At 46.6% G+C, this 60,948-nt stretch overlaps 4 protein-coding genes across 5 annotated transcripts in view; 2 read left to right on the top strand and 2 right to left on the bottom strand.

The window, feature by feature from the left end:
- The first annotated feature begins 438 nt into the window (after positions 1 to 438).
- Positions 439 to 6,117, top strand: LOC119403068 (D-beta-hydroxybutyrate dehydrogenase, mitochondrial-like). Of its 2 annotated transcripts, none has more exons than XM_049418785.1 (5): positions 439 to 649; positions 1,951 to 2,157; positions 3,414 to 3,596; positions 4,276 to 4,342; positions 5,768 to 6,117. In XM_049418785.1, exons 1-5 carry the CDS (start codon positions 445 to 447, stop codon positions 6,096 to 6,098), a joined length of 993 nt encoding a protein of 330 aa, XP_049274742.1. In that variant the 5' UTR covers positions 439 to 444; the 3' UTR covers positions 6,099 to 6,117. The 2 variants fall into 2 exon arrangements, with proteins under 2 accessions (XP_049274742.1, XP_049274741.1); XM_049418784.1 differs by having other exon boundaries at positions 4,210 to 4,342.
- A 142-nt stretch (positions 6,118 to 6,259) lies between these two features.
- On the top strand, positions 6,260 to 37,637 carry LOC119401520 (retinol dehydrogenase 7-like). Its single transcript, XM_049418160.1, has 7 exons — positions 6,260 to 6,265; positions 6,969 to 7,112; positions 12,738 to 12,872; positions 30,272 to 30,476; positions 34,329 to 34,511; positions 36,009 to 36,138; positions 37,204 to 37,637. Exons 1-7 carry the CDS (start codon positions 6,260 to 6,262, stop codon positions 37,535 to 37,537), a joined length of 1,137 nt encoding a protein of 378 aa, XP_049274117.1. The 3' UTR covers positions 37,538 to 37,637.
- Positions 37,638 to 40,511: 2,874 nt separating this feature from the next.
- LOC119403067 (D-beta-hydroxybutyrate dehydrogenase, mitochondrial) lies at positions 40,512 to 46,248 on the bottom strand. The gene is made up of 4 exons (XM_037670017.2): positions 45,845 to 46,248; positions 44,577 to 44,783; positions 42,730 to 42,912; positions 40,512 to 40,658 (listed from the first exon to the last, which is right to left on the bottom strand). The coding sequence occupies exons 1-4, from the start codon at positions 46,047 to 46,049 to the stop codon at positions 40,513 to 40,515; spliced, it is 741 nt and encodes a 246-aa protein (XP_037525945.2). The 5' UTR covers positions 46,050 to 46,248; the 3' UTR covers position 40,512.
- Positions 46,249 to 49,354: 3,106 nt separating this feature from the next.
- LOC119403066 (D-beta-hydroxybutyrate dehydrogenase, mitochondrial) overlaps positions 49,355 to 60,948 on the bottom strand; it is a 17,873-nt gene continuing 6,279 nt past the window's right edge. The window contains exons 4-6 of the mRNA XM_037670016.2: positions 60,725 to 60,907; positions 55,586 to 55,718; positions 49,355 to 49,704 (exon numbers count right to left, since the gene is read on the bottom strand). Coding sequence (XP_037525944.2) covers positions 49,371 to 49,704; positions 55,586 to 55,718; positions 60,725 to 60,907 — 650 coding nt within the window. The 3' untranslated portion in view covers positions 49,355 to 49,370. The remainder of the gene's footprint in view (positions 49,705 to 55,585; positions 55,719 to 60,724; positions 60,908 to 60,948) is intronic.

The following is a 60,948-nucleotide window of genomic DNA, read 5'->3' as shown; positions in this document are numbered from 1 at the left end:
TGTAACAGTATGACAGCGAAACAAAACAAACTACTGGGACACTACTGGGGATTGCTTAATGTTGAAGTGACAAGCCGATGCCAAAAGATGCCACAGAGGTCTCGAAATGCTTTATTTCAGGGCAGTCCAGTTGCCACAACAAATAACTACACCGCACCCCTGGCTCCGAAGAAGAGTGGGCAACCGCAACATTGCTGCACTAAATTAAAAAAAAAACAAGTGAAAAATAAGAAGATAAGGAAAAAAACTGCATCATACAGTTCCTCGAGAGTTTCAAGAAGCTGTAGAAAGGCCATAAAGGTGATTAATTATATTCCATGCATACGCACTGCCTGACAACTCTGCAGAATGAAATTCGTGATTCAATTTTTATCGGTCAGTGTAACATAGGCCACTTCCTTGCTGTTCACATGCTGCGCTGCCGAAACTCGCACAGAAGTTGAAATGAGGACAAGGTGGATCCTGTTCTTCGTGCTCATCCTGCCTCTCTGGGAAGCCTGGAAGCGTTGGCACTTTCTGACGCAGTGCGCCACCTATTTCGGCTCGACGTGTCTCGTGCTGTTAGCGAGCTTCTGGCTGGCTCAATTAATCTGGTCCAACGTCTTCACGAAGTTCGTCGAAGGTGGCGGCAAGGCTGTCCTAGTGACTGGTAAGAAACTCCACTTGCTTACACTTATTCAGTGCCACATCTTTAGACGCGCCTGTCTCCCCATGATGATTTGGGCGGGTTAATCTGTCACAGTATCCTCGTGAAACTCGTGGAAGGCCATAAAAACTGTTCTGGTGACCGGCAAGGAACTAGACTTCCTTAGATACATTCATGGTGTTATGGATTGACAGCATTCTCGTCACCTCAGGGACTTAGACGGCCGAGATTCCGATTCGTGACCGTTGCTGAATCTTAAAATTTAAAGCATATGGAGCAGCGCACCGAGCCCATATCTACCCGTGCGATCTCTGTGCAAATATTAAACAAATATTAAATAAGAGGACACAGTTTTTATTTGCCCCATGCAACTGATAGACTACATGAGATTACTTGTGGGGTGTTCTCGTACCATACGCAATGATTACACCCCAGAGGCAGAGTTAAGGCGATCAAATCGAGTGCGTGCTCACCAGAGAAATCATCGTTTGTTGACTTATACAAGAGCTCGATCTCCCTAGTCCGTGTCCAATGACACAGTCGAGGAACAATTCAACATAGACGAAATCTTTACGCCCAATTATCAGAGCATCTGTAAAGTAAGCCGCGGTAAACATTTCTGCTGCAAATCTTGTGCTTGTTAAACCAGTTGCTGTAGCTGCCAAGGACCACTGCACGAGTTGGCCGTGAAGTCATGTAGCGCTTTCCGCGTAAAGGAAAACCTTAGTCGCTTTCACTTACGGCTGACTGTGTAAGTGAACGTTGTTGCAAGATCACGAGATTAGCGTGTCACGCGCTTGCTTTGGTATGCTCACTCAAGCGAACTTATTAAATCCCAGTGATTTGCACTTGATAAACGCCATGTACAACTATGGCGCTTCTCAAAGGCAGGTAGCTTTTGTTACTAGTTTATCCCAAACTTCGGAGACAAGAGACGAAAAATTGCGACACACACAAGCGCTTGTGCGGGTCAAATTTTTTTATTCCTTGATTCTGAAGTTTGCGGTAAAGTATTATCAGTGGATTACCAACTAGGCCAAACATGCACATTGCTAAGGCAGCTTTTTTTTCACTTGTATGTCCGGAGTTGTATGGGTACAGGTAAGTGCAATCGGAGCAAACGTGGAGAATAGCGACAGTCCTTTTAGCTTTGAGTTAATTACATTGACTAATTAAGCACACACTAATGTGCTTGCTAGTGAAAGGGAGCAGTAGATTCCTGCTGCAGCAGTGCCTCGCCAGATCTTATTGCTTGGTCATGCTTTCACGCCCTTGATGCTGCGTGTATTTCGCTGGTCTTACAGGTTGCGACACGGGCTTCGGGAACTTGCTGGCTAAACGACTGGCCAGCGAAAAGTTCTTCGTGTATGCCGGCTGCCTGAACGCCAGTGGGGACGGTGCTCGCGAGCTGTCTATGAACTCGAACATTAGGGTCCTCCAAATGGATGTTACGAATGAAGACCAGATGGAGGAAGCACTCGTAACAGTGAAGGGCACCCTTGAGTCCAAAGGTGAGTTAAGGCTCCTGTGCTGACAACCTGGTGGCATAGGTAGACGAGTGGTGGTTGCGATCGAATCCAGAGCATCCTGTAATTTCCGAAGGCAGCCACATACAGGTGTCGTGATAGATTTCATGACTCTCTGAATGTTCAGCGCAACTTACAGTAAAAAGAAACTAAGGTAGGGATTAGAAGGAACGCTGTCGTCTTGCTCTTTCTTCGACCCCTTCTTTTGTTTCCTGTTACTATGGTTGAGTTGCGCTAGACAACTAGAACGTCATGGGACAACAACTCTCCCAAACTGTTACTCTTGTGATGCATCGCCATGATGACTAGTGACGTTATTAAGTACATTATTATTTGCATTCAGGACATTTTCGTCTATATTATCACGGTGTTACTTAAAGTGTCTATTGTATTTGAACGCATCGTTTATGTTCTGATGTTACTGTGAAAACGTCGTCGGTCTTGTTTCTTTATTTTCTTATTTTGCAATGTTTCATTTTTCCCATGGTGTTACTGTAAGAACGTTCTTTGGCAGTTTGTTTCCTGTTTTTGAATAGCCCTGTTCAGTTAATCGCTGTGTTACTTTGAGAGAGTTACAATTTGTATGTTCGATTCCTTCAAGAGCTTCGGAATTGTCGGCGCCTTATTCGTGCGCCATCTGTTAGCATCATGTGAACTAAAAATGACTGATGCAAGGCACCAGGCTTACTTGTTATGTATCAAGCTACCTCATAAATTACTGATCATGTTTTCTCACATATCGCCGCATGCATCCCAGAGCACATTAGGATGTGTGTTCCCTGCTATGCGTCGTGTTTCAAAGAATGAATATGCCGTGTGACTGAGTAAAACACGGCTGGGTAGATGGGGGTGAATTGGCAAGAAAAACACCCGATAAGCATATTACTTTCATGGAAAAATACTATGCCTTAATATCGAATTGTTTGCTAGCACAAAAGAGAAATAATAAGGACTAGGAATTAAGTCATCAGCACCAGCCACTTTCTCGGCACAGAAGGAAGTGATCAAACAGGCAATAATACAGTTTATTCCACAACGTTGCCAAATATGGATGTCATGGTCTTCTCCTACTTTGCTCAACACTGGTGTTATATAAACATTACGGAGCCAACGTTACGGTGCTACTGAATAGCTAATGCGCCCAAGGCATGAAAAATGAAAGCAAGATATGTCACCCAAAATTGACGTGAGAAGTGCTACAATAAAATGTCGCTAAACGTCGTGCTTCTTGTCTTCCGCAGTCCTTTGGGCTGTGGTTGCAAACGCAGGCGTACCCAGTCACGGACTGCTCGAGTGGGAGAGCATGCAATCGATCCGAAAGGTCTTCGACGTCAACGTATTCGGCGTGGTGAGAGTGTCGAAGATTTTTCTGCCACTGCTTAGGAGGTCCAAAGGTCGCCTGGTGGTCGTCGGCAGCGTTTTGGGTGAGTGTACGCAGGGTAGCAAACCAGGTTTAACAGGGTTGACTTACCTGCATTTGCTTCTCTTCTCTGACTGTTGTCTACACCGTTCAGCACTCACACTTTCGATTGCATAGTAGTTGCGCTGTTGCATGTTGGAGCGCAGGCGTGCCACGTAGCAAACGCATGAAGTATGTTTGAGCTATTGTGTGTGCTAAAACACAAGGCTTTGTAGCATACAGGAACAGTTTTTTAATTACTGCCATCTCGCCGTCAACAGTAACTTGCCTTATACGAGTGAGAATGGGCTTCATTTCAGCGGGAAAAGTCCCGATGTTTTCTAAGGTCATGGAGAACTATTACTGTATACCGTTATGACGGTTAAGGCCGAATTTCAAGAGAAGGTGGAGGCATCAGGATAGGAAAAGTCTTTGAACAGGGGTGTCCCTGCGGCCAACGTTTCGGCAAGTGGTCTTGTCTTCTTCAATGCAGCAGTATTGCAGGCGGGCCTCAACCGCAAACCTTCTGTTTTGCTGCCCTCAGTCGTTTCATTTCTGTATAATATATGCACAAGCCGAATGAGAGTGCTTGTAGGATTTTGTTGTTGACGTCATCCTGATCGGGCCATTGTCGGCAGGTCGAGGTACGGTTCCGGCCGGTGTATCCTACTGCATGAGCAAGCACGCCGTCATCTCGCTGGCAGATGGACTGCGTCGGGAGTGCCTTGGCAAAGGGGTCGACGTCTGCACCATTGAACCAACTGCTTACAGGTGAACTCAGTTTATCCCAGTGGTACCTTGACTTGGGCGAGTTGGTATATACCCGGACAAATGCAGTGCGACTTACACAAAGACAGAAGGCACAGACAGACGTGGATGAACACCGTTTGTGTCAGCTCTGATCTGTGTCTATCTGTGTCTCATGTCTTTGTTTAAGTGGCGCTGCATTTATCCGAGTTAGTTTAGCCGTTTCGGTGTCAGCATAGCAAATACTTACCTGATGCATGTGTGGTCATCTAAGAAGCGCGTTCTATGTCCAAACCATCGTCATGCTAATGGCTTCTTGATTGAAGAGGCCAATGAATGAGATAACAGGTTTGACACGGGTCGCATTAAAAAAATAGACAGTGACGACGTGGAGACGTTCTGTGTTAAAGATAAGTGTAAACGAATACTTTATCAACTTCTTCCTTCTACTACGATTACTCTGATTTAAAAAATAAATGCATTGATTGGAAATATTCGTTGTCATTGTTCCTTTCATACAATTGAAAGACCGTTTTCGCTGCGGCCGCTGTCTTAAGCAGAGATTAGTGAAGCATAAGAGGTCTTTAATAGCAGGCTCACTACTATAATCTTTCCTCGCCTTGTCGATAGTGGAAATTCCCGTCGAAATTCAATGAATGCGCTACGTTATGCAGAGACAGGAACGGAGAAGCGCACATAATGGTTGCGGCCTGGCATATCGAGAGTAGTGGAAGCGCACGAGCTAGCCCGGCTTCCATTAACCTACATGAATGAATTGAATGGCCCTCCGTGTTCCCGATTGACAGGTGGTGCCACCCTACCTGCGGATGCGCAAAGAAGCTTTCGCGTCTACGTTATTTTCCGCAGCTGCCGTCCGCCGATTCAGTGGATAGCCGGCGTTTGCGTTGCCTTGTTCTATTCTCTTGTGTCCTTGTTTACTTAGCTCGCCTTCTTTTAGGATGAATCTTTGCCGACTAGCTCAACATTCCGTCGCTCTATACGTGAAAGGTCCAAAATAGGTGATTGCGTTACACTTGGCGGACGTATGGATAGCACCTGATTATTTTAATTCGCTGGTAACACTAAAGCGGTTGTTGTAAAGGAATAGCCAAACCATAGCGCATCGTTTTCTGTGAGGTTGTAATCATGCTGCGATTAACCTCTCTACTGACAAACGACGGAGTATCCCGGAGCTATGACGAGGAAAATGATAGGCGTGACGTTAAGGGATAAGAAGAGAGCAGCGCGGGTCAGTGAACAAATGGGTGCTAAGGATATCTTAGTCGAAAACAAGAAGAAGAAATGGGCATGGGCAGGGCATGTACCACGAAGGCAAGATAACCGCTGGTCGTGGGCGCAGTCAGGCTCATGATGATGAGGATGATCCCAGATCAATCTATTTCTGTTTTGACCTACGCGACGTCCCTTTTTTGGTCTCTTGCGTGACAGGACACGGATAGTGGCCGACGTGGGATCCTTGAACAGGATCCAGGACGACCTCAGTCGGCTACCCCGCGAGGTGTTGGACGACTACGGCGAGCTTGAGATCCTGGACTGGATGAAGACGGCCGAGATCCTGTTCAAATGGATGGCCCGCGAGGATCCCAATGAAGTAGTCCAGCAGATGGTGCGAGCCGTCAGGGAGTCTGAGCCGAGGCCGTATTACGCCGCCTGGGGTCCCTTAGATCCCGCTATCTACTTCGTGCTTCGGGAAGCTCCTGCTGAGTTTGTGGACGCCCTGAGTTTTGTGGTGCGCAAGATTAGCGCATGGAGCAAGTAGGTTCAGATATGACTTGAAACACTCGTGAATACATTTCCTCTTTTTATGGCGAAGCTGTTACACGCTGGTTTGCATCGGATCGCTGCCTGCGTAGGCCGAGCGCGTAGACCAAAAACAGCAGTGGGGTCCCTCCCGCCATGGGTCGCTAGTAGAAGGATGGGATGGTGGTATGCCGCACGGGGTAAAATATTCCAACGCTGCCCCTGATACATTGGTAACACATTTAAACGCATTTTACATAACTATATGTAACGTATTATCACTTTTATTTTCACATCATACCCGTGTATCCCTTGTTTATGTCATACGATCATTTAGTGTCTTATTTGATGAATACTACAATTATTACTATTACGACTATTACAACTACTATTCGATTTTTATAATTTCTAATGACCCTCGAACGTTGTGGCAACGGTTCTTGTCGCTGTTTTTGCACGACTCTCCATCGCCACTTTCCAACTCGGCGAGTAACGGACGGCGCCCACTAATCCACCAGAGAAACTCGAAACTTTGTCTTCCAGCAAACGAGGCCTCGGCCAAATGTTACTGCTTCGGTGGGAAGTCAGGGCTCGTCATCGTCGCTCAGTCCCTCCGTCGTCTTTACATTCGATGCGGTCACATTTACAGTGAACTACCAACTAGCTCGCACCCATGCCTTGCCTCCATCAAGGATGTGGTAAATGGGGCTCCCCATAATGAAACATGTGCGGGGTGCAAGCGCACCTGCGCATAAACCCCTCAGTTTGCTCCAGCTGTTATAAACTCTGCCAATGAGAGGATGCCAATCTCTAACACGTACTCTAGGGCTGCCCTCAAGCGTAGCAGCTTAGCAATTGTTTGGTTTCGCGTATCACTAACCCTCAACAGTGGGAGGCCACGCTGCTCAGCTCTGACCCGGAAACACAAGTGGGGCTCACGGAGCGGGCAGAGGCAGCCGCCAGGGCCAAAGGTTTCCCGGCTGCCCGAATAACAGTGGACTCTCGTACGCTGAACTTCAGCTCCATTTATATGGTGCCAAATAAATGTTTCTCTTCTTCCTCCACCTAAACAAATGCTATAGTATGGAACCCACGGTCAAAAGATGTAATACCGGTGTCACACGGGCACTTTTGATAGCAGTCAGGGTTTATCCGGATTGTATTTCTTGGTCGTGTTCAACAATCATGGCTGTTATAAGGTCCAAACTGATCCGAATCGAGTTTGGCGCAGACGTCAATCAAATCGCGATCTGGGAGCCAGATCTCGATGCGTAGATCGCGATAGTCTTGATCCCGATCGGACCTGATCGCGATTAAAGGTGACCGTGTAGCAGCACCTCATCCGGATCGAGTCTAATCCGGATTGGGCCTGACCGCGATTAAAGGTGACCGTGTAGCAGCACCTGATCCGGATCGGGCATGATCGCAGTCAAAAGTGCCCGTCTGACACCGGTATACGACGCAATTGAATAACTGTCATAACTACTCCTAAGGACTAGGGAGGAGTAAGTGAGGAGTACCCTTTTTACGGCTCGATTCTCACTTTCGCCGATGTTGATGTGGTCTAGGGGAGACCATAATTGTTTTCAGTGAAGCTAGGTTCTGGCGGATCTCGTCCGTGGACAAAAGACCCGTAGACCAACAATTTTCGGCGAACCGACTAACTCGACCAGTACAGCGTTCTTGCGTCGAAAAAATGGACATGGCGTAAAAGAGAACATAAAGGTTATGGTTTCACCGACGTGGCAGAATGACGTAAACAAGTGTGCCTCAAAGACAAGGTCACTTGCAAAAGAAACGAACGTCATGCCATTTTTGTACTTTCGAAGCAACGGGGTTTCATGTGTACCACAGGATTTCATTTGCAGACCGCCGTTGGCCGCCGTTGATGAGATAATAGGGTGATTCCACGTAAGATCGAACAAACGATGGCTGGTCGACCTCTCAAATTTATTTGAAAATTTTATATATTATTGCCTGATGAGTGGAAAGAAGAGATCCGCATTTTGTTTTGCCGCCAAAAATTTTTTCGAACCACAGGAAATCAATAATGACGAAGAGGTGGAGTGGAGCGCTCATCCGCTCTGCTGTTTTGGCCAACTTTCATTATGAATTGCACAAAATATATTAAAGTTAGGTAGCTGAAATTTATTTACCTAAATATATGCATGTTTTTGCTTCTGCTCAGGTATTTTTAGTTTTTATATGTAGTGTAGATGTTTTTATAAAAAACCTCAAAAATGGCCCAATCGGCAAAATTTTCTTTACTTTGAAGGTCTTTATCTCAAAAAAGCCTTGTAGCAGAGCGACAAAAATTCTGCATTACGTTCTTCGCATGCTTATCTACCAAACTGCCAAATCTTGTATTTATATAACTTTTCAGTAAAGAGATATGATCGGGCTAACTTCAAGAAAACACCGAACAATGAAAACTTCTGACGACAATTAAAAAAAAAAAACCCATTTTTTAAATTTCTTAAACTTTGTCCACTTATTCTCCTCCACATCAGCTTTCACAATCATTAAAAACATGTTGCATAATGTCGTTGCACTAATAGTTACGGCCCCTCCAATGAGACCCTTTGGCAAGGATGGGCAATTCCGACTTCTTGCCCGGCAAGTGTATAAAATGCAGGCAGGATTGAATTTCTTTTTATTAAAAGGTCAGCAGGTACCTAAAAAGTTGTCGCCGGCACTGAAGACGTAAATTTTGAAATTATTTGGTCACTGCAGCGGCCACGAGCGCGGAGCTACCGAGTAGGCGCGCGCGCACCCGAGATGCTCGTTGTAAGAGACGGCGCAGTGAGAGCTCGTTCTCGCGCCCTCAGACCGATTGAGTTCGAAACAGCAACACCTCTCGGGTGACTTGAACGCACGTGCACTATCCGCCCTCTGTTCGCATCTCAGCTAGGCGCTGATAACACGGCGGAGATGGAAGCAAGATGAAAACTGTATAAGGGAGCTATGAGCGCTCGCTTCACGCACGCTGCTGCCACAGAAACTGCGCTGCGCCAGTTGTGATCAGTGGAAAGCATGAACGTGGCGCTCCAGTGGCAAAGCAAAATATGAATTGTCAAAGGAAAGAAAAGCAAAACTGTCGGTAACCGGATGCGCTTGTCTGTATTAGATGTCGGCAGCAGACGGCGTGAACTGGCCGCGCGTTTGGTGCGCTGTTCACACTTCATTCGGCGCGGATAGTTCTTGTGCTTTGCTCTTACTCTACTCCTCCTGTGCGTCTCATGACGAGAAAGTATAGCTCTGAATGAGTCTATTGTGGAGACTACCTTTCGAAGCACAAGAAGCTTAAAGGAGTACTGACACGAATTTTAAAAAAATTCGGATTGTTGCTCTAAATAAAAATACTGGTGTCGAGAAACCTAAAACGACTATTGTCGTGCCTGGGGATGCATCCTATATATTTTAATTAGCGCCACCTTAAAAAGACACTTTCGGTTTCGATATCGAGGGGGTGGCTTCTCAGTGTCGTTTCATAGCAGTGTGACGTCACGGAGATACAGAAATTCGCGACGTACTAGCGGGAAATCCGTCATCTACTCGTGGTGCAATAGACAACGATGAGTGAATTGTCGTCCAGTGACCCTGACAGTGATTTCTACGATTTAGGCTGCATGCAGGACGCAGAACTCGCGAACTCGGAGGAACTGTCTTGACTTGTCGGGAGAATGTCCTTGCAGTTTGGCTGGCTTGCATATGCTCAGCGACGAAAACTTCAAAGTCAAATTAAAATATTTTATATGTGTTCTCCGACTCCAGTGTGTGGACAGTGTGGACACTGCATACCAACGAAGCAAAAAATCTCCATTTTGCGATGTCTCAAAATCGTGTCAGTACTCCTTTAATTATTGCAAAGAAGCCAAAATTTCGCAGAGTTACCGACCTAGACATAAATGCTTTGAAGGAACGTTTAACGGCCGAAAGATCAGTGACTGTCAGTGAGACGGACTACTTGTGCTACGCGTGCTTTTGCTACCACTGCAATGAAAGATCTTCACGGAACGCACGGTTTAACGATGACATTCTTATGCCCCCTGAAAATGAAATCGATGCAATTAACCAGATCACTGCGACTACCGGTGCACGTGCGTTCAAGTCACCCGAGAGGTGTTGCTGTTTCAAACTCAATCGGTCTGAGGACGCGAAAACGAGCTCTCACTGCGCCGTCTCTTACAACGAGCATCTTGGGTGCGCGCGCGCCTGGTCGATAGCCCCGCGCTCGTGGCCGCTGCAGTGACCAAATATTTTCAAAATTAACGTCTTCAGTGCCGGCGACACCTTTTTAGGTACCTGCTGGCCTTTTAATAAAAAGAAATTCAATCCTTTTTCAAAATTGGCTAGCGCGAAAATCGACAAGGACTAAGAAGGAACACTGATGTACAGGACAGGCGCTAGTGTTCATCAGTGTTCCTTCTTAGTCCACGTCGATTTTCGCGCTAGCCAATTTTGAAGATTATGAACCAAGTAGCCCAACAACGTATACTATTAAAAATTCAATCCTGCCTGCATTTTATACACTTGCTGGGCAAGAAGTCGGAATTGCCCATCCTTGCCAAAGGGTCTCATTGGAGGGGCCGTAACTATTAGTGCAACGACATTATGCAACATGTTTTTAATGATTCTGAAAGCTGATGTGGAGGAGAATTAGTGGACAAAGTTTAAGAAATTTAAAAAATGGGGTTTTTTTTTTAATTGTCGTCAGAAGTTTTCATTGTTCGGTGTTTTCTTGAAGTTAGCCCGATCATATCTCTTTACTGAAAAGTTATATAAATACAAGATTTGGCAGTTTGGTAGATAAGCATGCGAAGAACGTAATGCAGAATTTTTGTCGCTCTGCTACAAGGCTTTTTTGAGATAAAGACCTTCAAAGTAAAGAAAATTTTGCCGATTGGGCCGTTTTTGAGGTTTTTTATAAAAATATCTACACTACACATAAAAACTAAAAATACCTGAGAAGAAACAAAAACATGCATATATTTAGGTAAATAAATTTCAGCTACCTAACTTTAATATATTTTGTGCAATTCATAACGAAAGTTGGCCAAAACAGCAGAGCGGATGAGCGCTCCACTCCACCTCTTCGTCGTTATTGATTTCCTGTGGTTCGAAAAAATTTTTGGCGGCAAAACAAATTGCGGATCTCTTCTTTCCACTCATCAGGCAATAATATATAAAATTTTGAAATAAATTTGAGAGGTCGACCAGCCATCGTTTGTTCGATCTTACGTGGAATCACCCAATATATGCGTCATGCGCAAGGGAAACGCCGGGGGTTTTGAGTGTATGTCCCTTCATTCGCCTAATATAGTCAATAATTATAATATTGTCACGAGCATGGAAATGTCACTCCTACACGGGCGCTTCAATGACACCTAATGGAGGAAGGCGACAATGTTTTTGCCGTGGGGCTGAGTCTGGAGCTGCCCTGTTAGCCTGCAATTCTGCGCGCTCGGTGCAGCGTTAGCTCGATCAGTGCTGACTGAATAAATCCTCCCCGTAACAATATATAAATTCGCAATACACCACACTTCAAAACTCACAGCGTCCCTTATGCATTCACCTGAGACGACTCGAAGGCGAAGGCCGTCTTCTTTTTCTTCTCAGTCGATGTGCAGGTCCTCCCCCTTACCCTTACGAAAGCTCTCTGCACCTAACGTGGTTGTACTGCCTCCACGATGGGAGGCAATGCAAGCTTTCTGTACTTCCCTTAGTTTGCACGGCCTCCGTGATCGGCCCACCTTTGACCAAGCAACGATGTCATGTGATGACGTCATACTGGTGTTGTGATGACGTCAGAAGTTTGGGCGATCTGTGACCTAGTGATGACGTCATATGGTCATCTCGTGATGATGAACTTTTGCAGCACCCTTGTTGACGCTGACGCCGCCGGACGCCGACGACCAGTTTTCACGTTTGATACGGCATCTAAAGCTTTCGCCTTAATGTATACCATACTAATATACTATACACTACATAATGGGTATATATTCCCTCTATACCTACAAACTCCTTAATCTCATCTACCCAGTTAATTTTCTGTCTCCCCCTCACGCGTTTGCCATCTCTTGGAATCCAGTCGGTTACCCTTAATGACCACCGGTTATCCTGCCGACGTGCTACGTGCTACGCCCATATCCATTTCTTCTGCTTGATTTCAACTATGACATCCTTAACCCCCGTTTGTTCCCTGACCCACTCTGCTCTCTTCCTGTCTCTTAAGGTTAGACCTATCATTTTCCTTTCCATCGCTCGCTGCGTCGTCTTAAATTTAAGTTGAACCCTCTTTGTAAGTCTCCAGGTTTCTGCTCCGTAGGTAAGTACCGGTAAGATGCAGCTGTTATATACCTTCCTCTTGAGGGATAGTGGTACACTACGATTCATGATTTGATAATGCTTGCCGAATGAGCCCCATCCCATCCTTATAACGTGGCAGCAGAAAGCACAGGACCTGGTTGATTGGCGGAATATGGGACAGGCCTTTGCCCTGCAGTCTGCGTAGACAGGCTGATGATGATGATGATGATGATGATGATTCCCTCTATACCGATTAATATACTTGTATACCAGTCACAGCTTGGCTAGCACCCATCTTCACAGCAGTGGAATGGCTCTCATTTTTTTCTTTGCTCGACTTATTGAACAGGTTTTCATCATTATCATAATCACCACAACCACCCCCAGCATCATCATCGTCGTCATCACAACGCAGACGGACACTGTACCAAAGCATCGCAAGCAGGAGTCGCTGCACCGCCCTTGGACCCCCTCGCATCTGCGGGTAATCGGAGTCGGCGGGCGCCTCTCCCTCGGGATAGACGATAAGGGCCCATGTGAGCGTAAACAGCGCGAGACCGCGTATACTCTAGACTCGTCCTTTCGTCTGCATAGCAGATACGTAGGCACGCAGCTGTGTTTTCGCAACTGCTCGGTTACTTTTTTTTAGCCTTTCGATTGTCTCCCAGTCTTGTTGAGGACAGCCGGCGACGAGGGAAGTCAGAGGCACAAGGATGTGAACTATGTGTGCGTGAAAACAACTCCTCGGCGGTCATCTTCGCGTGTAGCCTGGTTCAAGTAAGTTGAAAAGACGTCTCGTAACCATAGGCATGCGCAGGGTCCTACATTAGGGGGGGGGGGCAAAGTTTCACCCCCCCCCCTCTTGGTTGTGTCCGAAAGAAAACGAGCTCCGATATGCTTGCGACAGTAAAAATGAAGCGATGACGTGGTTCTTACAAAGGCCTGCGATTGGTTCCCGGCATTCCGGGGTATAGGTGGGCAGTAAAAAGTTCTTGGAATGCAACGTCAGAGGTCTTTGGTCGCCGTTAGCGTAAAAAATGCGTAGCCATAACCCTGTGCATTAAAAGATGACGTGAAAACTACTACTGAGTAAATGTATGGGGCAGAATTGGCGCCCCCCTTTAGGTGACCAGAGGGGAGGCGCCGCCCACCTTGCCCCTCCCCCCCAGCCCTGGCTCGGAATTGAGTGGCTCTCGTGTATTCTGGGACAAAGCAGCAGGTAAATAAAACTCTCATAAGATCTCCGGACAACACTGTTCCGTTTTGGACCCGCAGCCTTCCGCGTGATTTATTAATTTATATTTTTGCTAATTGGTCCTGCAGAAACCCGCAAGGTGGCAGAAGGGTTAAGAAAAGGAAACTTACAACCACCCGTTTGTAGCACGAAGCCGCAAGGAAATCCACTCGAATTTCTCAGAAAGAGAATTTCTTAGTCGCCGAAAAATTAGTCCCGGTTCGGGGATCGAACCCGGGACCAACACATAAGAAAGCTACAATTTTTCGCGAAGTAACAAGCTTTTAGTAGCCGAAAAATTCGTCATATTCAGGCGATCGCACCAGGCCGGACCGACGCTTTTACTGGGCGGTCGCTCTACCATCGCATTTGCGGGGCGGTCGCTCTAGAATTGGTAGAGCTACCACCCAGGAAAGTCGTTGGTGCATACCGAGAGCAGTATGAATTTTTGGGCAACTAAGAAGTCTGCTTTCTGAGAAACCCATATGGATTCCGTTGTGGCGTCGTGCCATAAATGGGTGGTTGTCAATTTCCATCTCCGAATTTAAATTGTTGTGGACATAATCTCCACTGATTGGGTAGTTGATATATGTTGCGATTGCTTAAGAAGGAAGCGACGAACATTAACCATTTGGCGTTGGCGTACCTGCTAGCTCAAGACTTCGACGTCACGAGCAAAGCAACTGACACTGAATGTTTAAGGGACCCTGTGAATTTGCTTCTTGTCTTTTCATCTTACTTCGTGCGTTCTGAAAGTGCGCGCTAAATTGCGCTCCTTTTAACCGGATTGTTGGCGTAACGAACGCTCACCTACGTCGCTGTCAGCTAACAACAGCGTTACGAGTTATTACGCATGCGATAGGCGTAACCAGTGCTGATCAGCATAGATAAGGCAGGAAGCTAGTGCTTATAAGGACGTTAAGAGAAGCAACACGACCGCGAGCTCGCAAAGGCCACGCGTTCTGCATGCATGCATGCGTGTGTGTGTGTCTGTGTGGGCATGTGTACGTAAATGTGCGCTCGCGCTCGACGCAAATCCACACCGGAGCCACTCGACAATTACGAAATGACTTCCGCGTATTGGCTTTCCCTTCTCCAAGGGACGCTGCTTTCAGACAAATCCTTGAAGGCACTTATTGATCGGAATCAACTCCAGCTTGCGTGCATATACATAGACGATTAGAAAAACAAAGGTCACGCGTATTCAAAGCTGCGCGGTCCTTATCGAAGTCATCGGAAAGACGGCTTAGCATTTTCTTTGGGACAACATCCGCAGAGACGCCGCACAAACTTCCAAGGCCGACAGCAAGGGCATTCTTTGGCATTGTGTGTTCTTTTTTTTCTTCTGTGGTTGCGGTCTTGTCACCACCTTTGTAAACAATCCTCGTGTGGGCTGGAGACTATAATTAACAATATATATCCGCTGCAGATATATCATAAAATAAAAGGGTCGCGGATTGGACTGCAGTTGGTTTGCCACCTTCAATCGCGTTTCCCAAATTAAACTTAACTATAAATTAAAGTGGAATAGGAGAAAGCCCGCTCACGAGCTGGATTCAAGATTTTTTTTACAGACCGTTGCCAGTACGTGCAGCATAATGACTATGTGTCTGATGCCGTTCCCGTTTTATCTGGTGTACCGCAGAGTTCTGTACTGGCCCCGCTGCTATTCTTATTGTACATAAACGATATAACTAATCACGTCGACGTAAACATCAGACCATTTGCAGATGACTGCGTACTGTACCACACAATTAAAGCCCAAGATGGCCAAATAAAACTTAATAATTCTCTGTACGAAGTGACTCACTGGTGCTCAGACTGGCAAATGGTATTACACGCAGAAAAAAACGATTTATATGAGCATAACAAACAAGAAATCAACCCTTTCCTTTTCTTACAGTATCAACGGTGTCCTGCTACGGAACGTTTCACAGTATAAATACTTAGGTGTCTTGATAAGCAGCGACCTTATCCGGAACGCGAATGTGCAACAAATTTCTAAAAAAGCACTGAATAAATTGTTTTTCCTTAAGCGATCGCTTACCGGTTCAACTTTTGAAACACGGTATCTTGCTTACACATGTCTTATCCGACCAATATTGGAATACGCTAGTGTTGCGTGGTTTCCGCACACAAACAAACGGTATTCTCGAACACTTGAAAGGGTTCAAAGGAAAGCTGTGCCTTTTATTTTCAATCGTTAGAGGCGTAACGATTCCCCGACAGAACTTCTTCGACTCGCTTGCCTCGTTACTTTGTCTAGCAGAGCCAAAGTGTAGAGGTTAACATTCTTGTATTTGTAGTTACACAATAGCGTCAAGCTAAGTCCACGGTCATTTGTCACATTAACTCTTCCAGAGAAACGCGACACAAACATAGACTCACCTTAGAGGAATTTCATTCTACTAACAACATATTTCAATTCTCTTTTTTTTCCACTAGCAGTTAGAGACTGGAATTGCTTAGATGAATTCATTGTTGCTCAGCCTACGATAGAAATGTTCACGGAAGTCGTGGAAGAAGCTGTTTGATGCGGGCGCATGACGCTCTACTGAATTGCATTTTCTTCCTTTGCTCTTGCTGTAGTCTGCTTGTAGAAATTATCAACTGTGTGTATCATTGCAAATTTGGTCTAGATATGTACATTTTTGTGTTTCCATAATGAGTGTATATTCTGTTGTTCGCATTATTTCTTATATGCATTTCACGTATGAATGTACTCCCACCCCTGTAATGATCCCTTTGAGGGATTGACAGTATTTGAAAATAAATAGCAAATAAATAAATAGCATGAGTTTACTGGCAATGGCTGCAATGTTAAGCAAGATATGACTGTATAATGGGACGAAAGAAGATTTTGCGCCCGTCTTTGTCACAATGTACAATGTACTTTGTCCAGTACGCTTATAGCTCTACGTTTTGTCGCGAGAATTAGATGAAACTTGCGCAGCTGCGGCGTTTAGAATTTCATTGCGTGATCACGAAGTCGAAAAGTTATTTCTTGAATCCTCGTGGGCGTTGAAACAAAATCGTAAACCTTATATTTGGTCTTGAATAATGCGTTCAGCAAATATCCGATGCTAAATATCGGTGGAAGTGAGCCGTCTCTCTCGAGTACAGACCCAACGTGGTAGTTTATCGGTTGGGGTATTGCAGTGCTGAGCTCGAGGAAACGGGTTTTGCTTCCCGGACCCGGCGGCCGCATTTTGGTGGGCGCCAAGCAGCAGGAAGTACCCGGGTACCCAGATTTATGTACATGTTCAAGAACAGCAGGTGGCTCACGTCGTAATTCTGGCACCCGGAACCACAATTTTTTTTTAAATTGTCAAATCCAAAGGAAACTATGTAGTCAATTCGATTCCGCTGTTTCGTGTGGAAAGCGTTTTTGTGCGGTGTACGCTTCGATAGAAAAACCACGATAAGGAGGAGGAAGAAAGGAACGAGAGGCAGGAAAGGCCTGTCTGCTTTGTATTCGCAGGCTGCCCTGGGTGAAGGGGATTAAGGGAGTGAAAGAGAGGAAGAAGCGGTGAATAACAATATGTTTTAATGTATGTGCGTTTAATACATTCGACCTCATGGCGAGTATTCGTTTTAATTCACTGTGTTCTTTCCTCGCCAGACGCGTTTCCGTAGTAATATGGAATAAGAAGTGGCGAAATTTCATTGAACTAATGCATCCGCTTAAGATGACCTTGCCGCTTTCTTCGATCGCTTATTCAACCGCTCCCTTAATCTCTCTTTCCCACAGTGCAGGGCAGGAAACCGGACGCACGTCTGGTTACCCTTTCCTTTCCTTCCGTCCCTCCCTGTCCTCCTGCTCGCGTTCAACTCTTCTAACACGCAGCGTCCTCCATTTGCAAAACCACTTTCCCATTCCCGATCAAACCTACTCCGTCACGAAAGGCGCGGCTGCTCGCGCTGCATTAATAACAACAAAAGAAGTTACACAGAACACGATCGATCCTAACGCGTCATTCGGTCCCAACGCATTCCACTGTTTTGCTCGGTCTCTTTTTACCGTTCGCCAACCCAGGGACGTCCGGTATAATGATAGGTTTTCTTCTTCGTTCTCGCACGCGTGATATATTGAGGACTTACAAGACTAACTCGCTGAGAGGAGTTATAGTACGGCACGTGTGGGTATCGCGCCCATTATATTTCGCGGGCCTCGAAGGCATACCGTTTAAACCGACAAAAAAAAAAAAAAAAAAAATCACACTCTCGCTTTGCACGGAGGTCGACCGCAAAAGGTCGCCTCGTGGCATTCGTTAGGGATTCGCGGTTTCGCCGCCTGCACTGGGACCGCGCCAAGCTCTGCAGCGAAAGGTACTGCGTTACTATTTATTCTTAACCGTAAAGTTTTGTTTTCCATCTCACTTTGTTGCAGAATTCGTGTGAGTGACGTCAGATTCATTCTTGTTACAAACCTTCGGCAAGGCTATGAATGGGGTATGTGGTTCATTGGTGCTGTGGTTGTACTTTGGTTTGTGCAGCAATTTATGGTTATAGTTAATTAGCATTACGCCTGGGAACATCTAGCGTGCAGTAATACATGAATACACAAGGAGCCAGACTTCATTACTTGTATTCACATCGCACGTTTTTGTGTCTAGGCTTCTCCTTAACATCAGATTACCTGCGGGAGCTTGTTAAATACGTGTTGGTTGTTAGCAGCTTTGAGCGATGAAATCAAGCAGATCGGCAGATAGATTAATTATTCCAGTTTTACGCTCAAAAGCCAATTTATCTGATAACCTGTAGTATAGGAATAAGTTAACCTACTAAAGCTAGTGACAATCTTTTTGTGGAACGTTACTTATTTAAAGTGAATTAGTTTGCCTCTATATTCCCCTGTTCTATTGCCTACATCAACTCCAAAAACTGTGGGTAGGCAAGAGTTAATTTAATCGGAAGCGTGGGACTTAAGGAAACATTCATTGTATGTATCATATGAATAGCCACAAGAATGGTTACTGCACTTCTGCACTAAGCCTTACGCTCCAGTGACAATATTTTAGAGCAGAGCTCTAATGCTCGAGGTTGCCCGTGTGTGGTAGATATAAAATTATCGTCATCGTGAACCGGCGCGCGCTTTGTTCTTCAATGACGTCGTCTGCTTCGCTCCCAAACAACCTGCACCCATTGCTCCGGCGTGGGATGGAATAACTCTGATGGGTGACAGAACGAGTACAGAGAGAGAGAGAAAGAAAGAGAGGGAAATTCTTGGCGAGAGCAAGCGTAACCATGTATGGTATAGCATAGCAAGCGGTGGGAAAGAAATATGTGAGAGGTAAAAGCCTAGCCAAGCCAAACCAGCCAGATGCTCGCCAGCTCTGCTGTGATACACCCTGGCGCGACTTAGTGCAAGCGGCGTTAATTTCCTGTTGAATGGTTACTTACGCCTACTTACTCTTCAAGACATTGCTGGCGTGTAATTTCACTATGCATGGTCAACAAAAACAGGTTCGTTAACACTTCATTACGAGCATACTTTAGGAACAAACTGCTGGCAGCAATACTGGCTAACGTACGGAAAGAAGTGAAATTTATTTTATTGATAGTATCGGTTAAAAGAACTCTAAGCACTGTCTGTTCACCGCTTTAAGAAACCATGGTTTGGTAAGTCATAACTATGTGTCGTGCGTTTTATGCTGATTTATATATTTATGTTTATAAGAGATGGCCAAAAGCTATATAAAGGTACCGCGTTACATGGAGTTTCATATATACAGTCGAACCCACACATAACGAATTATTGTGTACATCGAAAAGCTGTCAAATCCACTTGAATATATTTTCGGTATATAAAGTATTTTGTATATCGAATTACCTATATGTGGAACCCTTTTGTGATCCTCTTCCGATTTGATATATTCCGGTTCGACTGTAATCCGTACCCCTCGAAATACTGGTTGTGTTGTCTTTTGTAACATGTCTTGCATAATGTCTCGTATTGTAACCACGGTGTAAGAAACTGTAACAAACACGCGAAAAACAACTGTCCTTCAGCTGGTCTTGAATAATGTCCCGTATTGGAACCATGGTGTAAGATATTGTCACGGGGTCGTGACGTCGACGAAGACCGCAGGCGACGTGTCCAAGATGAAACTCTTTATTTGATCGAACTTGTGGCCGAGAAACGGAAAGTCAGTTTACAGCAATACACACGGTATGCACTGATAGCGGCGAACAGAGCGTCGGCTGTCGATCAACTGAGAAGCGGTGAAGCGCGTCGGCATTTATGCATGTACCATAGAACATTCCAGCTTTATCGCTGGTTGTCGCGCAGTCTCTAGAATAAGCTCGAGTGTTCGCGTCTTGCGCGCAATCTTAAAGGAGTACTGACACAATTTAAAAAATTTTCGGATTGTTGCTCTAAATAAAATACTGGTGTCCGAGAAACCTAACGAGTATTGTGGTGCCTGAACAGCCTGTATATGCATCGCACCTTTCGGTTTCGATATCGAGCGGGTCGGCTTCTCAGTGACGTATCACCTCAGCATGACGTCACGGGATACAGAACTCGCGGCGCACTAGCGGCAAATCTGTCTCTGCTCATGGTGCACATAACAACGATTACTGAACTGTCGTCCAGTGACCCTGACAGTGATTCTGCGATTTAGCTGCATGAGGACGCAGACCTCGCAAACTCGGGGGAACTGTCTTGACTCGTCGGATAATGTCCATTGCAGTGGGGCTGGCTTGCAGATGCTCAGCGACGAAAACTTCAAAGTCAAATTAAAATATTTTTTACGTGTTCTCCGACACCGGTGTGTGGACAGCGTTGGCACTGCATACCAAGGAAACGGAAATGGCCCTTTTGCGATGTCTCAAAATCGTGTCAGTACTCCTTTAACAAAATGATCTACAATAATCGAGAAGCTTCTCGAACAATGGGCGCTTTCGAACAATGAGGCGCGCTTTGCGCTGAGCGTTGCTGACAGTCTTTGTGGGCGAAAACCGAATACAGCAAAAGTGATAATAAGAACGCACGTGGCAATGTTGTACCAACACGCGAAAACAATTGTCCTTCAGCTGGTCTTGAATAATGTCCCGTGTTGTAACCACGGTGTAAGAGTATTGTAACCAACACGCGAAAACAATTGTCCTTCAGCTGGTTCACACTACACTTACACTTCGCGTTGCGTGACTGTGATACAAAGCTTCATACACACACTGTGCATCACCTCTATCGTGTTCTATTTCTATTCCATTTTTTTTCGTTTCCTTTCATTCATTTCCTGCGTTACTTTGTTCTCGACGTGCGACGTCGACGCTACGATAAGCCACGCTATGGACAGTATGACGCCACTTCAAACAGCCGATGAAATAGAAAGAAAGGAAATGTAGCCCGAAGGCTTCGGATGTCGTCAGAACTCGGCGTCAACTGAAAACACGTACGGTATCCTGGTTTACGTTGAGACGGATTAACAGTAATGTCAGATAGCCGTGCGAGCCGAGACTTGCGTCCCTGACGGTCAACCGGCGATGGCAGCGGTGGGGCAGAGCCCTCGACTTGCGGCCGTCATGCGTTCCCACCCGTACGTACAACGGAACGCGCTCGCGGTCTCCAAACCGGTTCTGATTCGACTCCTTCAAGCTTGTTTGACCGTATTTCATTTTTTTTATTGCAATATTGACAGCCGTGCTGTTAAGCTCGCCGTTGTCCGTGAGCCGCGAACAGAAAATGAACGTCAGCATGAACCTGCACGCGTTCATTTCGTCCTCTTCATCGTCGTCGTTCTTCTCAGCTTTGCCGATTTCTCCGGCGCGAGATGCAATAACTCTGATGCGAGACAACGAGTACAGAGAGAGAGAAAGTAAAAAGAGAAGGAAAGAGAATAAATATAGAGAAACAGAAATTTTAGGGGGAAAAATTTCTTCGCGAGGCGAGATTCGATTTCACGTACCCAAGATTCGAAGGCGAGACTCTTAACCACTCGGCTATCCAGGCCATGTATAGTGTACTATAACAAGGGGGTGGGAAAGGGAAGTGACGTTGAGGAGAAGATGTAAGGCTGAGGAGGAGGGAAAAGAATAAAGCATAGCATAGAATAGCAATAGCCATAGAGAGATACCGACAGGCAGAAAGAGAATGAAGGAGAGAGAGATAATTAGAGAAAAGGAGAGATAGAAATGAGAAAGAGATATAGAGAAAGTGGAAGCGAGAAATAGAGAGAGAGAAAAAAAAGAAAGGGAAGAAAGAGAAAGAATATAGAAAGACCAAGAAAGAGAAAGAAAGTGATAGAGACAAAGAAAGAAAGATATAAATAAACGGAGTAAAAAAAAAGACATACACAAACAGAGAGAAAAAAAAAGATAGAAATAGAGGAAGAAGAAAAAAAAGAAAACTTGCAAAGCTTAGCAATACAGTAACAGCCAGGACTACCTAGGTAGTCGTTAGCTCCGATGTCTCTTTAGCATATTGCATCTCCAGTGCAAGCTACGCTGTTTATTTATTTTTTTTGTGATTCTATCCCAAACTCGTACAGAGTTTGGTGAGGACAGCGTCTTTCACTTACCTGTCATCGACTGGCGTACCCCCCCCCCCCCCAAAATATTCAATTTTGCATATGTATGTATACACATACATACAAACACACGCACGAACATAAATAAAAGGTGGTTGAACCTGTGCCGAAACAAATTTCTGGCGACGCCCCTGACGTCGTCAACCACCTACGAACCGTCTCGCGAGACAAGATAACTCCCATGGGAATCAAGTGATCCGATCCCTCCAAAACACATCGGATGCTGTCGTTCGGGCACCTTTTGAAAACACCGAACAAATTACTCACAGAGGTACGCGTCCCCAAACTTTCCCCGAGCGAGTGTCAAGGAGGTTCGTGTCATTTACGACTCGTTTTCTTTCCTCGCTAACCTCTCACTTTTGTAATTATTTTTCTCGTTTCGATTGGACCGTCTCGCTAAGACCGGACCTTGCCGTAAAGCAGCATGGAAGATGACACTGATTTGTCCCGACTCTCACCTCCTAAACACACCAACCTGTTTAGTGCAAGGAGGTTCCCACCTTTATCTTGCATCTGAGCTGTGCAAGAAAACAGAGACATAGGATAAATAGCATAACAGTCGTAGGCACGCACGGTGGCGATGCGGCTCATTATTCAAGGCTGGAGAGGGTAGGCATGAAGGAGTGCATTGAGCATAGCGGCAGACCGTAGTGGCGGAGTGCTGAGAATTACTGGTCCGCTTTTCAAGGTTTTCTTCGGTGGAGAGAAAGCGCTCTGTTTACGCAGTGCGTTGTTCGGCTCCCGGCCGAGCCCCACGTACGATTTGGTGTGCACTTTCTTCTGTCACGCAAGGCACGCACTCGGACGCGACACGTGATCATTTTCGAAACCCGATACACGGCCGCGGTGACTTGCCGTGGTAGTCTCACTCATCAGGCTCTGCCGTGCAAGCCACAACTGGTCCCGCAGGCAGAACCCCCGTGAGCGGTTTAGAATGATTTCATGAAAGCGGCGCGCCGGTGACGCAAGGTGGCGATCGCGAGGGAATTGTTGCCAAGAGCACGACCGCGTGACGCGTTTTGCCAGCGTGTGTGCGTGTGTGCCGTCATGAGATGAGGCAACCTTGTCCCCGTCCAGCAATTGACCGGCAGTTTGAATCCCTTCGGACTGCCGCTGTTTGGAGAAAAGGTATCGGCAGACGCAGTGGGTTGGCAGCAAGCGTAATAGAGTGGGCAATTTCTGAAAGGTACGTCTTTTTTCGGGATCTGCGATGCAGTGATTTTATGCGTGTTACTTAGGGCCGGCGCTGATATTGTAGCAGATGCCTGCTTGTCAAGACGGAAGCAGTGTAACGATGCCAATGGCCATGAGCTAAGTACGCAGCCTTTCTGTCTGCAACTTCAGTACACATGTACTGAAGTACAGATGTCTTACGCCTTTGGCATAAGTGATCTTCGTTGTTTCAATAGCGGCATTGGCATCATATCTAAGACGTTAAGATATTTATTTCCGCTGCTTCCTGAGAAATAGTGTCGTTATTGTTAAAACGTTTAGATTGTTGGTGTGTTAACGATAGTGATGAATAAGGGTAGGTGTACCTACAGAAGGTGTAAGACATTACATATTGCCACACACGCTCCTTTCATTATGTGTTTTTTGTTACCGGCCCATTGCACGTGTGGCTGCTACCTTGCGCAAGCCATGCCCAATGTCTGGGAACATTCGAGATTATGTTAGGCTTGAGCGCGCAAACGCGAACAGCTGAGATTAGTCTCGAACTAACGCGGCCGCCAGCGATAAGGCTCGAATGTTCGATGCCGCATGTATAAATGCCGACGCGCCTTGCCACGGTTCAGTTTATCGACGGTCGACGCTTGTTCGCCGCTATCAATACAGTGTCTATTGCTGTTGTTTGACTTTCCGTTTCAAGCCCCGCCACGGTGGTCTAGTGGGTATGGCGCTCGACTGCTGACCCGAAGGTCGCGGGATCGAATCCCGGCCGCGGCGGCTGCATTTTCGATGGAGGCGAAAATGTTTGAGGCCCGTGTGCTTAGATTTAGGTGCACGTTAAAGAACCCCAGGTGGTCGAAATTTCCGGAGCCTCCACTACGGCGTCTCTCATAATCATATCGTGGTTTTGGGACGTTAAACCCCAGATATTATTATGACTTTCCGTTTCAAGGCCACAAGTTCGGCCAAATAAAAAGTTTCATCTTGGACACGCCGACTGCTGCCTTCGTCAACGTCACGACCCCGTGACAATATTTTTACAAATCTTCTTATGCTTATCCTTCTAGCAGTTGCTGATTTTCTTGCCCTAAGTATGGTACTTGTCGCCTTCAATGACTTTTGACAAAATCGTGTTTGTTTTCATTGAACCCCAAATGCGTAATGACAGGCGGAAAGCGGATGATAGTTTTTTTTCTAGAGAATCGGCTACAGGAATTAGTGGAATTACTTCGGTGAACAACAACAAACTCAGCAACAAGAAAACATGACAACCTTCTGCCATACATTTCTCTCGTAAATATTGCTGACTCTGCCTGTATGTCCGCCTCGGTGGTATAGTGGTTACGGTGCTCGGCTGGTGACCGGAAGGTTGCGGGTTCAATCCAGGCCACGACGATCGCATTTAGATGGACGCGAAATGCTAAAGGCCCGTGTACTTTGCGATGTCAGTTCAAAATAAAAGACGCCAGATGGCCGGAATTTCCGGAGCCCTCCACTACGGCGTGCCCGATAACCATATCGTGGTTTTTGCACCAAAATACCTGCTATTATTGTTACCATCGCGGTATGAATTCAGAGTGTTCTTTCTACTGTCAAAGCTTGTATAATGGCCTTCAATAGGAACTTGTAAGAGGAGATTGCTTCGAAATATGCTGTAAGATGGTGTAAAGATTTCTATATGTGTTGTCCATGCGAGAAGTCTATGGACCACATAAAGGCAGTACATTCATATTATAGAAAAAAAAATGGACACAATGCCAGCAAAAGTAGAGATAAAATGAGCTGAAAGTTCGGCTTTCACATGGGAGTCTTGTACCATAACTGTTTTTCTTTGTTCGCGTGTGTGCGACTTTTGTCTCGTCTGTAGTGCTGAATTTTACAAATAGCATGCTCTAGTACACAAATCACCCCTCTTGCGACTTGCAGGACGCGCGTTCAACTTCAATTCGAGTTCAAGCACGCTCAGTGCGCGATAGGACGAATCGCAATGTTTCCCTTAATCTTCTACGCGAATGTTCCCTGCAATACTCTCAACACAGATATAAGAGATGCTCCTGTGCTCCTGTGCAATAACCATCGCAATAGCTCTGGAAGCAAACAGCGAAAGGCCGAAACATATCTAAACTGCGTTTCTGTTTGCACACTTTGTTGTTTTAACAGGCTTGTATTTCTCTTTTTTAACGCGGTAGCGTTAGAGAGCTCTGTCGCAGAAATTCCGCTGTCGGCGTCGGCACCGTTGGTTGTGAGCGAAAAATCATCCGTGAGCGAAAAATCGAGAAAGTAGCAAATAAAATAAACGATAAAATCTTCGGTCCCAATGAGGATCGAACCCGGGCCGTTCGCGTGGCAAGCAGGTGTCTTACCACAAAGCCACGATGTTGCTTGCAGCTGCTTCGGACAAAAACACTACATAAATGTCATGTAGTGAAAGGAGTCTCGACGCATTTTGTTCGGCAGGTGTCACGACGAAAACGAGCCCATACGGTAGGCGCATTCGCGAGGCCATCAAACTACGTCGAAAAACGCCGGGATAGTGCAGCCATCGCCGCTAAATACACACACGAACTTACAAACAGCTCTAAAAATGGACAACTATGTTCATCTAGAGGAAAACATATCAAGCCAACGCAGCAAACGCTAGATAATGTGCTGCCATCTGTGAGGCATTGTGAGAAATATGTCTCGACTTTTCATGGCATCCGAGAGAGCCGGCGCGCGGCGTATATCTGGAGGCCATGCGACTCTTGCTTTAGATCGAAAGCCTGTAAAATTCGCGCGCGTGCGTGCGTGTGTGTGTAACAATACACATTAATAAGTATGCACTTAGTGGTTGAAGTGCGCACTAGGGGCCGGATTTCGCTATCGCGTTCAACTCTTAAAGGCGAAGCTTAAGGGTCCCCCAATTTTTGCATGATACAGCAAGTCGCCAGCGTGGTCGCTGCAGCGTTGCTGTAGTAATGAGGTTTCGGCTGCTCAGTGTAGCTGAGAACAAGCTAAGTAAACACGAATACACTGGGGATGCTCGGTGGAGGCGTTACACTGCTCGTAAAGTTACAGATTGGCAACAAGCTTCGCGCACGCCCCAGCAGTTCACCCTACAACAATACTGTAACGCCGCATCTGGAGCGAAACAGAGGAGCTATGGTAAAAGAAGAGAACGAGGACTGTGTTGTTGCTTCCGCAGCCTCACCCTATCCAGTCCTTCGCCGTTTTGCGGTCTGAACAAATGCTTCCCGCCTTGTAACGTCGTGGTGGAGGTGCTGGGTATCGATGCCGGTACCTGTCCAGTGTATACTGTAAGTATAGAGAAGGTAAAACGTCTTTATTAGTGTTTGAATGGAGAAGGAGAGCGTAGGATTAGCCCCTAGTTCGGGTCCCTAGAATGACTCTAGCCATAGGCGTGCGCTCGAGGGAAGCAGGGGAGAGGGGGGCGCCTCTTAATCACCTAAGGGGGGGGGTGCAAAGTTTCCCCCGTACGTTTGCTCAGTCGGACCTGTATCGTCATTGTTTAAAGAGCAGGGTTACGGCCACGCAGGTTTTTGACAATAATAGCGTCCGAAGGTCCCTGATGTTGCATTCCAAGAACTGTTTACTTTCCATCTTTGCAGTCGGAAAGCCAAGGGCCAAGGAAGGACATTGTGAGAGGCATGTCGTCGCTTCATTTTCACTTTTTTCATCCATTGAGGAGCATGTCTTCTTACTCAACCAACGGGAAAGGGGGGCTGCGATAAAACTTTGCCCCCCCCCCCCCTTCCCCTCCACCCCCCCCCCCCCCTACTCGAAATGGGGAACTCTGCACAGCTTATGACCCAAGCGATGAGTCGTACCCGCTTTATCATGTATCGGAGGTGTTCGCGCAGGTGGGATACGAATTCCGCCCGACAAATGAATATAGGGCAACTTTCTGTGAGTTTCGAGTGAAAGCGTTTTGTGCTAGCCGCTTCAGGCTTTAAGAGTGCTGCTTCTTGGGCTAGTTGGAAAAGCATACCGATTTCATGGAGACAAAGACACAGTGTGGCGCACGAAAGCTTGCGTTTCTGGTTTTCGTATGCTCGACTGAGTCCTTGTCCTCATCAAGCGCATCCAAGTGCCGGCACACTTCAGACTCTCTTTGTATTTTTTTGCGCAACGCACTCGATGTTTCAGAAACGATTTGTAGCTCAAGAAACACAAACATAAAAGAAGGCAGGAGACGACATACGAGCGTTCCTTTGTCTTTCTTAGAAAGTAGTGCTCACGTTTGCGACGGTGATGGGCTCGGTATAAACTGTGACGTCCAATAATCCTTTGTATGTAGTTAGCACTGGTATGTCGTCTTCCGTCTTCTTCTGTATCTGTGTTTCGTGCGCTACAAATTGTTTCTGATGTACAACCAACAGGCCCAAATCGATTCCGTCGCAGCACAAGGGTTCGTCGCAGCACAAGGGTCGCAGCACAGTTTCCGGCGCAGCACAAGGGTCAAGCAGGGTGCAGTAGTGCCGCAACTTGTGGAAACTTAGACAGGCATCGGTCATCATGAGGGTCTGCTGGCTTCTATTCTTCTCCCTGACTGCCGTGATGTGGTACCTGTGGCCACGGCTTCCTCTGCTTCCGGGCGTCGCCCACGGCCTCGGTTCTCTGTTCGTGATGGCCTGTGCGAGTTACTTTCTCGCAGAATCATCTGGAGAGTCGCTCGCGTCAGCCTGGTGAGCGGACACGGGAAGGCTGTGCTCATCACAGGTGAGTAACATAATTCATCTTGTCTTTAAGAAATGGCAGTTTGCTAGAAGTACAAGGTTGTGAAACAGTTGGATGAGGAACAGGGGGCTGAAGTGCGGCTCATTTGTGGATCGTTGGCGGCTTAATCTTCGCTTAGTCGTGGCTTAGTTGCAACTTAGTTGCGGCTTAGTAAGTTGTGGCGTGTGTGTCTTATTTGTGGCTTAGTTGTTACATAGTTGTAGCTTAGTGGTGGCTTAGCTGTGACATAGTTGTGACTGAGCGCTTGCGGTGTAGCCACTAGCGCTAAGTCCCAACTGACCTTCACTTGCCATTAGGGTGTGTGAATATCAAATTTTTCGAATACGAATCGAATACGAATATCCATCTTCGAATATCGAATCGAATATCGAATATCAAAGGAAAAATGCCTCCACAGTAACAATTTTATTTAACATGTAGCTATTTGAAAAAAAAAAAACATTAACAGCCTGACTGGCAACACAACATACACTGCTATCTCCAGAACATAATGTCCAGGCTAGCACAATGCACATCACAACAAAAGCAAATATCACGGCACAATGAAAGTAATGACTGCATGTTATCATGAAGAAATATGAGTTGCTCCACATGATCAGGCAGCAGGCGCTCCCTTCTAACAGAGACAACCCCCCCCCCCCCACCCCTGCCACTGAAAAGGCACGCTCGCTTGGAACAGAAGTGGCTGGTATAGGGAGGTACATGGGGCAAAGCTTTGCCAGACTGGGGTATCTGAAGGTGCCTACAGTCCGCCACCAGTCACGTGCGTAACTGTCTTTCTTCAGAAGTGGTCCAGCATAGTGAACGAGTGGTAGTGCGGCACGTTACGGCCGCACGATATTGAAAATGCAGGGTTACATGATCGCCAACAGCGCTGCACGTCGGAGATGCACCAGCAATAAATCATACGTATTGGGGCGCTCGTCGCAGGCAGATTTCGTGCCTCCGTGTATTTACGATGTTTATCGCTCCTCTCGGCAACGTTTTTAGCGATACGAACGCAGCAGAAATGTGGAGGACGAGTTATTTTATACATGATTATCGAATCGCATATTTGAATGTTTCGATTATTCGAAGTTATCGAATATTCGAAACTTTTCGAATACACGATTTTCGAATCGAATACGAATATTTCGAATGTAATATGCGACGAATATTCGAAACTTTCGAATATTCGCACACCCCTACTTGCCATGCATCAGTAGATTATGCCACACTGGTTTGTGTTCTCTCTGCGCTGCGTAGAGTTGCGTTCAGTAAAGCCCTGTCGTCGCACAATTTTTCTTCCTTTGTCATGAGCGCATATGTGGCCAAAGAATAGCCGAAACGGACTTAGGAACTCACACAGACGTTTATTAGCGTCCGCATGAGCCATCTTTACGTTCTGGGCTCATGCGGACGCTAATGAACGTCTGTGTGAGTTCCAAGTCCGTGTCGGCTATTCTTCGTGCCACTTATTTTTACAGCAGCACTAAAGTGGTAGCATATTCGCTGTAATCAACCAGAATGAGTCTTCCACAAGGAGTTCAACCGTTAATTTTGTCACCTCCTGGTTACCGTTTTGTCCCGTTTTGGGTCGTTCCTCGGGATCAGGCTCTAATGACCTCAGCTTGGTTTAAACCCGCGTTTCCGTCATCTGCTCCTCATCACCTCTTCTTTTTGTAATGGATCAATACTGCTGAAGTATTTTGCGGTATGACACCTGAAAATACTTTAGGAACGTAAGAAAAACTACATCATATAAACAATATTCACTTATACTACTCTCATTCTTGAGAAGCAAGGACTCCACTTTCCTCACATCGTTGTTATAGGCAGAATGCTGACAAGGAAATGTGGTGTACTCTTTGTTTTAACCGCAACACAGACTGGCCCAGAAGGCATAATTATGCTGTATACGTGGTATTGCATGCGTGCTGCAAGGCATGCGTGTGTATGAATTGACGTAGTGCTTAAAGGTGTCCGTCACCATGTATGCAATGATCACGGCTGGCCGTCGCAATGTAGCGTAGGCCGGCTTGCAGCAGCTTCAAGTTGATTAAAGAGAATGCAATCGACTGAGAACGTCAATCTATTTACTGTTTCGTGAGAGCATGCGCTTTCGCCTGTGCCTCGTCAGCGGTAGTTAAAAGGGCTGTCAATAATTAATATTTGAATAGCAGAAGCTGACCCATGTGTGATACTACCCACTGCTCTTTTTTTGTGCAGGGTGACACAGGCTTCGGACACCTCCTGGCTAAATACCTGGCCAGGGATGGTTTTCTAGTCTTCGCCGGCTGCCTCGACGCTAAAGGCGAAGGCGCCCTGTCGCTCAAGAAGCAGTCGAACGTCAAGGTGCTACAGATGGACGTCACGAAAGACGTCGAAATCGACGGGGCGCACCGCGTGATCAAAGAGGAGCTCGGAACTCGCAGTAAGAAAGCTAACGTTACTTTACTCTTAGATTATTGTCTCTAATGAAAATAGCTTTTATGTTAATTCTAAGTAGGTCCACAAAATTCTCTTACCTATCGCATGCCCTTGTGAATGTATCGGTAAACCGGTCTGGAATCTACAAATTGGCCTGATTGTAGTAAACAAATGCAGGCGAAATTTTGAGGAATTATCGCTGTGCGCAGCATTTTTCGGATCCTTCTAGCACGATATCGCAAGACCGTTCTAGCGCGTATTAATTTGGGAGGACGTACTTCGTTCCGCTTGAGCATTAGTGTAATGAAAACTTTTGTGCTTGCCAACTGTGTCTTGCCAATATAATAATAATAATAATACAATAACAATAATAATAATAATAATAATAATAATAATAATAATATAATAATAATAATAATTAATAATAATAATAATAATAATAATAATAATAATAATAATAATAATAATAACGTCTTTATTTCCATCGACGATGGAGGAGACGGCGGGTAAATGTCTGTTTGAGAGACAAGTAACTTATAGAGGCCCGCAGTCAGCTCTACGATGCAGGCAGCGATAGCACACATATGCAGAAATACAAAACAAATTACCGCAGAATACATATTCCGAATACAATATATCCAAGATTCTCCAAGATATATCCAAGATCCAATATATCCAAGATATATCCAATATATCCAATATATCCAAGAATACAATATATCCAAGACTTATTTCACTTTCATACAAAACAGTCACACAAGGGACAAACAATAAAAAAAATGAAAGGCCTCTTGATGGCAGTTTCAGCGTTCCTTTCCTTACTGCACACGACCGTACTACGTTCGCGTCTCATTTCACGCACCTGCTTGCGTAACTACGCCCAATCCGGATGAAGGTAAAGTGACTCGATGCCCGCTCCTCCGCGCGCATTGAGGCACCTGTAGATGAAGGAAGCGCAGCGCGCCACGCTTCGCTGCCGGTCAAGCGGCGTAGAAAGCGGGCGACGCGTCGAAGTGGGCCGCCTTCGCTTCCTTGATGCACAGCCCACGAAAAGGAAAAGATTTGAAACTTAGACCTTCCCGTAGCATCGTGCTGCCCACAAACGCAGCCGCCAGTGCCCGCCGCAGCTGCTCCGTGCGGTAATTACGTCTTCGGAGATCGTGGCGGACAGCAAACGCTCGATCGTTGTGGTTTTTATGGGCGAAATGTTGGCGCTTGACTTGTCTTGAGTGCTCCCTATGACGGGCTTTCAAAGAGCGAGGATGTGCGCTGGTGTCTTTTTGTTGCTGTCCCACATTTTTAAAGGAGCGCGAATAACCGTACCAGACTTTATGGCACACGCCTGTGCCTTTCGCAGGGTCATTCTGCAGTTTCTCCGGCAGCGCCTATCATTGTTAAGTGACTGGTGTCCGGGTGGGATCATAAACATTGGCGGTCATGACGTATTTCAGGTTTCTTAGGTCATTCGGCCATTTCCTGTGCTTTCCGCGGGCAGGAATATATCCCCTGAGATCGGTCTTCGATACCTGGCCACAAGCGCTTAGGGATGTGCTTGTTAACTTTGCGATTGGACAGAGCAGACTGGAATTTTCATCGCTTCAAGGGGGCAGTCATTGCAGAGTTTTAGAATGGGGTTCGTAGAGTTGCGTTGCTTCGGGTACGTGCGCTATTTTCGAAATGCAACGTGCATACCCAAGATGTTAGCGTATGACGCTGCGTAGCGGCGACAAACGCTAAAGCGAAGCTTTGGGTACCCTATTTTAAAACAGCCTATTCTTGACCGAGGGCTGAGGGTCAGGTGGAATAAGGCACTACAGCCGCGTCCAGTTTGTCCTCGTTACATGCTTGCTGCCAGCGTTCGCTCACCATTGTCAGTGAAATAATCAAACCCGCAGTCCAGGTGTTGGCTGCTCTGAACTACGACAACATCGACCAAAATTATACACGCTTGTTCTCAACAGGAGCGTGAGAGCTGTACTGAATGTGAATTACAGACGCTCCGCTGTTACGGAAGACGACGGCGACGATCGGTGGCCGTGGTTGTCGCTCGCGCACGTGCTCGCCAGTAGCCAGACCTGCCTGATAAAGAGCCTTTCGCAAAGCAACGTCTGACCCTTTCTTGACCCTTACTGTTTCATACTCGACGATCCATCCCCCACGTCGTGCTCGTCGTTGCCGCGAAATACGTGTGGGTTGCGTTGCTGATGCACACCCGTACAGAAGACTGTCGTGGTTGCGGCAGCTTGCGAAGGGCCAGGAGCAGTCGTGGTGAAAGGGACGGTAGCGTCCGATTGCGAAGTTCCAGGTTTACGGGAACCCCGGCTCCTCCACCACTTGAAATAGGGGTTGTACGTCAAGAAAGGGGTCAGACGTTGCTTTTGCAAAAGGCTCTTTATCAGGCAGGTCTGGCTACTGGCGAGCGCGTGAGCGAGCGACAACCACGGGGCCACCGATCGTCGTCGTCGTCTTCCGTAACAGCGGAGCGTCTGTCATCACATTCAGTACAGAGCAAAATATGTGATCTGTAGGCGGTAAAATAAGCCATTTGCTGGTCCTCGCCAAAGGCGCGCTTGACGTAATCATGTCTGCCGAGAAAGGCATTAGAAACTTCTCCAAGGCAAGCCATAAAACAACATATACAGGGCATACACAGACATCATCATGGTCACCACACTGTTCTACACCCGTATCATGGTGAACCCCCTGCACGTTATGTGACCTATATCCACTTGTGGGGTGCTATCACCCCCTGTAAAGTCGTTTGCGCCTCATGGTTCACGCGTGTCCCGCGGATAGACCGCAGGTAGGTTAAATGGCGTCCGAGCGAGTAGTGGCGCTGTGTTCGCGTGGGCTAGGGTTAGCGTGGTGGCGCCGGCAGCGCCGCCTGCCGGGGAAGCTAGGCCGGTGAACAGAATACAGCAGGGAGGCTCTCTTTGGGCTTGGCGGCGTGCGTGGATGGACGTCTCCCGCGGTGCGTCCGGGGGGACGATACCGCGGCTCGTTTCCCACGGGCCCCTCGTGGTGAGTCGTGCATCGGCGACGCCGCATTCGCGGTGCATTGTATGTCTTATGTTGTCTTCGGTGTGTTATGTTTTCTGGGTATTCATAAGCATTGTATAAGGTTACTCACGCGCAGCAGGTTACTAGTTGTGTATTAGATTCGGCTGACGGGCTCGCCGTAAGTAAAAAGCAAGTTAATAAATGTACACGTGTTGGCTTTCCCGACGGCGTCTGCTGTCTCCGTGTGTTCCGAGAGCGGCGATATATACAGACCCCACAACTTATCTCTAGCAATACAGTGTAAGCTGTAAAAAATTACATCAGCAAGCTGGAATATGTGATCATACAGGAATACTCTTGAATATGTGTTGATTGTTAAACTATGGAGTAAGAGACAACAGGCTGGTTAACCAGAGGATGTGTCCGGTTTGCTACCCTGTACTTGGGAAGGGGACATGCGGTGTAAAAGAATGAAAGAGAGGAATATGAATCTGTGACGACACTGTACTGTCATGGCTATAGCACCGTCCAAGTACGATACACCAGCATTATCTATGAACAGTCATGATTTGCCATTCAGTCCGGTTTACCGAAGAAACTGCAATAACGCGCTATGAGCGGCTTGCATTGAAGACGGGGTAGGCCAGTGCCCTAGGATTTTGTTATCTGTGAAAGCGCGGTTGTCCAGCTGTCCTAGTTCGGCTGAGAGGATCGCTCCGTCGGAGTTAAGGCGGGTACACTCAGAGAGAAGGTGAGCGATTGTTTCACTGCACCCGCAGAGACTACACAACTAAGATACATATAAAGTTGTTGAGAAAATGTTTGACTTATGACGGCAAACTGACATCCCTCGCAGAGCTCTGGGCTGTGGTGTGCAACGCGGCCATAATGAACAGCGGCCTCGTCGAATGGTTGACGATGGCAAGCATCACTCGCATCTTTGACGTCAATGTCTTCGGCGTGGTGAGGGTGGTGAAGAGGTTCCTACCCATGCTCAAGGAGACCCACGGACGGGCAGTCATCGTCACCAGCAATCTTTGTAAGTGTTTTGCCGATGCGAGTGTTCTAGGTCGCAGCTCATTAGCAAGTTTAGTCTACTTTATTTCCAGCAAACATGCTTACATAGACGTTTGAGTCATATGGGAGTAAAATCCGCTCGAAAGCAGCTCGACAAATCTCCCATATCCCTTGAGCTCATGGCCCCCATAAAGGCCCCCATATTCTTTGTGTTTAAGTTAGCCGAGTGTCTTCTTTAGCAAGAGTTCAAGAATTAAATGAATGATATTGCTATCGCTATTATAAAGCACTTTCGAAATGCAGGTATTCTGTCTAAGCTGCCATGGTGGTCTAATGGTTACGGTGCTCGACCGGTGACACAAAGGTCACGGGATCGAATCCCGACCGCGATGGCCTCATTTCGATGGAGGCAATATGCTAGAGGCCCGTGTGCTTAGATTTAGGTGCATATTAAAGAACCCCAGATGGTAAAAAATTCCGGAGCCCTCCACTATACGGCGTCTATCATAATCACATCCAGGTTTTGCGACGTAACACTCCACTAATAATTATTATTAGCAAATTAGTCGAGTTTACTCTTTAGCAAAGGTTCAAGCATTAAGGGGATGGTCTTGCTATCGCTATTATAAGGCACTTTAGAAATAGAGATATTCTGTATCCAGGCAGCTGGACAACGCTATTGAAATAATGTTGCTCAGATTTTAAGGAAAAAAGATTCAAACTTACGAGAATATTAGGAACTATATATTTTTCGGTGCGTTGAATTTTTATTAAAAAGTGTAGAAAAAGTAGGGCATTAATTAGGGCGTAAAACATGGCATTTTTCCCACCGCAGAATAAACACGCTTAACAAAGAGCACTTCCATAATTCTTTCTAATATTTCGGACATCTTACTAAGGCCTCCCTCAAACATCAAAGTAGTCTCTACAACGATAGTAAGGTTGTACTAAATCCTATAAAATGCAGTTACACTATGTTGTTTTATGATTCACCTCAACAATATATCCCAATAAATCTGCTTTGTGCGCTCATTTCACGCAATTTATGATATTAGCTGGTTTTGAGAACATACCTCTTGAGCGATTCAACCTTGAGCAGGTGGACAATATGCTGAAAAAATTCGTTGCTGGCCTAGTTACTTCATAATACAAAAAGCGATTGTCCTCTGCCTTAGTGTTCTTTCTTTGTTCTATGTCGAATACGTGTTATGCAGTATTTAAGAGTGTGGACAATATGCGTCTCAGAAAGTGCGCATTTTCCACTGGTAGTCATTATTGTGTATCGTACTGCAGAAAAGGCTTTCTCTACCTTATGAATAATTATTCATGTTAACAATTTCCCTTTCTCAATGTCAAAGCACTTGACTGAAAAAAAAATCAAAACAGGCTGAATGCCATCTTCGCTATAATACGCATAATTTTAAACCTGACACCTAGGACTATATCGTAAAGATATACATTTAAGCCCTAAGACGAAACAACTGAAACATCACTTTTTTCTGTATTAAACCTTTTTCAGCTCACTTCACACTGCCGTTTACTACGCCATACGCGATGAAACACGCGGTTCAGTCCTTGGTCGACGGTTTAAGAAGAGAGTGCCATGGCAAGGGAGTCGACGTCGTAGCTGTTGAGCCCCTGACATACAGGTAAGTAGAGACACCTTTTGAATGATCACTCAAGCTGTATACGTCGCTGTCTTTACGGAACAAACTACGCAGTACATGTTGAGCCCAACCAGTAGTTACGAAAATTTGGATGTCTCTTATTGTAACGATATACCGAGCAATACTGTGTGCTGTGAGACCATTGATTCTTTTACAAACCACATATGCCGTGTTGAATTAACATCATAAAACCTTAGTATTGTTGGTGGTATTAATATTTTTGTTATTCTTGTAAACACAGCCCATTAATGTATGTACAATCCACTGCAAGGTCCATGGTGAGCCTGCAGCGCGTTAAAAACGTTACTCTTAGGCTGATTGCTAGCACCGATGCTGTTGGAGACTTCAAAATAAAACCGAATCATTGTACGCGGGCGAACCCCCTCCTTCCTTCCCCCCAACACCCCCAATCCCCAACCCCTTGAGCGAGTGGGAGACCTTGTTATCCAGCCCCGCCCTACCGACTCAGCTTGCACTGACGGACAGGGGCCAGGAGCTGCTAGATACATACGGGTCCCGAAACTAGGGAACCGCCCCGTCTGGTGCCTGCGTGCACTACCAACACAGTTGGGCTTAATAAAAGTTGATTCATCATCATCATCATGTACGCGGGCACCGCCAGTACCCGAAATAAAGTTTAGAGGTTGTCTTGTTAATCATCACACCCGAAGATCATGGAGACGAGGCAGAACAGGCAATCCATTCACCCGCATGCAAAGTCCCACAAGGCCGAATAATAATAATAAAAAAAAAAAAACATAAGTGGACTGTACCTAGACATGTATTTTCCGTAGAAAGGCAGTAGGAACAAATGACGAGATACAGTGTTAAGGAAACATTTTCGCCCATTGAATAAATGAATCACAATAGCAGGTTTAGTGATTTGGCAAGGTGGCTATCTTCAAGTGCAACGCGAGAGAAAACGAGTGTAGGGTAGGAGGATGCACACACACGATTGGTACTTTGTCTTTCTTCGTGCTAACTTTCTTGCTCTGCAGTTAAGAATGGTCGAATAATAAGGCCATAAATGTGTCGTCCGTATCGCAGGTCTAAAGTTACTGACGCCGTAGGCTGCCTCGCTGCCGTGGAGAAGGAATTCAAGAGTCAGCCCGCCGAAGTTACGGCCGGCTTCAACGCCCAAGAACTGCACGACTGGACGCGCTCAGTCAAAGCGCTCTACGACTGGAGGATCAAGGACGACATCGAAGACCTGGTCGACCAAATGGTCCTGGCCGTCAGGGAGACAGATCCCAAGACTCGATACCGGACAATGGCCGTCTTCGACTACGCTTGGGTCACGTGCCTCAGGATCCGGCCGGCCGAGGCGGTTGACATTATTTTACTATGGTCGAGACGGCTGGCGCTGTGGAGGAAGAAGTGAGCGGGGAACATTTCATATCTGCTCTAGCAGATATCACAGGATGTCATCTCTTGGTGGTGCTTGCGTCGGCATGTTGAATGGTCCTGGCGAACTGAGCGTTTTGAGGAGTGTGTCGTCTGACAGATGGAACTCATCAGGATGGTTGAAGTACCAGAGTTTTTTAGCACAAGCTTCCACTTCGAGTTCATGGCTTCAACGACGCAACTAGTTGGCATCGCCTGCTTACTCGAAGCATGTGCAGGCCAAACAAACATATCTGGCTGCGAATATTGTGGACGAACTAGAAAATGTGCTGCAGTGAAATATGAAAGTTATCTAGGTGTCAGATTTTACGCTACCCTGAACAGTCTTTGAAGGTGTCACGCGAGACGGTATTCAGTGTCACAAAGACGAAACATACCTGATCACACTACTCTTTGTCCAAGTTTGCACAAAAGCAATTAGATTCATACACATTGTGTATTATACTCGAAGGCGCCTGAATTATGATGAGAATGACAATCATAACAACAATCGTGAACCGTACTTTAGGTGCGCACCGAAAAACTCCCGAGTATCAAAAATAGTTGATGATTGTCCCCTACCTCCCGTCTATCCCTTAACATATGTAGCTAGTTCCAAAGGTCGATAAACCTTCGAACTTCAATAGAAATGTGCGACAAGTCTTATAATAGCGAAGAGCCAAGCTCATCTGCTGTTACGCAAGAATGCCTGACCCATTGTTAGTCTGTGTGTCAGTTTAAACGCCGCGTACTGCTACGCTACTCTTGTAGTGAATTTGCAGAAGCTTGCTCGCTGATTGCGTTAATGTCAGCAGGAAATGTGTTTTGGGGTCCCTGACTAGTGCAGGGACCCAAACATGCAGCCCGAGGACCTTCTGATAGCGGCCTGGCAAGCGCAAGGCTATCAGCAGCCACAGTCTTTATTTTCTTAATGGTCGCACATGCTGCTTTGATCATGTGCTACAAGACGTGAATGGTGTTAAGAATTTTTTTCGTGGGGCACCCCATGTGGTCACAATGTATCACCGCACAAGCGTTGAACATAAAGTAGACATTTCAGATTCGGCGTCCATATTTCAGTCATTCTGTATACCAGTATCAATATGTTTCTCGAAACCTGGCGTCAAGTACCTTTGAGTAATGACTCATATGAGATGTGAGAAAGACCTTCGTTCAAACGGCAATGTTAGCTGACATTTTGCGAAAGCTCCTTTCCCTCCTCCCCCTTCCCCTAGAAGTCATCACTCTCCCGGCCTATCGAGACTAAGTTTGTGACTGCGGCCCGCTAGCTCAGGTGAGTTTGAGACCCCTGGACTATGGACTAGTGCCTTTACTTCATCATGAGCTGAATCTTCCGCGTGACGACAGATAGTAAATCAGTCACGTCACGGGGGAACGCTGTCTCGAAGAAGATGTAAGGCGTGTCTTTCCCAGGGTGATCGATAAACATACTTCGGGTAAGTTTCTCGACTGCTTTCTCGATGACGTCGACAGCTTCCTCGGGTCTTCCCTAATAAAAGCGTCGAAGGCTTTCTGATTTATCTTTATCCAGTCCTCAATGTCCCGATGAGTGTAGTCGGCGACTGCGTCCGGATCTGTTGCTTCAACTCCGCATAACCAAGGCCATGGGAGTCGAGCCAGCTTTGAAGATCTCCGTCCTAGAAATTCCAAAAGGAGAACAGCATAACAGTTTTAGAATAGGGTTCGCTGAGTTAGTTTTGCTTGGGTACGATACGCTATTTTTTAACTTGAGTGCCTGAGAGGTTAGCGTATGCGTCTGCAGTTGCAACAAACGCCAACGGAAAGCTTTTCTAAAACGCTACCGCTAAACGCTTACGCAACGGAAAGCTATTCTAAAACTGCCTAATGAACGAACGCTCTCTCGAGATGCTGTTTTCAGAACGCGGACCAAACTTAATCTTAATGCTGTGGTGCGCAAAGGAACGAAACACGAAGGAAGGCAAACGAAACACGGCGCAAACTATCAACTGAAAGTTTATTGAAACACCAAACTATATATATGTGGTTAGATGACCCCGAGTTAAAGGCACGTGTACGGACCAAACCACTCCTGGCAATAAACGCTGTCCTTAGCTACGTAATGTTAATTTCTCAAATTGGAATGCCCCGGTTGCTCAGCTAAAGAAACGCATTTAGTGAAGCTTTCATTAGGAAGAGAAGCATACCTTTTTTTTTCACTCATCTGTACTCGTTGGTAGCTTCCTCATATGTTTTCTAATCGTTATACAAGTTAAAATATTTGATGGTGCTTTTCCCCCTTTCTGCAATGCCTCTGAGGGCCTGTCGCGGAAGATTCTGGTGCTGGGCCTGTTGGTGCATAGTTTTAATGCAGGATGACACCCAGCCTTAAAGGACGCATACTAGCGTGTGCGCTCCCAGTGTACGTGTTCGTGAAATTCCTTCCTCCTGTGTATGTGTCCTTCAAGGCTGGGTGTCTTTGTTCTTTGAAATTCTAGGGGTCTGTAAAATATATTTAAATAAATAAATAAATAAATAAATAAATAAATAAATAAATAAATAAATAAATAAATAAACTAGAGTTTATGGCATTATGGAAGACCACCTTGAACCTTCTTTTTTGTCTATAGCTCTTTAAAAAAAGGATGCTCATTTCATCATGTGACCTAGGAGTAAGAGAAGTTCCCACATTCGCAAGCTGAGAAACATTTTATGAACAACATATATATTGGATATTTCATTAAAGTGGTGAAAGGGTTATCGCAGTGTCCATTCTTACCTCCCCATTTTAATAAGCGCTAAAGCAGACGCACTCTAAAGGAAACTGGGTCATCGGCGTAAACGATTCGTCAGCTAACAGAAAACATATAAATTCAAGTGGATGAGAGGGTTACACTATTCATTAAAAAAGTTCCAAAGAGAAGTTACGAAATATATGCAGTAAAAGGTTTCCTGCGGTGACTGGCTCCAGGAACATTATATTTGGCTTCACTATCATTCAACATACCGATAAGCCGAAGGCTCCACTGTAACGAAGTCAACCCCTTTGCCATGACATTCCCGGCGCAGACCGTCCATCATGGAAACCACGGCGTGCTTGGACATGCAGTACGGCACGCTCATGGGGACTGTAAAACGACCTGAAATTGAACACAAAATGAGTACTTGAAGGTGTTGGGCCCAGACAGTGAAGAACGGACATTTACAATGTATTCCAGAAATACGTGTGCGCTCATTAATTCTCACAGCGTGCACATTTTGTTCAGCAATTTTGAGCAATATAGTATCACAAAAAAAGTGACATAGTAATAACGGGATATAAGGAGAAGAAAAAAAGCTAAGCCAGTTCAGCCTCAAGTGAAAGCTGTACCAAGTGCAGAGCAGTGATTCTCCTACGTTTTTCTTGAGCTTTTGTTGTGTTATCTGCTCTTTCCTGTTCTTTTTTGTTATTTTCTTGTGTTTATCTGTCTTTTAGATGTGAAGCATCTTATGACGGAGTTCAATCCGGTGGTGGTGGTGTGCGGCGTGACCACCCTTACTGCGCATGCGCAAACCCACTCCTCACACCACTTCCCCCCTTTCCCTCCCACTCCCCTACCCCTTTCCCTTCACCACTCCTCTCCCTTTCCCATCTCCCTTTCCCCTCTCCCCTCCCATCCCTCTCCCCTCTCCACTTTCGCTACCACTCCGCCTTTCCCCTCCGTTCTCGACTCTCCCTCTCCACTCCCTCTCTCCCCTCCCCTCTGTACTTTCCCTCTCCACTCCCCCCTCTGAAACGCGGGCTCGACATGCCGAAACGCTGCTTCGCATCGCCTCATGGTCCCGTTTAGCGGGAGATGGTGTGAGCTTTTCTGCTCTTTTCTATCCTTTTCATAGTATTATGTGACATCTTCTATGCTTTTCTCTTCTTTTCTTGTGATTATCTTATTTGTTTTCTGTTCTACGGTCTCCTTTCTACAGTTTTTCTACTGCTCGCTGTTCCGAGTGCGGTGCGTCTTACTCCAGGCGCCGACGTTTCAACTCCGTTTCTCTCTTCCGTAAATTTACATCTGACTCCACACGCTGGCGTTTCGCTTTTAATGGTCTCGGACAGACGAATTAGCCCTTCGGCGACGCTGGCGTTCCTAACGCGCAGCCTTCTCGGCTTATGTGGGTCGAACGTGGCACCTGCATGACGCCAACGTGAGACATGAGACTGCTGCGTGGCACCAACGCGAGATATGAGGCGACGACAGGATAGTCTCTTAAACTGCTCCAAAGTTGCAATGTACGGGTGTATCGAACGAATTCGTATAGTTTGTAAGTGCGAGAGGAATAATTGTCGCTGAGCGTAGTACCGAAGCGCGTTGCATCTCGGACAGCGCGAAAAGCAGAAGGAGCGGCTGCAGGCCATCTGTTGAATCGGCAGTCAGGTAGTGCCAAATCCCGTGCGCAGCCATTCATCTTTTCTGCTGTTGCAACGGCTGCGCAGTGGCTACAGCGCGCTCGGCTGCGGAGCGGGGACGGCGGCGGTTGAGCAGAGGTTGTAACTCGTAATTCTTACCGTGACTAATGTTAAGGCGAAAGCCTTGCCCGCCTCATAATAGCGAAAATTGACCGGGTCCCGCATCGGCGGCGTCAACACGAGTGATGCATAATATCATCATCACGCGATGAAGTCACCATATAACGTTAACACGGCTTCACATATCGCCAAAATTTATGACGTCATCGTGACGCCACTATGACGCTATTATGACGTCGCAAAACATGATGAATAATGACGTCATCAAATCACATCGTCGCTCGTTCAAAGGAGGGCCGATCATGGAGGCAGTGCAAAACCAGGTGAGCTGCAGATACTTTCGAGGGGGGCGGGGGAGGAGGATCAATGCATCAAGTGAGAAGAGAAAGAAGATGGCTTTCGCCTTCGAGTCACCTTATTCGAATACATAAGGGACCCTGTGAGTTTCCTTTTTTTTTTGACGATGACGTGACTCGTGCGCCGTTTATCTGCCAAGGCTTTCTGACAACGGTGGGGTCGAACAACGAGCCAAGTAGTGCGCTCTCTTTAAAAACGGGAGCGAAAAAAGCCGGCGTGAGCGAGCAGACATTCGCTGGCATGCCATGGTGTACGAAATGGGGAGGGGGGGGGGGGTAGATGTACTAGGAGACTGTGGGAGGAATGTTAATGTATCGTTCGGAATTATACGGGCGCAAAGTTTTACCTACCTAAGGGACTCGCTACCGTAACAAGCCTGCCCTTGCTTTTCTTCAAGAGTGGTAGAAACTTCTTGGCGACTCGAAGCACCCCGAAGACGTTGATGTTGAAGACGTCGACGACCGTGTCCATCGTCAGCCACTCCAAAAGGCCGGTGCTCCCGATCCCGGCGTTTGCAACAACCGCCGAGAGCTCTGCGTCAAGAAAAAGAACAACATCAACCAATACCTCAACTGAAATAAAAAAATCAGGCCATATCAACGAAAGTGAATGATGATGAGTGGGCGAAGCTCCGGAGGTAATCTGGTAAACCGTCAATCCCCGTAAATTTTGCCCACTCGATCACCATAAACACCTGACACACAAACGCGGGGGTCCTCATATATGACGCTAAGCTCAGGGGAACGCTTGTTGTCGGCGTTGCCGTTTTGCCTTTCGAGGGCGAGAGCGCGTTCACGGTCGTTTTCATCCATGGCAGAAAGAGAATGTGTGGTCTGCAACGCGCTTATGCTTCATGGTCATCAGCGTCATCGTCATCGTTATCACGTGTAGTGCGTACATTCCACTATACTGGAACGCGCTTATTCTTCTTGGTCATCAGTCGTTATCATCATCTTTATCGCATGGAGTGGATACATCCCACTACGCGTGGCTACCTCCTACTACATACTACAAAGGAGGGACAGGCCCCACCCTGAGGAGCTTCGCCCCTAAAAGGGGGGAAATCGTTATTATAGCTACTCATGATAGCATCAAGATGTCGCTTTCCTGTTCTATCATCGCGTACTACTAAATCCACACCTGTATTCGCTGCCACTGTAACAATATCGTATTGAATTCTCACCGTGTATTTTCACACTTCAGAAGCGCTGGCATTTTTTGCACTTTTTGCTGCATTGATGTATACAATGTTAGTCGACATCAGTGCGTGTTATTCCTTGTCACCTCTTCCAGTCACACATTACCGCAATTCGTTTTGGCCTACTGCAATGACATACTGCCAAATTAATCGATGAAAATTGGCAATGGCCACACCTCGCAAACATACGCGCAGTGCGAGTTGCGATTTGATGCTCTTGCTTAATGGTTACTTCAGATTGCTGTCTTTTTCTTATGAGCATTAGCAGATGAGTTAGTCACTAGTGCATTTACATGTAGTAAAACAAGGTAGCAGTTGGTGTCCGAGTATCTCGGAATAATTGATCTTCTGTATTAATTTTATGGTTTACTTCATTAACATGTGTAACCGTCATCTGCACGTCATCCAACATCCACCCGCATCCGCCTATCACCCAACACATACTCGTAATGTGCCCATCCCCCACCATACACCCATCATCAGTCTATCACCCACCATCCACCCATCATCAGTCTATCACCCACTATCCACCCATTATCTGCCCATCACCCACCATCCACCCATTCCGTCACACAATATCCACTCATTATCTGCCTATCACCCACCATTCACCCATCACTATCCATTACCACAATCCACCAAGGATGTGGGTGGTGTGTACTATGATGCCCACCGTTTAACAAATTTTAAGTTGGACAGAGAAGCAAAAGAAGGCACGGAGGTTAATCAGACGGTGGTCCAGTTTGCTACCCTGCAGTGTGGGTAGAGATAGAAGGGTGAAGGAAAAGAGAGAGAGAAAGCAAGGGAATGCAGAGAGGTTAATAAACGCAGGCCTACTTTGCTAACTTGAACAAGGGGAAATGACTAAAGGTGTACCGAGGTTTCTATCATATCCTGGCTATCACTGCAGTAAGGTGCATTTGTTCCACGAATTAAAAATGAAATACGTTATTTGCCGTTCTATTGCTCTATGATATAAAGTACAAACGCTTGGCTTACCCCTCTTTCCGAGATGCTTCTTTATCGCGTCGAAGGCTTTGTCGACTTGCTCCTGTTTCGTCACATCTAACTCTAGAACGTTAACGTTTGAGAAGCCCTTTAACTCGCTGGCACCAGGGCTGGTGAAACTGAGACAACTTGCGAATACCAGGAAGCCTTTGCGAGAGAGTCGCTTCGCCAGTCGATGACCAAATCCCGTATCACATCCTGAAAAGTGAAATCATAAAGTGGTAACATTCTGTGGAGCGATGTGCTCGGATAAGCGCTAGTGTAAGTGCAATTTATAAAATCATAACGAAACATATAAATGAAGTCTTTGCTATGGAACGTTGCGCGAAGTTGATCTAATTAGACGTCACGTTTAGAAAAAAAAAAAAAAAAACTGCTCGCTGCTGTAGTGCGGAAGAAGGTGGTGGTTGTTTTTTCGGAGATAACTGGCGAGTACATGAATCAAGATCCCTCTCTCCGAGTCTGCGAACTCTTCTATTTAAGAAATCATTTATTAACGGGGTGAACCTTCTAGACCACTCCTGTCAATAAGATTATTGTTAGATTTAGTGAGTTTAACTGAATACAAGTGGTTGTCCTCCAGTTTTCAAAATGAAGCCCGAGAAATCATACACTGACTACCCAGAAACTGAGTCTTCACGTATCGCCCATAAATCAGCATTAAGGTTACTACAACTTCTTTACTCTGCCAAATTTTTACTGTTTTCTTTAGACATCACTATTTCTTTTTCGTTCGTTGGGCACATTCCTCCTCCATGTACCCCACGTTCGATCCACAAACACTAAATCACAGTGATAAATTATTAACACTAATTTCAAACTCCTATATGCAAATAGGAAATGCTATATGCTAAATGTTTGGGGCAATGTGTTGAAAAAGTTTGGGGCAATGTATTGAAGAACCGCCGATGCAGAGGGAACGACAAGGTTTTATCATTTGAAGACAAATGTTAGGAATAGACAGCAATTCTTTAATGATAATACTGGAGATGTTAGGAAATCATTCAACTTACCACATTTATAAAGTAACAAGCCTGTGTTGGTGCTGTGTGTAAGCATTTTGTCCTTGTCTTAATTCTGCGTTCTGGTTCTCATAACAAGCCTAGTACTAAGCAGAAATGCTTCAATGCGTCCACGCAAGACTTTGCACTGCGAATATCGTGCTAATATGATTGGCACATGGACAGTTGCTTTGTGCACTCGAGGCTGATATTTCAAAACATCACAACATGCACAGTCATTCGAATATTTGTACTCACCAGTTATGAGCACTGCCCTTCCTTCTCCACTGACCTCGGTAACAAAAGCACGTGCCCACACAAGCCTGGATAGTACATATGACAAAATGGCGGCAATCCACGTAAATCCGACAACCTTGGCCACTTCATTCAAGGGAGTCGTGTAGTCCCGCAGTCTCCAGAACAGAAACAAGAAAGCGAAGAACAAAACAAAGGAGGTCCTCATTGCGACGGGTGACGCTGTGCGAGAGTGAAATATTCAAGCCTCTCGCGCGGGACACTGGCTTTTGAAACCGTCACTTTACACCAGGGTGGGCGCGGTGCACGTTGTGGCGAGCGAGTACGATGACAAGACGAGAGCGCACCATTTTCCGCGGGAAACGCGCGAAGTGTTCTGAGAGCGGGTACGCCACTGCACCGGACCTCGTAAACAACAAGACATAGAAGCCGGACAAAGGGCAGGCAGGATGGGATATACGCTGCGAGGAGGAGGGATTCATTTTGACGACGCTTAGGCGAAGCGCACGATGAAGCACCGTCAATGAGTTTGAAGGTGAGGGAAGGAAATAAGCAGATTTAGAACTGCGAGCCGCAATGAAGGCGCAGGAAAAACACGATTGCGTTGAGGCGGTAGCATGCGACACGCGTCGTTGAGAAAACGAGTTTCTTTCGTCGCACAGCGAGGTCGCATGGGAAGGCCGAAGAAAGTGACGCGCACGGAAGGTGAAAGCGAGCCGGACCATGCGCTGTTCTTCCTTATTCATTCATCGTTCCATGTTTTACGGGCAAACGTAACATTGGGTTTTTTAACTATATGTTTTTTTTAGAAGATGTTAGCTCTTCTATATAGCGCCGGCTGCTCCTTCTCACCGACGATAGAATTCGTGAAAATCACACCCATCCATAGGCGCTCGCAGGGTTCTCGGTCAGCGGGGGGGGGGGGGGGGGCAAGTCCTATCGCACCGCCTCCGCCCTCCCCCCTCCCGCCTTTCGTTGGTCGTGTCCGATAAAAAGAGAAAAAAGCCCCGTCATAGATGAAAAACTAAAAATGAAACGATAACGGGCGTCTCACAACATCCTCGTCTTTTCTATGCGTACTGTGTCTAAATTTTGTGCTGTGCAGTTTAACATTGGCATACCAACTAGCCCGATCCCACGCTTTACGTCTCACAACAGCCTGCCATACAACCTCGGCTTTCCGGGGCTGAAGGTGGGAATAAACAGTTCTTTGGATGCACCAATGGGTGTCCTCGGTCGCCTTATCGTCAAACGGCACGCGTAGCCATAACCATGCGCATTAGAAAATGGCGTGAAAGGTCTCACTGAGTAAAGTGATGGGGCAGAATTGGCGCCCCACCTAAGGTGATTAGGGGGGCAGGGCACCCTCCCCTCCCCTCTGCCCCTCGCGCGCACGTCAGCAGTGGAGGCGTTTTACGGGCAATCGTAGCGTTGTTGTGCGTTGACTAAATCTTGAACTGACTTAAGAAAACAAATGAGAGCCGCCAACGGAACCCGGATAAATAAATTATTGAATTATTTTTTTTTCTTTTTTAGAAACCTTCCACAGTCAGTTACAACGTAAGGACATGTAGCACCGCCCACAGCCATCACTGTACCATCCAGAGAAAATTTACATAGATGCCCCAAGTAATTGCAGCTGCTCGTTTCCGTGACGTTAAGCGTGAGAAGATCGCCGAACATGGTAGTGTCTCCAGCAGACTGATCCTCTGCAGTAATACGCAGCACGATGCAGTTAAATGACCGCTAGTTGTCTACTCAGGAAGCCTGCCCGAATGTGAACACTGCATTTCAAGCCATTTGAAGAAACACGCAATGCGTGATGCATCTCCGAAGTTGACGTTTGCAATGGTACACACCGCCGCTGAAGGGCATATTAGCAGGTGATTTTCGTATACAGACACTGGTTTTCAGTCGCAAAACTTTGCTGCCTGGCAAATATAATCAAGGAGTCCGATGTCACTGCTCGGGGAAACGCAATGTCTTAAGTGGGGCGACGAGCGTTTAATTATTATATGTGCAGTATTTAAATTAATAGTGAAAATCCACGCATCTCCACGAAGTAAATCATGACAAGTGGGCGAAGGTCTTGTTACCGTACGGGTGAGTAACTGTACGCTACCCGAGCGTTAACCCATATAATGTAAATTGAGTGACATAAAGTGACATAAAGTTACATAAAGAGGCGACGACAAAGCTAGGTCCTAAGGTCCATATTGTCTATGTTGAAGCCCCCGACTAGTATAAAGGTTTTGTGCTAGCTTGTAGGTGCTTTACATTGTTTCGTCACATTTATGACTGATGTTCGTCTATTGGAAACCCTTTTTTTTATTCACATACACACATATGTTTCAACTATAGCAACAGTTTTTTATATACCGTGACAGCGACAGTGAGAGTCGACGACAAAGCTAGTCCTAAGGTCCATAATGTCTACGTTGAAGTCCCCGACTAGTATAAAGGTTATGTGCTTGTAGGTGTTCTATATTGTTTCGTCACAATTATGATTGATGTTCGTCTATTGTTGAAGCTGATGTTTCGGTTTTACACGGTGCTGTGCCGTGCGTCCGGACACCGAACGGACGGACAAGCCTCGGCCTTAAGGTGCTTCGCCCCTAAACAATACTAATTGTTACAACGGAAACCACCTAGCACGACTCTCTTGCTGAGATGAATGGCAAGCGCGCCGCAGTTCTAGGGGCGGAGCTTGTATTTATTATTAGGTTGTAACCGACTATTGATAGTTTGCACGTGACGTCATCGACGCACAACATGGCTCCAATGTGGCAGCTTAGACGACGTCAAGGCAGTATAAATACGCGGAGACTAACTTGCTTCAGCGTGATAGCGACGTCGCTGGTACGTTATCGGGTCTCTGTGCATCAATGACGAAAGAACAAGGACAAACAACGATAACTCGATGACGCAAATTATTACGCAAGAGGAGTAGCCGGAGGCATAGCTAGGCACCAAACGCATTTAATAACAAAAAAATAACAGGCATGCGATGTATTGATAACATTAACGTGACATCACAATGTTGGCGTCCCACCATGATAGTGCCCGTGGCTACGTCTGCAACGTGGCTAGCACGTCAGTGCAAGCCATCTATAAAAATGGCGGCACCACGCTCGCGGCACTCTCGCGCGCTTTATATACGTCGAGTCTTTCCCCTTCCTATTCTGAGGAAGTTCTAGGAATTTCCCGTAGCTTTTTCTGGAAGTGGTATAATGATGACAACGGCACTTTCTTTGAATACTTCCTCACCAGGTTATATTACAAACTATTTTAAGAATGGGTTTCGGTGCCACCATATTGGGCTGTAATCTCGCCGTATCGTATCCTTAACAACTAAACGAACAGTGCTACGGCAGACGCAGGCGCATGAAAACGGTTGGGTAGGTGTATTCAACGTTTCACGATCATATTAACTGACGTCGCGGTATGCAAACATAAGAAAGCATTCGTTTAACAGCCCAGAATGGCGGCGCCCACGTGTCTTACCTAATATCGTTTATAATCAACACAATCACTTCATTCTGAACTGAATCTTGCGTACAAGGACAGAGACGAAGTCCGTGACGTCTCTTGGGAATAATGTCATAAAATATACGCAAGGTGTGTCCACTCCCCACGGCGACTTGTAGATGGTATCGGGGAAGGTTTCTCTTACTGCCCGTTCCATGACACTGACGCCTTCTTCGGGATCCTCCCTGATGATTGCCTGGAAGGTTTTGCCGAGGACCTTCACCCAGTCCTCAACGTCCTGGTGTGTGTAGGCGGCGACGGCTTCAGGCTCCTGGTGCCTGAACTCCCGCATCACGATGTCCATTGTAGTACTGCCCGCCTTGAAGATTGGCGTACTGCGTGTCAAGAAAGGAACAGCAAGTGCTTTGAGATTGAGTTGGGTTATTTGCCGCGCAGAGTTGCACAATAAGTGCTTAAGACAGGCAAAATAATCTGCATTAAACAGCTTGAAAAATGACCCGCGTTTCCAGGTTCACTGTGGCAACAAGACGGCAAAAGCGAAAAGCATCTCAACACAGTTTAAACGAGCTATACATGCTATAGATTCACAAGAAAAATTAGCCGCGTATATGTGTGCTTCGCTGCAAATGTCGTCGAAAGACGATAGTCTTGTGCCGGCCGTACTACACGAGTCCTCCTCCCCTATATTGAACCGCCGCTTCTGGCTCATAGCGCCGCATTTTCAGCGCAGCATAAGAAACATTAGGGTCTTTAGAATTACATATCCATGTATTTTCTAGTAAAGGAACACACCACCTAATACTTACGTATTGATGTTGCGCCTCAGATATGCGTAATATTTGCTTTTTCATCGACAATGTTCACAAGTATGAACGGCCGTACCACTTCAAGATGGCTGAGCTTTCAGAAAGTGGTTAAACTTTGGCCGGTTGGCTGAATCGGGTGACAGACAGACAGACAGACAGACAGACAGACAGACAGACAGACAGACAGACAGACAGACAGACAGACAGACAGACAGACAGACAGACAGACAGACAAACACACAAACAAACAAACAAACAAACAAACGGACAGACGGACCAAAATTGCTGCGTTTAAGTTCCCCAAGAAAGACTATCATCTTTAAAAGTTATAGAAAGAGAGAAATATTACTGCTGACATACTTAAAGTATTTTCAAAAGAGAAGTATCAGAAAGTGTGAGCACATATTCACGAGTAATTCTGGAATTGTTTAGTGCAGGGCTCAGCAACCATTCGAGGCGGAGGGCCGAGTTTAATGAAGCCGACCCGGCGGGGGGCCGCACGGCAAATCAGAGGCGGGGGGGGGGGGGGTGTATTTGCAGGCAGAGAAAAAAACCGGCGAATTGACAGTAATGATGAACATAAACTGAAATAGAAGTCATGTTTATTTTCAGCACGCATCTCACATGGATGCAATTTATAAACAAGCAAAAAAAAATTGGGGAGGGGCGAAGCATGTAGGAAAGGGTGTCTCAGCTCCATTAACGGGAATCCTGTGGAGGGGCGAAGAATGCAGTGTGCGCCGGTGTTTTCCACAGCAAAATCACCGCTAATTGGCGATGACAGACAGAAGAGAGATTAGACACAGAGGCCCGCAGTCCGCTTTTAGTTAACGTGCACGCTGCGAATTTTCATAGTTCAAGTACGCACAAGCGAAATCTCCAACCGGCACTACATTGATCCAGTGCCATACGCGGTGGACGGTGAACGGTTGTGCAGTGCGAGCAGTCTGTTTTTTCAATCAAGAAATTCGCTAGAAGATGCTGCATGCGTCGGCGTTGTCTCTCGCGCACCAGGGCGCGTTCTCGTTCCTCGCGAGCTGGTAGTTCAGCGTTCATCGCACAAAGAGCGTTTCCATAGTCAACGCGCGCCGTTTGCTTTCTCTCGCCACACGGCGAGCGCTGAGGCGGTGGCGCCCTCTCTTGCGCTCAAGCAAATGAACCGTCACGACAGGACACGACGATGCACGCCGACACGCAGAGATCCCAAGGTGCTTCGCCCCTACAAATGTTCACCGACAATTACGATAGCCCCCAATGCGAATGCTGAGCGCAGCTTCGTATTGGGGCAACGCGAACTGTGTTTGAAGTTTTGGCTATCCGCTGTTGTACCAATGTAATATTCCTTACATACTACCACAGAAACTGCCAGCGCTCGAGTGATACGCACACCACTCTGTGCATTGCACGCGTCGAGAACCAAGCGATAGCCGGCAGCCCCGATACGACAAGCGAAGCCAGCCGCAGTGCGCGTGCCAGCCCTGCATGCGCACGAGCTCCAGACGAGGAGCCAGCGTGCGTCACGGAGGAAGAAAGCGAGATTAGAGGCCAGTGGCTAGTGATGCAGAACTATCGACGGTACTATCGATACTATCGGTAGCTGAGTCACTATCGAACTATCGATGGTAACAAATACTATCGATAGCGCTATCGATAGTATAAAATCAACAGCACGAACTCATTGCAGGAATAAATTTCGTTCCTCGCTCGCGTGATACATAGTGAAGCCGGAGGAGCAGGCTGAAGGGCAAGAAAGTTGACATGCTTGTGTTCTTCAACAGAGGGCTTTGCTAACATATGATTATAAAGTCAAACTGTTTAGCTCTAGCGGAAATCAAGGCGTTACATGAGGTGGAACTGCGCGGCTTCAAACTTGCATTGTATTTTATGATTCAAAATTAAAAATATATATATGAGGACCTAGGTTTGTTAATTGTAAAGTTCACTGGTTGCTTTTGGATGTGACTTTATTGATGGACATATTCCGCCATTTTCACTGCGGAAATAATTTATTTATTTCGCCAAAACTTGCTCACAGATTATGCGAAGCTGATAGTAGGCTATCGAAAATATTTTGGCAATATGGCCGGCCATCAACAGCATCATTATTCACACCACTATGGATAGTATTGTCACGAGGTTGGAACGGTGAAGAATGCTGCAGGCATACTGGGAAATGCGGAGCTCTTTATGTGGGCGAACTTGTGCCAAGAAAATCAAAACTCAAAATACAAGCGAACACGCTGAGCACTGATAGCGGCGGGAGCAGTCGTCAGCCGTGGAGTAATCTGATCATCGGCGGAACGCGTCGTCCTTTATACATCAGTCATCGAACCGTTCCAGCATTGTCGCTGTTGCTCGCGTAAGCTCTCGAATAAGCTTGACTATTCATGTCCGGCGCGTAATCTTAACAGAATCATCTCAAACAATCGTGAAGCTTCTCAAACATTACGGCGCGGTCTGCTTCACACGTAGCTAACAGTCTTTGTGGTTGAAACCCGAATACATCAAAACAAAGCGATAAACACGTGTGACGGCAACATCGCTAGTATTATTAAAGATGGTACTACCGATTGCACTATCCATAGTTTGGTTGATAGCAGTGCTATCGATAGTTTGTTTACACTATCGATAGTTTCAAAAGCTATCGATGCTGTCGATAGTCAATTTACCGATAGTTCTGCATCACTACCAGTGGCTCGTGATATCGACAGATTCCCCGTTCGCATTCTTTGGTAGTCGTTCGCTCTATCAGTTACGCCGACAACGCCAACGGTGACGCCGCTCAACGCAGGAACGGGCGGCTAACAGCTGCGCTCTTAAGAAAATTGGCCATTATGCCGCCCTGCGAAAGTGAATGTCCAGCGAAGTTGTGTCAAACACCGCACATAATGAGGGAGGGGGGGGGGGTATGTCTTTTTGTTACTCTAGGGTGCTACGCACACCACTCTGTACATTGCAGGCGTCGCGAACCAAGCGAAGGTAGTGATAATCGCTTTGTGGTTGCTTTGGTAGACCGAGATTGGCTCCGCGACCATTTTCAGCGAGACGAATTTGTTCCCTTTGTAGAGCACTGTATTCACGCTATTTTTGTGGTGTTTTTAATTTCCGTGGTCTAACTATGGCAGACTTAGAATGAACTGAATGAGTTGCTAGACGGGTCATTCTTTTACATATGAAAGCGGGAAACATACGCGGGGAGAAGGAAGGGCCGGTTGACGTCATTCGAAGCCATCTTGTGAAGTGCGAAGCAGCTGCAACCTAATCATATACCTTGAACGCGCGGAAGGTTTGTTTCCATTGTTCACAGGCGCCTCATTATCCAGCATGCGGTCTTGATGCTTGTTTTCTGGTTTTCTTTATTGAAACGGATACTGAGCCCTATGCTGCGTGCCTGATTGCAAAGAAAAGATATGCCGTTGGCCTTCAATTGTTAATGGCCCCTAAGCCACCCAGAGGTCGAAATTTAGTTGTGGCGTTGCAGTTGCGCACGAGACTACAACGAACGCGTTCGTTGGCTCGTCTGTCCACCTCTCCGAATGTCCGAGGTGAAAACGCAAGGAGAGCGCGCATCTGCTAGCAGAGGACCACGCGATTGCGAGCGTATGTTGGTGGTTTAGGGGCCTGGCGGGCAGAGCTTTAAAAAAGCTCTTTCAGTGGAACTCCTGGTGCTGAACATTTTCAGCAAACTCGCAAATATCTACATCAGGGTTGTTCACCGACCAACGCAGAATGTCGTGAAGGTGTTCATCGGGTAGTCGGGAGGTGTTAATCGGTTACATAGGGGGAGGGGGTTCTTACGTCGTGCCGGGGGCCACATAATTCTGCCCGCGGGCCGCAGGTTGCGGACCCCTGATTTAGTGCATTGGGCGAGCAATAACTTATTGCCTCCAAACCATAGCTAGTACGATAGAAGTGATTATTTTTCCGGGCACGTTGTTTTCCAGATTTCATTAGTTGCACTGGAGCAAGCGATGCTTCCTACAGCCATGAATGCAGGGGGCACTTGAAAACAAGTTTCTTGTGTGGGCTAGACAGCAAGACATTGAGTGACAGGCGTGAAAAAGCTGACGTACACAGAAAAACTCACTGGGGTGACCATGGTAGTCATCTTATGTTTTCTTTTCAAATTTGTACGGGCATGTCCTTGCACTTACGGTACATAGGACGCAAGACAAAATATAAGCCTTCTCATATTTGTGGTGCTTGCCTTAAAAGAATCACCCTTGACGATAACAATGTGTTCTTTTCTTTTTGATTCTGTAAGTTTTGCAGGCAAACGGGACCGTGTTTTGCGCACATAAAGGCAAAACTCGGTTGTCATAGCCTGCATTCTAGTGACAGAATGGTCAGCCTCTGTATTGACAGCTGAGTAGATTGTCATTTCCTGCCAGAGCAGCCCTATCGAAAGCTGCATTTACTTGGCGACTTGCCACGTTAAATTATTGTTATACGTCTCTGCTCCGAGGATGATTCATCTTAAGGCTTGGTTATATGTGGACAATTAGTGCAAGACACAGTAGCTTTGACTTTACAAAAGCGTCCTCCCAGCGCAATTCCCTCATAATCATATCGTAGTTTTCGGACGTTAAAACCACAACAGTTATGTTTGCAGAGGGTCTACAAGCTCCAGAGGACGTCGACGGCAATAATGAACGTTGTTGCTAATACTAGCACTAAATATTCCGGGTGTATTTAATTAGCCTTGCCGCCTTGCTGACGGACTGAAGTTTGGGATACTTTGTTGCTCGTTGAAAATTGAGAAGTCCAAACAACCTTCTTGAGGCACAACATATATCTATGACTTGAACGCTAACGTTCGCAAACATGCTTGAAAACATTCACGCTTTCTCTTTGATCGCTGACCCACTTTCTATGATTGACGCGTTTAACACGCCGGTGCGTTAATTTTCAAGACTTCTGGCCTGGGTCGTGCCAACATGTGTCAACATGCAGCAGTCTGAAGACATGCTCAGCGCTTGTAAAAATGTGCATGCATTTGCCTAGGACGACCCGAAGTTATTCTTCTCACTTGACTGTATTGACCAGCCCCACCGCCCCCCTCCCCCTTTGCCCCGAAAGCTTTTTGCCCCTCGCATGGTTTTGCAGTGCTTCTGGAAAGGGCGCACCTTTAACCAAGCGACGACATAGTGTGATGACGTCATCACGTGACGTCACGTTGTGTGACGTCGTAGCTGCGTCGCGATGACGTCAGAAAATTCGACGACATGCGACGTATGATGACGTCAGAGCATGACGACATAACGTGATGAGTTTTTTGCTTGCTCGGCTTGACGTCGACGCCTCCGCGGACGCTCACTTTTTGAGACTGATGAGGCGTCCAAGGCTTTCGCCTGAATAAAAGTAAGGTTCGTGAACGGACTACTTAATCAGAGGCTTTCGTGCCGTACACTTGACTGCGAGTTGAGCGCCGTCCTGGCCGCGCACTTACAGGTAAGCCGAAGGCTCCACGGTGACGAAGTCCACACCGCTACCATGGCACTCCACTCGAAGACCATCCATCATGGAGACTACGGCGTGCTTCGACATACAGTAGGGCACGATCATTGGGTTTGTGAAGTGACCTGCGTAAACATAAGAGGTTGGTTGGTCAAACTTTATTAATAGTCCTGAGAGACGCGACTAGCGCGCAGTGGGCTCCTCCCCCGTTGGGACGCGCAGGCTAAGCCGCTGATCCCCGTTGTTGGGGCTTCTGATGGCGGAGCACCACTTGGCTTGGTTGGCTTGACCAGTGCCCAGTAGCGAAGGGCATCGCGAGAGCATGTGCTATAAATTAGCTACCATCCTGCATCGGGGACACGAGCTGCTAGTGCAAGTATCCGGAAAAATTTTGTGAAATAAAGCCAACTTTGGGAAAGAACCCGCCTGTAAGAGCCTAAGTGTCATTGCCTGCGCTCTGTGTCTTTTCCTCTGAAGAGGTGGGTAGACCTTCCTGCCTAGGAAGGTCTATGCTGTGGAATGTCATGTAAGTGGTGGTCTACTCTAGTGCTACGTCGAACCAGATTTTTAAAGTTCTATTTCTTAAAGGCTGTAGTGGTTTCGTGAACTGCAAGAGCCTGAGGATATGATGGCCGACGTTTCGATAGGTGGACCCATCTCCAACAAAAACGTATGATTATCCTTGCCGTGTTCTGAGAGGGTTAGCAAATGACGTCATGCCACGTGGTGTCTCTGTCGGTACTCGTCACAAGTACCGACAGCGAAACCCCGTGACGCCACACCCGCCGCTGTTGTCTAGTGATTATGGTGCTTCACTGCTGACTCGAAGCTCGCGGGATCGAATCACGGCCGCGGCGACCGCACTTCGATGGAGGCGAAATGCCAGAGGCCCGTGTGCTCAGATTTAGGCGCACGTTAAAGAACCACAGGCGGTCGGACTTTCCGGATCCCTTCACTACGGCGTCTCTCATCATCATATCGTGGTTTTGGGACGCAATACCCTAACATTTAGTAAGGCTATAGCGCTAAAGAGCTCGTTTCGCAGAAATTCTGGTGTCGTTGGTTGTGAGCGAAAAATGATCATCTCGTCCGTGATTGAATAATCGAAAAAGATGCAAATAAAATAAAAATCTTCGAATGAGAATCGAACCTAGGTCGTCTGCGTGGCAAGTACGGGTTCTACCAAAGAGCGACGCAAATTTTTGAAACGGAAAACGGCCAATGTTACGTGCACAGTCATTCGCTTCCTCACGGCACGGTTGAGGCATGCACCGAGAACCGAAGCTTGGCTAACAACTGAGATGCCGATGCGCACGGGGCCCGATTAAGCTAGCGTGTTCTACTCTTGACGGCAAAGCTGAAGCGTCGTCCAAATCTTTATTATTAAACAGGGCGTGATGTCAATGGACAATTCTTTCAAAACCAACACGCCAGGGATGATGAGGTTCTTACTCCTCCTCCGAGCACCTGTATAGCGCACTGTATTTCCATCCGTCGGTTCCCACCTGTATGTTGGATTTTCCAAAGGATCTATTCTTTTAGATGCGAAGTATCTTATGGCGGAGTTCAATCTGGTGGTGGTGGTGGTGGTGGTGTGCGGCGTGACCACCCTTACTGCGCATGCGCATACCCTCTCCACTCACCCGCTCCAATTCCCTTCTCCCCTACCCTTCCCACTTCCCCTCTTCTCTCTCCCACCCCCTTTCCACTCTTCCTCTGAAACGCGGGCTAGACATGGCTAAATTCTCTCCTGCGCAACGCCGCGATGAACACTAGCGCATGCGCGTCTCCTGCCCCTCTCTCTCCTCTCCTACGCTGCCCCCCTCTCACACGCCTGCCAACAGCGTTCCCCGCTCGCCCTGTGAGAATTAACGGCCAGGCTAGAGGGAAGACAAGACGCGCGTAGCGTTCCTCTTCGCGTTCCACGACGCGAGGTCGGTAGCATGCCCAAAGAACGCCAACGGAACGCGATCGTGCAAGTGCTCCGGCTTCGCATCGCCTCATGGTCCCCTTTAGCGGGAAATGGTGTAATTTTTTACGTTGTTAGACGCTTGACAGCGCACGACTTAGAGACAGAATTAGGTTAGCCACATATCGACGATTTCACGGGTGCGCTTAGGTGCCGCCATCTTGGACTGCTAACGTTGCTATTTCGTGCCTGCCACAGCTAAATGAACGATTTGTAAGTAGACTCACACGTACGCAAACGGCTGTGCGCATGCTTTTCGCATCAAATGACCTTCATAATTTCACGGCACGTCATACAAAACCCAGGAATCCCTCGCGTAAAAGCAAGTCATGTTGGCGTCCATGAATGTGAAATAAAATCATCTCAAGACTTAATTGGGTGACTTAGAAATTTCGCAAGGATACCAAATCAGACAAAAAGATTTTTCGCATTGCTATTATCAACCGCTATTCGTGGCTGCATATTTCTTGTATTTTCGCGCTTCCGCATCATTTGTTTGAGCAAACCGAACTGTTGCAGTTAGATCGTAGCATTAAAGGGGGGGGGGGGCAAAATCGACTAAAAATGCGATTTTTCACTTTTAATGGCACGATATTCCAGCATTCCCGACAAGTGTTTCCACAAAGTGGCGCCTTCATATGCGCAACGGAAGGCACTTAAAAATGGCACCCAACGCGCCTGACCCCCGTGACTACACCTGCGTACGGCGCGAGTTCTTGTTAGGGCGTTTTAGCGTTTGCTTCATTCTGAATGTAAGGACGCGCAAGTGCCTTTATATGTATAATCATTTACAATGGTAGTACATCAAGCTAGATAAATGATTCATTAGCTCAGTCCTAGGCCGAAGGGGGCCGTGATAGTCAGGGGCGTAGGGGGGGGGGGGTTCAAACCCCCCCCCGAAATTTTTCAGTTTTGCTTGCGTATATAGGCACGCACACATACAAACGCACGCACGAACATACATAAAGTATGGTTGAACCCCCCCGAAAAAAATTTCTGGCTACGCCCCTGGTGATAGTCACCGAGGTTTGGCGCGAAAGTTTGTTTACATCCGCGTTCCCGCCGTTACGATGACCCACGTGTATTTCGTGCGTTCTGGAATTCTTGCCATTTCTGAAGGCTCACAACTGTGAACTGTTTCACAAATGCACTGAGGACGCATGAATGCCCCGGTTTTCACCAAATACGCGCAAGAAGCTAAAATTCTGTGGGAACCAGTACCTCAAAATGCACAATCAACACACCGAGCCGCCTCCGGTGAGTGCGAGTGCCGTCAAGTTTGGAAGGGCTCCGCGAGATTTCTTTTGTAGCGTTAGCTACACTGGCCTAGACGAGCCACTTTCGCGTGGGTCCTCAAGAGCCGTGCTGCGCATGCGCGAGGATCAGTGATGTCACACAGCTGGCGCATCGAAGCCGGCACCTCCCGCGCACTCCGCCGCTAGCGCGCGCGACTCGCGGCCGCCGGTCTGCGCTTTCCAGAGGAGTGACGTCGTAGCCGAGGTAGACGTACTGGCGCCGGCGCGCGCGCAGCTATACGCCTTCGCTGTGCAGTCGCCGTCTGACACTGGGCTGGAGTCGCTTGATAGCGCCTCTGACTGGCGTTTGCCAGTGTGGTTTAGCCATGGAGAAGGAGAGCGCAAATGCTGCTCAACGGCCCAGAAGAGCGGAGAAGCTTAACTCATCGGATCCTGAAGTAGTTGCCTTGCAAAATAAATATACACGTGCCACATAATACGTATACCATGTGTGTGTCATTGGAGCAGCAGTAAGCATGATAATCAAGCTAATACTAGACAATCAGGAAAGCTAAGAACAATCAGCCGAACCTTTGCTAACGCTACGTTATCCTGGCAAGCCACTGCAACATTTTTTTGATGATGCGGACGCAAACTCATCTGGATATCCCATAACAGACATTCCTTGGCGAAGATTATGCAGCAGGAGCACTACAGCTCGACTTGACGGAAACTACAACTTTAAGTGGAGTCCAAAGCACTACTTTTTGTAAGAAAAGGAACATTTTCTCGGTAACCATAGCAGCTGTCAAGTTGAAATTATTGTGACCTGTTTCTGAATAGCTTGTGCCCTTACTGAATCAAAGGAAACGTGTTATTTTTATATGAAAGGTTTTCTTCAAGAAAGAGCCTTAAAACTTTAGTCCCATAAAATGTATTTTTTTAGTAAACAATTCATGGTCACACCTGCAAATAATATTTTGGTTCAGAAGGACACCCCGGGCCCAATTAACAACCACAAGAGTTTCCACATTTTGACATGCAAAATAGTTTTCAAACCTACTCCTTGAGAAATGAAAAAAAGATAATTTGATATCTTATATGTTTAGAATGAATTAGTATTCTATCGTCGGATTCAAAACACGTTTAGTAAATTCTCCAATCAAACACCCTGCAAAATTTGGTAGAGCTTGCTTAAAAAATAACAGAGGTATGAGCTGTAGTAGTTGTACACCTGGCTTTGCTATCGATGTAAGAGACAATATGCAAGTTCCTAATGATCGGCTGTGACAAGGTATGGGCGAACTTTTATGTTATGTGTGGACACTTCGTTTGTGCGGATATTTCTGTGTTGTGCACTTTTCTGTTGAGTGGACACTTTCTTTGCATTGAAAAAGTCGTACTAAGTGCGTGAGTGTTCTTCTGTGTGCCTATTTGAATAGTTTGACGCTTGTTCACTACTTCGCGACGTCAACTGTTATGCAAGAGAAGAGAAGCCGGTGCCATGCATTAGCACTAACTTATCCTTATATACATTTAATTAAAAATGACGCTTGAACGGTGCCATGTAGAAAAATTACACTGGTTTACGCTTGAAAATTACGATTGAAAAGGGAAGAGGCATATGAGTGCGTACGGGGGGAGGAGGGCGGGCAGGGGGCCCGCCACCCCCCCTAGTCACCTAATAAAGGGGGCGCGCAAAGTCTACTTCATACACTGACTTATTAGGGAGGGGGGGGGGGTGTGCGCTGCGAGGAACCTTCGCCCCTACCCTGTAGAGGAACCCTGCGCATGCCTGTGGGAAGAGGGAGTGAATTTCAAAACTTTTCTGCCACATAGAACTGCTGGACATTACTGATTGACACATTGCATCATATTTATAACGGCACATTGTTAGGAGGATGATAGTATGTGGCGCCTTGCCTACCGAAAGGGCTCGCAATGGCTACGACCCTGCCGCTGCTTTTTCTAAGGAGGGGCAGGAACTTCTTGATGACTCGAAGTCCTCCGAAGACGTTGACGTCGAAAACGTTGGCCACGGTTTCCATTGTCAACCACTCCAGGAGGCCGCAGCTTCCGATGCCAGCATTGGTGACCACCGCCCAAAGTACTGCGGACAGGGAGCGTATCGTGTAACAATAAGACGTTATC

Source organism: Rhipicephalus sanguineus, chromosome 8 (assembly GCF_013339695.2).
Source record: "Rhipicephalus sanguineus isolate Rsan-2018 chromosome 8, BIME_Rsan_1.4, whole genome shotgun sequence".
Taxonomy (NCBI): Eukaryota; Metazoa; Arthropoda; class Arachnida; order Ixodida; family Ixodidae; genus Rhipicephalus; species Rhipicephalus sanguineus.
Note: the sequence above shows the minus strand (reverse complement) of the source record. Positions and strands in the feature narration are given on the sequence as shown.

Bases quoted from the DNA above. Each gene is read 5' to 3' on its own strand.
- LOC119401520 (XM_049418160.1), top strand. The intron at 30,477-34,328 runs GTAAGAAAGCTA...CATCCCTCGCAG, and splicing joins AGAGGAGCTCGGAACTCGCA to AGCTCTGGGCTGTGGTGTGC. The intron at 36,139-37,203 runs GTAAGTAGAGAC...TCCGTATCGCAG, and splicing joins GTTGAGCCCCTGACATACAG to GTCTAAAGTTACTGACGCCG.
- LOC119403068 (XM_049418784.1), top strand. From the start codon at position 445: ATGAGGACAAGGTGGATCCTGTTCTTCGTGCTCATCCTGCCTCTCTGG. The intron at 650-1,950 runs GTAAGAAACTCC...CTGGTCTTACAG, and splicing joins CAAGGCTGTCCTAGTGACTG to GTTGCGACACGGGCTTCGGG. The intron at 2,158-3,413 runs GTGAGTTAAGGC...TGTCTTCCGCAG, and splicing joins GGGCACCCTTGAGTCCAAAG to TCCTTTGGGCTGTGGTTGCA.
- LOC119403067 (XM_037670017.2), bottom strand. From the start codon at position 46,049: ATGAGGACCTCCTTTGTTTTGTTCTTCGCTTTCTTGTTTCTGTTCTGG. The intron at 42,913-44,576 runs GTAAGCCAAGCG...TTCTTGACGCAG, and splicing joins GAAGCATCTCGGAAAGAGGG to AGCTCTCGGCGGTTGTTGCA. The intron at 40,659-42,729 runs GTAGGTAAAACT...GTTCAATTTCAG, and splicing joins TACGGTAGCGAGTCCCTTAG to GTCGTTTTACAGTCCCCATG.